Consider the following 72,089-nt stretch of genomic DNA (forward strand, 5'->3'; position numbering starts at 1 on the left):
AGCGGTTTGTGCTTATGAGTGATCACATTGGATTGAGGTATTTATTTGACCAGCCGAATATGAAGCCAAGCAGGCTAGATGGTTGGCCACAATCAATGAGTTTGATTTCGAGATCAAGTACATCAAAGGAAAGGAGAACAGAATGATAGATGCTCTTAGTAGATGGATACAGGTACATCACTTGGAAGTTACGAGCTCCCATGGGACAGAGTTACAGGACATGATCTTGTGGGCAGGACAACAAGATGTCAGATATATGGTGATTGTGCACAGGTTGTAGTAGGGTGATAATAAAGGTACATGTACAAGTCATGGTACAGGTACATGTATAAGTAGTGGTATGGGTACAGGTGTAGGTGCACATGATTTGGACTATTGCTTTATAGCAAATGGATTGGTCAGGTTCCGATATAGGATATATGTTTTGGATGACAGTGACCTCAAGAAGGTGATTTTGAGAGAGTTTCATGTGAAACCATATTCATGTCACCCAGGTTATCAAAAGACACTCACAAAGGTGAATAGATATTACTATTGGCCGAATCTAAAGAGGGATGTAGTAGAGTTTGTGGCTAGATGTTTCGATTGTCAACAAGTGAATCCAGAGTGCAAACATCCAGGTGGACAACTACAGTCGATCACTATCCCGGAATGGAAATGGGAGGTCATTTCCATGGACTTCATCACAAGGTTATCGAAGATATTGAAGCAACATGATTCCATCATAGTCATTTTGGATAGGTTAACAATGGTTGCACACTTCATTCCGATGAAGTCTATATTCTCAGCTAGTGATGTGGCACACGTATTTATCAGAGATGTGGTTAGACTACATGGTGTCCCGAAGAATATTGTGTCAACAAGGATGTGAAGTTCACTTCCAAGTCTTTGAAGGAGTTATTTGCAGGTTTGGGCATAGAGTTGGCCTTCAACACAACTTATCATCCACAAACGAATGGATAGACAGAGAGGGTCAACAGGATTTTAGAGGACATGTTGAAGAAGTATGTGATGCATCAGCAACAAAAGTGGGAAGAGTATCTCCCTTTGGTCAAGTTTGCATACAACAACGGTTATCAGGACCCACTGAGGATGAGTCCTTTTGAGGCATTGTATGGGCGGAGTTGTAACACTCCCATTAGTTGGAGTGATGCAGTTAACATGGTATTGATTGGACCAAATATGTTCGCAGACATGGAACAGGAGATGCAGGTGATCAAGAAGAATCTCAAGGCAGCATAGGATAGGCATAATAGTTATGTAGACAAGAACAGGTTGTTCAAGGAGTTCCAGGTTGGGGAGCATGTGTACTTGCACATCAAACTGAAGAAGAGCTCCTTGTGGATTGGTTCATGTGCCAAGTTGGCACCACAGTTTTGTGGAGCCTTCAACATTATTGAGAGGATTTAGCCAGTAGCCTATCGACTTGCACTGCCTCCGATAGTGAAATTCCATGATGTTTTCCATGTATCATTTCTTAAGAAGCATGTTAAAGATGTTGATCATGTAATTGACTGGTCTGTATTGCAGGTGGAAACAAATGGAGAATTTCAGCCGGAGCCTTAGTGTATATTGCAGAAAAAGGTGCTCATGCTCTGGAACCGAGCAATCGAGCAAGTTAAAGTGCAATGGAAGCACTTTGGGCCCGATGAAGCTACATGGGAGATGGAGGATTAGATGTGGTCCATGTATCCTTCCTTGTTTTCTGGTTGAGGCAAAGCAGCTTGATATGGTGGTTTGGTATTTGCTTATGGTGGTTTGGTAGTTGTTTTATGGTGGTTTGGTATATGCTTTATGATGGTTTGGTATTTGCTTTATGATGGTTTGATATATGCTTAGACATGGTGTTTAGTATATGTTTTGATATAGGATTTGGTATATGACTTGGCATATGTTTTGGTATCTATATTTTGATAATTTTCTAAATGTACACCCATGTATGGATGTAAATATCGTAACGAGCTATGTTATAAAGCTCCATTATGCGGTATGGGTGTCATGTTATTATGCTATCATGCAGTTATGTTATCATGATGTTATGATGTTATATGAGTTAGCACTCAGCGGGGTGATAATTGTAAATACCATAATGAGTTATGTTATAAAGCTCCACCATGTGGTATGTTATCATGTTGTCATGATGTTTTTTTTTAGCAGGTCTTTCATTGTAAATACCGCATCGAGCTGTGTTATAAATCTCCATGAGAAGTATGTATTCTTTCAGCAGGTTGCGGAGGTATATGTGTGATTGAACATCGAGGACGATGTCCCCCAAGGGGGAGGGTTCTATAACAGTCCTAGTGAAAATTCTATGTAATAAATGTTAAAAATAATAACCACGGATGACTGGGACACTTATTCCAAGCTAAATGTTGGGCAAGACATCCTAGGGGGTGTTCATTTAGTTGTTTGTGGCTAAGGAAATTGGAAAATGCATAGGTATTAAAAGGTATTTTGGCACAATTATTTAAGAAAACAATGGAAATTAGGAGAAAAAGGAGGTGAAAGGTCACAGGTTGCATGTGAGGAGGAAAATAACGAAAAATAAAGAAAATAGAGGCCACATTCATAAAAGGGCTTCTGAGGATCAGTTGGTAACCTTTTGTCAGTTCAGTGTTGGAGCTCTCTCTCATTATTCTCTCTCTCTTTCATACTCTTGGATACTTAGAGTTTTCTTGGAGCACTCTTGGAGGATGTGACATACTTGGAGTCTTGGAGCAAGAAGGCAAACGAAGAGAAGGAAAGTACAAGAAGGCATCAACATCAACAGCTACATCAAATTTTCTTGCAGGTATCGAGTTACATGTATGATTTCTTCACTAGTTTGGACATGCATGGCAAATGCATGTGGATTCTTGGTCAGTCTCTATCATTGGCATGGAGGATTGCCTGGATTGACAATGGATTGCCTAGCCTTTCCATTTCCTGGATAGCCATGGTGATTAGGGGTTTATTTTCATTGTTTTATTTTGGTTGGTTCTCATGATTCCTTTTCTTGGGTTGAGTTATTAGTTCCTGAAAACCCTGGTTGGACAAATGCTCTAGAAGCCTTGTAACAACTTGGTTTGAGTTACTAGCCCTGGAAGCCTTGGTTGGACAAACACTTTGGAAGCCCTTGGTGGGTTGAGTTACTAGTCCTAGAAGCTTGGTTGAACAAACGCTCTGGAAGCCCGACGATAGTTGTGGGTTGAGTTACTAGTCCTGGAAGCCTTGATTGGAACAAATGCTCTGGAAGCTATGGAAGGCTTGGATGGATACCAATATAATGATGGTTTTGTGATGTCTGACCGTGAGGTGGAATCAATGTTTGATGGGTTGAGGTGGATGGCCTTTAAAAAATTTTGGGTCTAAAATGCGGATGCAAATTAGAGTTTCATTTACTATCAATCCAGGTAAGTAACCTTCGAGGATCATCCAATATATATGGACCTAGAGATAAATTAAACTAAACTAGGTGAATAAATGCCAAAGCTCCCTTACAGGAGGTCTTTCACTGGAATCTCAAACACCTATTTAGTCATTTAACAAATTGAAATCTAAAGACATTGTGACAAGTGTAAGAAATATTAAAGCTCCCTTACAGGAGACTGTTCATTAATATTTCTAATCATCTTAATCAACAAACTATTTAAACTAATGAAAATGAAGCACTTAAACCTAATTTGGATTAATTGCATGAAATATTAAAGCTCTCTTACAAGAGACTATTCATTTATATCTCAAGCATATAAATCAGAAACTTAAACTAATGAAATCAAACATTAGATAACAAATCAGATTCATTGAAGGAAACATTAATACTTTCATATGAAAGGTCATTCGTTAATATTTCAAACATATGAACCTAATAATTTAATCTAATGAAATTCACAAACAAACATAAAATAAAATCCTACCAAAATAAAAGTGTACTCGCTAGGCAATGGGGATCCTTCCAAGGATTCACAAGCACACCAAAAGAGAAGTCAAATGTATAGGATCAAAGAAGCTCCATTTTATTCATCATAATTTTCAAAGTACAATGACTATAAGCTCATATGATCCAAACCAAAAGTTTTCTAAATTCTACTAGGTTCTAAGATTCTAAAAATTAAGATTACAAAAAATGAATATTACAAATGAAGGAGATAACACTCCTATTTATACAAAAGCTATGATAACAAACTCATAAATGTAGACCCACTATTCCCTCCTTTGATCCACATATTTCTCAACCAATGGTGACACATAACCCTATCCTCCATGATCTCCTCCATGAGGTCCATGATCTTCTCCATGAGGTCCATGATCTCCTCAAATTCGAATTTGAACATAGAGTGCCACATAAAGATGCCTTGGAAGCTTCCTTTGTACCTACACATGTCAACAAACTCATTATATTTGTTAGGTATAAGTATATGGATATTATTTTCTAAAGTTTAACCACAAATTCACTTAAAAATACTAAGAATTAATAATGTTTTGGAAAACACAATGGTAACCCATTTAATGATGAAAGTGAAGCTGATGTGGTGACATGGTGGTGGAATAGAGGTGAGAAAATGTGTGAATGGAGTGAAAGTGGATGTGTTTTACGGATAATTCTTAGGCCCAACATACCCTCAAACTGAAGGTATTGCATGTCCTCATGCAATCTATTACATTACTTTTGATACTTGAGCTTTTTGGCTTAAGCTTTGCATGATATCATTTACTAACGCTTGCAAAGTGTGTTTGTTGAATTACAACTTTGTTCATTCTTGTGTTTTAACCATATTATGTTTGTTGCATTCAATGTGTGTTCTTTGCATGATAATGTGATTTTTATTGCAAAGTATTTTTGTTGGAATGCTTCATGGTTGGTTCTTGTGTGACAACCATGATTGTGTTGGCATCCAATTAGCTTTTAAGTACTTTTTACAAAGCCATTATATGATTATGATGATGTAATAGTAAATATACTTGGAAAGTATGTGGGTTTTAGAATGTGATATATGAATATGGAAAAATATGAATGTGACAAAATATGAATGTAAATGTATTCCCCCCCAAACTGATGGTTTTGGCAATTTATGAAACGAGGAAATGAAGTTTTTCCAAAAATTATCATTCTAGCTTTCAAGGAATTAAATGGTTAAAAGTTAGAAAATATCATACCTCAACTTACCCTTTCAAAAATGGATGAGAGTTGTGCATGTGTGGCTGAAAAATTATGATCATAGTCGTCTTCACTTGGCTGTGAGAATAGTGGATGAAGTCGAAAAAGTGAATGTTTTATTGTCGCTGCATCTTCTATTAAATCTGTTGCTGGATCTTCTGTTTAATGTTTGGAATCTGCTGCTGAATGCAACTGAAAATATATAAGGCTTGGAAGGTATACAAAATTTAGAATTTAAACTTTCCCCCAACCTTATTTATTGACTTGTCCTTAAGTCATTTACATCAAAAATTGAAAAGTAATGAAAGTAAATCTGCTTCCTCTGCTACAAAATGATGGATCTTTAAGTCTTCAACACTCGTTGGCACAATTCTTGTCATGTGAATAAATGTTTCGATGTCGAACATAACAAGAAATTGTTAACTTAGTGGCCATTAATGAATGCCACTAGTCAACACAAGGGCTCCCATCTTTGGTGTGGATGAGAGTCAAGATGCCCCTAACACATCTTTCTAAGTATGAATGAATTTGTTGTTGTCGAATACTTAGAAGATCCGATGAACAAGGGACATTGATGTATTCCCTTTGTTTATCGGCATGATAGCTTGCCCTTAAGGCATGCAAGATTCAAGGTGTTTTTAGAAAAATATTAGACTCAAGGACTATGGACTCAATGGTGTATGGAAGCAAGGTTTTATTTGCAAGGGTAGGGAAAAGGAAACTGACAATGAATATGTAACGTGGAACCAAAAGCTTGTAAATGAGCTTCATTGCTTTTATTGGTGGGTTAGGTTTGATGAAAATGTAATGAAGTGTATGTGGATAATGAGAAATGGTTAATGACTCTTGCTGGAAAAAAGTGAATTATGGCATGCAAAATCTCAAAAATTCTGGAGTTTCTGCTATAATAGCTGTGTTTGACCGGCGTTGACCAGCCACCTGTAGATGTCGAATTCAAGTGTGGATATGTATTTCACCATCCTTGTACATTTAGGAACAACCCTATAGTCTTTGAATTTGATAATTTGTCATGCAACATATCAAACCATTAAACCCTTACAGGAAGTTACAAGAACTTCTAATTTTCTGGAAATGTCGTTCTTCTTATCATGGTCTTGTTCTTTAGGATTTCTCATGAAAATAGTCTTTTGAAAATCAATTTTCGTCACAATTTAATCTCCTTATTGATCAGTTGATCATCTGAAACCTACTAAAAAATCTTAACATAAAGAACATAAGTTTATTCAAAAAGAGATGATCATTCCCTTCTTGATTCTTACGCAAAAATTGTTTGCCAAAATGAAACAGATTATGGAATATCAAAAGCATAATTTTATTCCAATTCATGATGCTAATAACAATCTATGTTTAATAAAAAAAAATAACCATAATAAATAAATCAACTCCCTATTTGTGTCCAATGACTCATGAAATGTGCATGTAAAAGCTTGGCATTGTAGATGAATCCTCCTAATTTGCTTCCAACTGTCAACCCAGAAAAGTAAACAAATTTTGACCTCTCAAGCTTGTAATTTTTTTTCACTTGGATGACAGAAATGATGATATGCACAAATAAACAATTTCCTCCATTTTTTTATTTGAACCATAAAATTTCATAAAGATTTTTTCAGTTTGCTTCAATCACGCAATAAATTTCACATCAATTTTTTTTGATAATTTTCCATGTCAATTTTCTGAAAAACAAGAAAACTAATAAAATATATACAAAATTAAAAAGTGAAATAAACAAAACATTAAACACATTAATCATAAAACATAACATCAAAATTAAAACATATATAAAAACATAACATTAAAATATATACTCAAAAAAATATATAATAATAATAATTATAACATATAACAAAAATATATACATTAAAAACAAAACAAAACATATAGACGACAAAAAAATAGAATTTATAAACAAATAAAACAAATAATATTAAAAATCAAACACTCAATTATAAAACATAACAAAACAAAAAAAACATATATTATAAAAACATTAAAAGAAACGATATTCAAACAAATTGACATCAAAATATGAATACATAAAAGAAAAACAACGTAACATCAAAACAATACATACACCATGCAAAAAAAAAAAACGAATTTTGCCATGTTTAAAAATGAAAAGTCAAAACGTGTGAAATAATCAAAATGTGTCAAATGTTGAAGCATGTGAAAAAACGTGGTTTGTGCAACGTTGAAGAATGATGAAGAAACATGGAGGCCACGGGGATAGCCATCGAAACAGGTGGACAAGAATAATTGTGCAGAAGAAACGTGATAATACCAATATATTTTTAGCACAGTCAAACTGAAATGTTGACCGAGCTCCTCAAATGGTGAATGTCCTGCAAAACTATCATTGCAATTATGGGCACGCATTTATGGGAAAAACTCTTCACGCTCATAATTCTCAGTAGAATGTTAACAACGCAGCGAATCACTTACCTTGGATTCCTTTTTGGAGTACCCCTATAAATATGGCACGATTTTCTCACAAAATATGCATTTAATCATTGATAATCTTCAAATCAACAAATATGGAATACTGGTGTTACGTACCTCCTGCGCTAGAAGGCATGTAGATCATGGGTGGTAAAGGATATAACCGGCCGGTTGCATGTCAATTCCAAGTGTGTCGAATACGCAATTGAACAATAAGTATGAGGTGCGTCGAATACGCAATTGAATACACAATTCCATGGTGAGAGGATGACAATAAGGACGAGGCGGTTAAGGTAACACATTATAAGTAAATGCCATGCATCGAGACAACACTACGACAAAACAGCGGTAACACATCCATATCTGCTAACTTTCAGGGTCAGCTACATGGACTGCTTCTTTGATATTATCGCATGCAGAAAAATCTTTATGTTTCCAATAAGCATAGTGACCAGAAGCAATCCATAGTTGAAAATACCATTGTTACTTACGCAGACCGAATGGACAGTGTCATTCATGGTCCACCCAAGCAGGTACCAACAAGCACCAGCATAAGTAGCAGAGCTATTTGTTTCATACTTATTCACTTTTTCCCTTGGATTTGGAAGTATAGATCTACCTAGCCAAAACATAGGTAGCAGGGGCAACATCCCTTCCTTTGAATCCATATACAGTCTAACTACCAACAGCAGTAGCTAAGGTATCCAGATGCAAAGGTAAAGGCAGTTTCCCCAACTCCAGATCGAGATCAAGAATGAGGGTTTTGAACATAGAGATATGCACAGCAGTTTAGGAAAATTCCCTTGTTCACACATAGTTGTATTTACAAGCTTAATCCACTATGATTTGTAGACAAAACACGTAATTGTCTGTGCATTAATTTTAAAAACCATTTTTTTCTTCACGTAGTCACCAAAACATGGTCCCAAAGAACCGTGATTTCCTCTCAAACCATTAGGAATCCAAGGAAACAATTTATGGGTTATGTAACTCATTCCGTTCTGGAAAAAACCCATGTCTTCGTTTTTCCATATCTGTATTGGTTTCATCACAAACCATCTTTAAAAACAATGTGTCAAAACTGGTGCATCTTGTGTTCAAGTTTCCAATCAAAAAGGATGTCGAAATCATACCCAGCGCAAGGGCCAAGTTGCATGCTCTTAGAATAGTTTATTACTACAATTGTACCCCACTGCAACCACCTTCATCTCTTTCAAATCCTTACTCCCGTGTAGATTTGCATGAATGTGTAGATTAGCGGCTTGTCGACTTGTATGAATGTCAAGCATGGACTTTGGATATATTATGAGTATCTCGACACTCTCACAAAGTCTGATTTGAGGAGGAAAACCAATGCAGGATTACCACATGATACAAGACCTTAAGTAAGCGCATTATATCGACTATGATGTAGCAGAGCGGGGTACTATATAAAAACGATGAGAGATAGGAATGAAGATCAAAGCAGTCGCTGTGCACTGAGAGCGACTAAGATACATAAGTCAATCTGGGTGTTCCAATTGGATCTGACATATTCCAGCGGACCGTGACTCTTCTTTCAAAAATTCGTGTGATGCATACAAAAATTATTACGATGTCAGGATCCTTTTTCAACGAAGATATGGAGAGCCACATAAATTTGTTCATGCATTGTTATGGCTCGTCAGTTAAAGATATGTTGCATTCGAAGGTCCATACGAATGGCCTTCATTCGATCCCACAGAAAATTATGCATGCTCAGAAAATCCTCATCGTAGGGATGATTTAAGAGGTCAAGAAGATGGTTTAAAGATATCACAAATTTCTCTTTTAAAGATATCACAAATTTCTTCCTTAAATACTGACCTTGAATTGTTTATATGCAGATTTGGTGCAAATTCCTAGCAAGAGATTTTTATTTAATTTTGAAAATAAATCAATAGATTTTCTAATCTTCCTGATCGCTCGAAGCGCAGGAAGAGAGCATACTAACTTATTGATTTGTTTTTTATTTTTTATTTTTGCAGGTTAGCGTTGATGAAGTGGCTCTTACCTAAATTTATTCATGAGAAATGTGGAAGATTTTTTTTTATTATTTTTATCTTTTGACAACAAGGCTAAAAGAAAACTTTACGAGATCTCATTTTTTTTTTAATCTATTATACCTTTAACTTGAAAGATATTTTTTATTTCCTAGGTAAAAGAATGCTTCCAGTGAATCCATCTATGGACTAAAAATTCAAATATGCTCACATCTAGATTTAAAGTTTTTACCTGATTATTTGCAAGTATGTGAGTAACCTGTCTTATTCTTAGAGTTGGTGCAAGGTTCTTTTGAAACCAATCTTCAATATTGTTCTTGCTCTCCAAGAAGTACATATTAAGTATCTTCAATTTTCTCATCCATAGATGGATTAGTAAGAAATGGGGGGTTTTAAAAAGACTAAATTTAAAACTAACTAAGTATGAGAATAAAAAATGCTCCGAGCTTGAACTCCTTTATGAAGATCCTGCTGTCACCATGTTTCACAATTTAGTCCATAAAAAAAAATTGCAATCAAAATAACTTCCTATGTCTATCTCCAAATCATCCTCCCCGGTAGTGGAGCCAAAATGTTGGGTCTAAAATGTGATGCAAATTAGAGTTTCATTTACTACAATCCAGGGAAGTAACCTTCGAGGATCATCCAATATATATGGACTTAGAGATAAACTAAACTAAACTAGGTGAAGAAATGCCAAAGCTCCCTTATAGGAGGTATTTCATTGGAATCTCCAACACCTATTTAGTCATTTAACAAAATGAAATCTAAAGATATTGTGACAAGTGTAAGAAATATTAAAGCTCCCTTACAGGACACTGTTCATTAATATTTCTAATCATCTTAATCAACAAACTATTTAAACTAATTAAATTAAAGCACTTAAACCTAAAATGGATTGATTGCATGAAATATTAAAGCTCTCTTACAAGAGACTATTCATTTATATCTCAAGCATATAAATCATAAACTTAAACTAATGAAATCAAACATTAAATAACAAATCAGATTCATTGAAGGAAACATTAATACTTTCTTATGAAAGGTCATTCGTTAATATTTCAAACATATAAACTTAATAATTTAATCTAATGAAATTCACAAACAAACATCAAATAAAAGCCTACCAAAATAAAAGTGTACTTGCTATGCAGTGGGGATCCTTCCAAGGATTCACAAGCACACCAAAAGAGAAGTCAAATGTAAAGGATTAAAGAAGCTCCATTTTATTCATCATAATTTTCAAAGTACATTGACTATAAGCTCATATGATCCAAACCAAAACTATTCTAAATTCTACTAGGTTCTAAGATTCTAAAAATTAAGATTACAAATGAAGGAGATAACACTCCTATTTATACAAAAGCTATGATAACAAACTCATAAATATAGACCCACTATTCCCCCCTTTGATCCGCATACTTCTCAACCAATGGTGACACATAACCCTATCCTCCATGATCTCCTCCATGAGGTCCATGATCTCCTCAAATTCGAATTTGAACATAGAGTGCCACATAAAGATGCCTTGGAAGCTTCCTTTGTACCTACACATGTCAACAAACTCATTCTATTTGTTAGGTATAAGTATATGGATATTATTTTCTAAAGCTTAACCACAAATTCACTTAAAAATACTAAGAATTAATAATGTTTTGGAAAACACAATGGTAACTCATTTAATGATGAAAGTGAAGCTGATGTGGTGACATGGTGGTGGAATAGAGGTGAGAAAATGTGTGAATGGAGTGAAAGTGGATGTGTTTTACGGATAATTCTTAGGCCCAACAGAAGCCCTTGATGAGTTTTGATTGATGTGTTCTATGAGATTCCACATTCATGCTTGGAATATGGCATGAGGGTGAATGGCTGAAGAGAGATTTGGCTCACCCATTCTATGGTCGAGTGGAACGTGGTAGTCCCATCTCTGGTTGGTTCATTGCATTCATTAATGAGAAATCCTTTCCTTGATTTCCATGTGTAAAGGTACTAATGTATTTATGGATTTGATTATCGTTATGTTTATTGTATTTTTGTTCCTATTATGTTGGTTATATGCACATTTTATGACAACATTTATGTATGGCTCTTAACATGTTTTTACTTGTATGTGAATGGATAATGTGTCTATGGCCTAATAGATGATAATGCAGAAAATGACATAAGGGAACAATGGTTTATAGAGATTCTCAGATAAGTATGAGATCCCTACACTTAACTCTGTTATTTACACCTGTAGATTACATGTCGATGATATGTTTGACGAAATTCCTGTCATGGCTAGTAGGGATCCAGTCAAGGTCTTGAACAAGTATTTGCTTTGGTACTTTCATTTCCATGTTACTTCACTGATTTGAAGAGATGGATCAGTTTTGGGCAGTGTCCTGGGTTTTGAGCCTAAAAAAGTGGCTTAAATCCTAGGGTCATTGGCACAGCACTGACAATTTTGGTCCACAGTCGCTGGCAGGCAAGCCTGTGAGAGCGACTTTAGGTTTTTGGTCGCTCCCTTGCTCATAGCATGAGAGCGACTATGGCCCAAGAGACGTAAAACAAGAGTGGGACCCAGGGACAGGTTGTTTGAGTGCCTAACTTGTCCTCTAAGGGTTATGTTGATGATCTTAGATGTATGTATGGTGTGTTTCTGTCGGTTCCACTTCCTTAAGGAGACTTAGGAGATCAAATCATATCATATTGGCCTCTTGTCGCATGTTTACCCCAGTTGGCCGGTTGCTTGGGTAGACGTGGGAGGACGGTGTTAGATCATGGTTGTTGGATCCATTGAATGTGACCTTTTAATTTGTGTGAATGTTAGGATCTAATATGAGATTTAGGTCGTCAGATCAAGTGGATTGTTAATGTTGGATCCATTAGAATTGAACCTCCCTTTTAATCTCCATGCAGGTTGGGATTCGATATGAGATGTGTGTTAGTGTCGGTCTTGAGCCCTCCATCAGTGATCAATAACTCTTTGCATATGCATTTATAGGTGTCTCATCAGTGTCAGTTTTGCATCCCACTAGGCATGCCATAACATTGAATGGAGGAGCTGGTCTTTGTTCCCTTCTTGGCTTTGCTGGATCAGGTCATACAACAATGTAATTGAGTCATACTTGTTTTTGTTTTTGTCTTGAGGTCCCATGGTCTTAGGTCTAGGGTTTTGAGTCAAAATCTTTTCAAGGTCATGAGTCATGGTCAGCAAGTGCCCAGCAAGCCGGAAGGAGTTTTGTACATATGTTTCATTATCATTTTCTTCAGCTACAGTTCATTTTATGCCTTGGATTTAAAAACCCTGTTTTTAAGTCCAAGGCCATGTGGAATTTGAAAAAATAAAGAAATTCTCAAAAATTTGTAAAAGTGCCAGCAATAACCCTGGTTCCTTCACTACAGTCCCTCAGGTGGTCAACCTGCAAAAAGAACGGAGTCAAACGCATCAAGAGAGCTCATTTCAGGACAAAAAGACTCTAAACAGTGTTAAAAAGCAAAGCAAGTTGAAAACATTAGAAAGTGGGTTCTAAAGTTAAATTTTTTTTAAAGTGACCCTATAAAAGCTAATTTCCCTCTCAATTCACTCTTATTGTGCATTTGAAAGTCAAAAAATTTGTGTTAGAGGCAAAAGGAGGCAATTCGGGCAAGTTTCTGCAAGTTCCAAGGTTAGAAGTGGTGCGCGACCATTCTGGACAGGTGTGCGACCACCTGGGTGCGCGCGACCAAACGGAGGCCAAAGCGCAGTGTTAAATAACACGGGCGCGACCATTCTGAGGGCGTGCGCGACCAAAAAGTCTGCCCGCCTTGAAACTCTCCCAAACGCTCAAATTCACTCAAATTCACTCAAATTTTTAAAGGTATGCCTATTCCACGTGTTGTGTGATGGTGTTGAGGTTACAAAAGAAGATTATGATGATGATTTTATGCCAAGAATCCATAGAAGATAGGTTGAATTGACTTGATGTTTTGCATGCATATGTTTGATTGTTTGTTGTTTTTCAAGGCAATTTTTCCTTTATCCCTCCATTTATTTTCCCATACAAATTACATGTGTTAACATGTCAAACTTATTGATCTCATTTGCAAGTCAATTATACAAATCCTACCCCTAAATCATTTGCAAACCCTAGTCCTTTCAAACCCTATAAACCCTACCTTTTCCCCATGTATAATGATCAAACCCTAAGCACTAGTAACACAACAAAATGCCTATGTAAATGTACAGCAAAAGAATGAAAAGAAACATTATAAAAAAACAAATAAAAAAGTGATGACAAGGCATGCACTCAAAAAATTGTAAAAACAGTGAAATTTGCCATTTTGCATAGCCTCAGAAAAAACAAAGGAAAAGGGTCATCTCGCGTATATGTCAAAGACTTCAAAGCTCAATAAGGTCATGACAAAATTTCATTTGCATAGACATCAAAGAAATCAGACTTGCTGTGGTTAGGGTTTGCAGTAACATGGTATCTTTTTCCCCTCCTCAAAACTCTGTTTTTTCCCCTACCTAATTCCCTATGTAAACCCTAATTCAATTGCTTGTCCCTTCAGTTAAACTCCCTAGGCAATTGAATATCCCTCCCTATGATCAAATCACACAGTGAAACCCTAATTACTCATGGCAAATGAAAAAATAAGGCTGCCTCTATTTTAAATGAATTGCTGTTACAAAAATTGATTGGCAGCAGACTTTGTTGATGGGTTCCATTATCCCCCCTAAACCTAATCCCTAATATCCTCTATTTTCCCTCATTCCTATGATACAATCCCCTCTCCCTTCCACTGTAAAATGATCACAACAACCCCTTCCCTTCCTCTTACAATCAGAAACCCTAAATCCCTGTTTCCCAAAGCATCAAATGGTCATTTTGAAATTATGAAAAACAGAGTATGCTCCTCAATGACATTCAAAACAAATTGAAATGAGCTGCCTGTTACTTGTATATAGATGATGCTGCCCTATTCCCCTATGCCCATGACATCATTCCCTCCATGATGAAGATTTTCATTGTCCTTTCCCTTGGTGCTTAAAAAACACAAATTTTCCCTAATAAAGTATTAATTCGCAAATGACGAAAGATGGAATGACATGTTTAGCATTGGGTGATGATTTCCTTCAGAATTCCCTGCTTATATATATATTTTTCCCTTTCCAATATGTAAATTCCCTCCCCTAACATGTCCCTCATGATGTTTCCCCTTGAAAACAGCATACTTCACAGCATTTTGCAGGCAGGGCAGCGGTCATCTTGACTTGTTTATTCCACCTTGCTCAATAACACCATGTCAACCACTGAGACTAATGAGCAAGGTGATGACCGGTCTTCTTCTACAGAGGTTGAGACACAGCAGAGGCCTCGTAAGGGTGGCAAAGGTGGTCATCATAGTGGTTACATGTTTGCAAGGCTAAAATGAAAATTCTCCAAAGGAAGCTGTCTGAGGCCCGGAAGAGGAAGAAAAGGACAAACCCACTCCGTATCTTGGCTGAAGCCTCCCTCACTCATCATGGTACTGATCAGCCTTGATCTAGCATCAAAATGTGAAAATTTTGAGAATTTTGGAGCATTTTGGAAATTTTTGGTAGAATTACAGGTTTTGCCCACGGTTTGGTCTCACCCCGGGTGAGACCATTTTGGAGGACTGCTCGGAATTTTGAAAACTTGGCATTTTTGGAAAGGGCATGCAAAAAGAAAAATTACCAATGCTTGGGAGAAGCCTGGTTTTGAGTTTTGAGCCTCCAAAAGCTCAAAATACATCAAAAAAATGACTTTCTGCCCACTTTTTGAGTTGCAGAAAGTGACCTTGGGAGAAATGGTTTTTGAGGGGTCAAATCAACACCAAATTCAGAAATTCCACTTGGGATGGAAAGTAGACAGGCCAAGCTTTCCAATGAGCCATCTTGCACCTGATTTGGACCAGTGGAACCCACCCAAAAATAGCTGTGAAGGGGCGCGACCAGAACTTCCAGGGGCGCGACCAAAACTTCCAGATTTGCCAGAATTCACATTTTTGGTCAAAAAACACTGTTTTGACTATGGTTGACTATTTTTACTTGTAGATGATGGATAAATGTAATATTTTCATGGCACTTTGGTAGATTTTATCTTTCTTTACCCTTCTAGAAGCTTCCATGATGTAAAAAGTGAAAAATTAATGCATGGATGAGTTAGCTAAGTAATAGAGGCAAGTTGTTTGGCTGCCTATTTTCTAGTTCTTAGTTTAGAATTTGTTCAAACTGCTCCTAGAAAGCTGAGCTCGACCCCTAGAGGTGGGGAAAGGAGTTAGATGGTCTAGATGGTCTATATTATGCTCTCTCCTTCTCATTTTGATGGTTGGACTCTTGTGGGAGAAAGTTTTTATTGTGTATTGTACATCTATTTCTGCAATTTAAGGAAAGGAAGGCCAGGATTTTGCAGACATCATTGTGGATTCTTGTGGATTGATGTGTTGATGGTGTGTTCTCTACATGTTATTGTAAGTTTGTTTATGTATTCCACATCTCTCTTTTGCTTCTAATTGGACAGATGAAGTGGTAAAGTTTGAATTCATGCTTTGACATGCTCAGCTTTTTAGTTTGTTCAATATTTATGTTTTCTACTGTCTTGAGAGGATTCAAAATGGTTGTTTGCCCTCTTTAGCTCCTCCTCTATCATCCTTGATCATCCATCTCAGATTAAGGCATCAGCGCCCACTCCTACCTTGCCCCAAAGATCCCCCTGCAAAAACTGTGCTCAATCCCCGCACCCTGAATTGCACTCCCTCCAATTGCCACCAAAAACCCCAAAAATCATTAAATCAACCCCCCTATCAATTTACTAGCCTAAAATCTTTATTCTTAATTGGTCAGCCTAATCATATTGAAAGATCTATCAAATCTGACCCGAGAGAGCCTTCTCATACCTCGTAGGGCTAGCTACGAGGTGAAATGGTTTGATGTAGCCTTGAAGGTTTACCTTCCTCAGCCTAGGGTGAAATCTCAAGCGCTAACAATGTGGACCATCAAATCAAGTGGACCATGATTGTTGGATCCATTGAGATGTAACTCAATCTAAAGCCTCACTCATTTTCAAGTCAATATGGATCTAGGCCATTGGATCAGGGTAATCTATTTTATCGGATCCATCAGAGGTACAACTCTCCACAAACTATTGTGCATGTTATAACTTGATATGAAGTGTGGGTTGTTGATCTACTCCATGATCAACCATAGGATTTGTGAGTGTACAAGTAGTGTGCTATGGGAGAAAGTGCGGTATGGACCCCACATGCAGTCTCGACCAATAATAGAATGCCACGTGCAAAGGTGGCAAGTAAGTGGGACCCTTCCATCTTGGTAGACTTTAGTAAAGGTTCAATGTCAACCATAGGATGTGGGGACCAAAAGGTAAAACAAAAACAAAAACCAAAAAAAAAAAAAAAAAAAAAAGGTAGTTGTGTGTGCACCAAGCGTCTAAGGGAGGGCCTACAAACTCACTTTGTGTCCAATGATAATTGAGGGATATACATACATCTACAATCACACACACAAATCCAAGTACTTGCTAATAAGAAAAGAACGGACAAAGCTTGTCCATATAATGGTATACCAATTACAAAGTAGTGTTATATACAATTTTGATTGGTTTAGAGTACTAGAATAACGTAAAAAAACAATAATAATAATAAAAGATAATAAAAAATTTTGTTAGTTTTTTAGTTATCAACTTGTAGAGCATTTTGGAGCCACTAAACAACATTTTCGGGTAGCAAAAACCCATAAAAACTGTGTGTATCATTGGTAAACATAGTGCTTGCATCTTAAATGAAAGAGAAGGGAGAGATATTTCCAATAACATATTACAACTCAAAAACAAAGCCAATATGATGGAGTTATTATTAAAATAATATAGGGGGAAATAGAGTATAAATTCACTTTTAGGAGGTGCATCTTTGTAATAAAAACTCAAATTGGGACAAATAAGAAATCAATAGAAAGATCCAAGACAACAAAACACAATTATGGAGCTAGATTTGAAATTTGAGTACATAAAAATCCAAGAAATGACCAGAATATTGTTGTAGCAGAATGAAGAAAATTGGGTAAAATTGGCAAAAGCTTTCATAGGACATAACTTTTAGCCCATAACTCAGATTTGGGGAAATGAGCAGTCAATATATAGTTATTGAGGAAGAGAAAAAAAATTGTCAGCACAAGATTTTTTTTTGGGATAGGAAATTTCTCAAGAAATTAAAATAAATTTCTTGGTGGCGTACAAGACTAGAATTAACACAAGGAGCAGAATTATGGCAAATGCTCAGGGATCCTACAATCATTTAGAAGAGGTCAGAGGTACCAGTGTTAGCATGGTTAAAAATGAGACAGAGCCAAATGGACATGAAAGGTGCAGGTTAGAGAATAGAGACCTGGAGGATACAATGAGGAGTCTCAAAATGGAGGTGCTCAACTACAAGGTTAGTAATGAAAGGTTAATGAAGGAACAACAATTTACAGAGCTTAAATAATTTATAGATGAGAGTCGACAAGAAGCTTGATTCAAGGAAAGTAGAGGAAGATGATTCATAAGTTAGGGGGAAGGATGCTGGAGATTCAATGCACTCGGTGGAAGGGTGCATGAAATAAGACTTTGAAATTTTGATTTAAAAATCAAAATTTTAGAGGCTCAAACTTTATAGAAATTTACAGAGAGAAATAAATTACTACGATAAATATTAAACGAACCAGCAACAAAGATAAACATTAAAACATAATACATAGTATTTACCCTAGGAAGGGCCCAACTCTGAGGAAAATCCCAACCTAACGAAATTCCATTAGATCCCTTGTCGAAAACCCTAGCAAAGCCGGCCAAGTGAACCTTCATCGCTCACCTCCATTGCCTATGTTACAATGAAGTCTTCCCAACCTTTCAAAGGCTCAATCACATGGATTCCATGGTCAAATTACCATGGGAAACCAAAAAATCATGGGCCCAAAACCCCCATTAATCACTCGGTCAACTTTGACTCTCTCCCTGAGTCAAATTTACCTAACATTTCCCCCTTAAACCTTGGCTTGGGGTTTCTTTGACTAAATCCAACTGAATCTTCCAAGTGACTAAGCCCCGCTCACTCTAGCCCTTACCCCCCTCAAATTTTATACATCGGGTATATAATAACCTATCATTCCCCTTATTACCTTCGTTTAACACTAAACTTTACCAACAATTTCCCAAGTGCACACCTGCTTTACGAGGTCATATAGTAGTATTCCCATTTACATGCAAAATTTTGACTCCATAATAATAATAATAATAATAATTATTATTATTATTATTATTATCATCATCACCATTCTTATCATTATTATTATTTGTTTGCTAAGTTGTGTGGGTCCTGAGATGACTAGATGCTTAACCTTTGGCTTGAGAAACCATGACCTAGTGGCATATAAGTCATCAAAATCACCCAGGGATCGCAACAAGCCTATGCCACACCAACCCTTTACATGGTAGGATTTTTTGCCCATGTAATTGTTGGGTGAGGAAATTGTTTGAGAGTAAAGAGAAAGTTACAGTGGATTTGTTGTAGGTTGTATCCCTTCATTTTGTTGGATAATATAAAAGGAATGACTCGTTATTTCTCTGTGGACATAACCCAAATTGGGTGAACCACGTATATCTCTGTCTCTCTTACTCGTGTTTTTTGTTTGTTTGCTTTTCTGCAATATTTTATGTGTTCCATTGCTCTGTTATTTAATTTCTAACAGTAGTTTCAGGCCAATGACCTTCACATTACAAATTTCCTTAATAGTACATTCAATCACCATTTATTTTATGCCTTGTGGGTTATTATTATTATTATTGTTGTTGTTGTTGTTGTTGCTATGTTGAACCATCCTAACACATCCTCTCGCCTTCACACTCTCTGAGCTTAGTGCTCTCCTTGGCCCAACCTTCCAAGCTACTCACACTCTACGCTAACCACATACAACATTCAAGGCCTTTTTCTTTTCCTTCTTGTGGCTTTCTTCACTGCAGGCTTCTTTCCACCACTTAGGCCTTGACCTTTAATGAAGCCACTCCAACTACCAATTACACACATTCTTGTAACAATACCCTTTCCTTAATCATGCTTTCTTCCAACTTTGCAAGCAACGAATCAATCCTCTCTACCTAGGGAAAGAACTTGTTGGTTGTCGCTTGTATTTCATACATGACATGTACAACAAAGTCAAGGACTTTCACAAAGCATACGCCTGCCTTTTCTTCCCCAACAAGAGGGACTCTAACAATTGTTGCATCCAAGCGTTACATAACTTACGTGAATTCCAACATGTCCTCTTCCTCTAACATCACCCAATCCTCCAACTATGCAGCATGAGCAACAAAAACTGTGTTGACCTTCTCCTCATTCCTTGCCTTCTAAAGTCGAATGTGTTTTGTCGCAACAAATCTATGCAATCCTGATATTTTGCAGATGAAATTGTAAAGTGAATTTTGAGTGAAAACAAACTATGTTTGATACATAACATCTACTTAGGGATTAATAAATCACCACTATAGCCATTGATTCTGCAACAAACATAGGAGATGCATGACTTCTTCCTGTGAAATCGCATTGGCAGTCGACCTCACAGGGTGTTCACAACCTTTTCACTGGCCATGTCTAATGTCATTTGAGACATCACCATGCCCTACATATCCCTTTGCCTGGTAATGCACAACACTAATGACCTTGAACACACCTCCAACAACCTCCCATGCAATCACATGACAGGAGTTAGATATGATTTGTTATACCTTTCATGGACCATAGCACAATTTGATAAGGGGATCAATCCATGTGTATATAATTCATGCCATTATACTCTACACAGATTTCTCTTAGGAAAAACCCTTATCTCCTGAGGTTGTCCCTAAACACCATTCATGGTTACTCCACTCTAATTCTATGGTTGCTGGATTTTTGTAGGAGTCGCACAGTATACTCTTGATCAATGCTTCGAACAATGAATGCTCCACTTGATTTATTGGTTAATCTGGACCTCGGCCTCATGAATGACTACGTTCACGCTATGGCTATCTCATATGTTGTGCATAGGCCTACTCCTCTCCAACACTTATCAACAAGGCTCTTCATGGTTGAATTGAGGCTTCTGTGATCCATAACATTTATAAGAAAAAAAATTCAGAGTAAATCACATGCAGAAAATATCTGTCAACGCGTTTCGAACCAACTAGTGTGGTTCATCGTTTGTCCTGACGATGAACCACACTAGTTGGTTCGAAACATGTCGACAGATATTTTCTGCATGTGATTTACGCCGAATTTTTTTTCTTATAAAGGCTCTTCATCCAGATCTATGAATGAACTTGACATCGATCTCTCCCTTCATTATACCAAATAAACCCTTGGCAACATAGAAAGCCAATATCTAGCTTTGATACCAAAATATAGAAAGTTACGAGAGAGAAATAAATCACTTGAAAAATATTAAGCCAACCAACAACAAACATAAAAATTAAACACATAATACACAGTATTTACCCTGGGAAAACCCAAACTAATGGAATTCTACCGACAAATTATCATGGACAACCAAAAAAGAATGGCCCCAAAACCCCCACTAAGAAGAGTTATAGCAAAGTAATTTAAAGCCAGAGTACATGAATTATGAGCTTAAAGAGGATGGAATTCTCATGTACAAGAGTGGAAATTGTTACCAAGTTCTCAATGGCTAAAAATATAGTGTTGAGGGAGAAGCATAAAGTGCCTTATGCTAGACACCCACGGTACCAAAAATCAATTTCAACAATCAAGAAGCAATACTTTTGGCCATGTATGAAAAAGGAGATGGTTGATTGTACAGGCAAGTGTTTAGAATGCAAAAAAATTAAAGTTGAGCATAGACATCTATTTGCATTGCTATAACCAATACCCATCCCAAAGCAGAATTGAGGAATTGTCTCTATTGATTTTATTACAAATCTACCCAAGCCTATGAGGCAGCATGATGCCATCATGGTGGTGGTAGATAAGCTCACTAAGGTTTCCCATTTTATTCCAGTGGATTCAACATACAAGGCAACAAATGTTGCTAAAATTTATATCAAGTAAATTATTTCATATAGTGATCCCAAATTTACATCAAACTTTTGGACATGTTATTCAACGGATTTGGAACCAATTTGAATTCTAGTACGTTATACCATCCAGAACAGATGGTTAGACAAAAGGAGTCAAGCAAGTGATTAAAAATATGTTGAGAATGCATGTGATGGACAAACCATCAAAATGGGAAGAATATTTGCACTTGGTGAAGTTTGCATATGATAATTGGTACAAAGAATCTTTGAAGATGAGCCCATTTGAAGCCTTGTATGGCAGAAAATGCAACACACTTGTGAGTTGGGACATCCTAATGGACAAGGCCATTATTGGGCTAGATTTATTTATGGAAATGGAAAGGAAAATAGTAAAAATCAAGCAGAATTTGAAGGCTACCCAGGATAGAGAGAAAAATTATGTAGATAAAAAATAGACTAAACAAGGGATTCAAAGTTTGTGATCATGTCTTCTTGAGAGTGAAGGCAAAAAAAAGTTCATTGAAAATACGTATTTGTGCAAAGTAGGTAGCTAGATTTTGTGGGCCATTTGAAATCTTAGAGAGGATTGGCCCAGTTGTGGATATGATTACATTGTTAACATCCTACATATTCATAATGTGTATCATATTTCATTACTTAGAATGCATATTCTTGATGTTAATCGTGTAATTGATTGGATATGATTTAGGTGGAGCCTAAGGAAGACTTTCAAGTCCAGCCAATGGAAATTTTGGATTGGAAGGTCTAGGTGCTAAAAGATCGAGCCATCACCGTAGTAAAGGTGTAATGGACACATTTTGGTCCTCGTGACACCATATGGGGGTATGAAGTTTCTATGAGGGAAAAGTACCCTCATGTTTTTGAATAATTTCCTCTGTGTGTGTGTGTGTGTGTGTGTGTGTGTGTGTGTGTGTGTGTGTGTGTGTGTGTGTGTGTGTGTGTGTGTGTGTGTGAGAGAGAGAGAGAGAGATGCACCGAGGACAATGTATAAATAAGGGGGAGGAGAAATGCAATACCCCCGACCCGATCCCCAAATTGTAAATGAATATGTATATATGATTCTTAAGCTAGTGAGTTGCTACATGTTAATTAGGTGTGTGTGTGTGTGAGAGAGATGCACCGAGGACAATGTATAAATAAGGGGGAGGAGAAATGCAATACCCCCGACCCGATCCCCAAATTGTAAATGAATATGTATATATGATTCTTAAGCTAGTGAGTTGCTACATGTTAATTAGGTTACTGAGTCAAGGATTGTTTTGGGGCTCATGTAGCCATGTGCATACGTGTTTCTATGCCATTGTGCACATTTTTATATGTTTTGGATTAAAGAGCCTAGTCTTGTAAATATGAAATCACATGCATATCAATAAAATACACCATTGTTGTAGACCAAGTCAGGGAAAAGAGTGTGGGAAGCTAAGACTCCATGAATGAGAAAGGAGGCTAAGAGATAAGTTATGAAGGGCTTAAGCCTAGGTGGATAAGATATTATTAAAATAAGTCTAACTCAATAGTACACATGTTTATCCTAAGTCCACAAAGTAGCTTTAGGGAGTGCCATGTGTTAAAAGAGGGACATGCACATAAAAGTGAGGTTGTTAATGTTATTGGACAGACATTGATACATCATCTAACTATGGAGTGGTGACTAGACTCCTTGTAAGGGAAACAAGGATGACCGCTTAACATGATGGACCCCAATTTGAAATTCAAGGAGGATTCGAGAAAAGGGAATAGGTTCCCTTGTATGAGGTCAAATAGGTAGTTAGAGACCCATGAGATAGTTGGAACTCTTGGAAACCACGGGCCTATAGAACATCCCTGCTCGGCCAAATTGGACATACTGGAAGGGTAGTGGCATAACCCTAGTGACTACAAGTGTAGAGTAGGGGGTGCACTACCTTGGTTGTGGGGTTTATGGGGCATTTGACACTATCAGTTGTGGGCCTAATGAGGGATTTGATCCTATTCGAAGAGAAAGATTAAAAACAAGCTAGTTGGGATCATGAGAACATTGGGTATGTATGGGAAACATAGTGAGTTGAGTTTATCCATGGCAACCATATTGGTGTAAATCCACACAAACATACATATGATTTATGAAATTCACGGAAACACTTGTGCATGGGAAAATATATTAATATGCATGTTTACTAATAAATGTTGGAGGCATTTAATGGGATACCAAAGGTATAGAAATCACTAGACACTAATAATAGAATGACAAATAAATAATGGTTGAAGAGGACCATGTTGTTGGCGTAACTAAATAAGCATTGAGAAATGTTGTTCCAATGAAAGAGAGAACCTGAGATGGTGTTGCTACAATCAAACGAATGCCAAGAGTTGGTTTTGAACACTGAGGATGATGTTCCTTTAAAGGGGAGGGAATAGTGATATCCCTATATTAACCCCCAAGTTAATTTGTAATTAATTATGTTGATGGCATTGTATCACTCATGTCAGCATGGGTGTAACACTATTGCAACAAGAAAAAATAATTGGATGAATCTAGAAACAATGTATATGTAATGTTTTATTAATGAATATGCAGAAAAATTGGCAGTGAACATATGAACACTTCTATAGGTTATGATGCCGTGAGTGGAAAATGGCGAGGGCATTGTAAGAATTGTTGTGTCAAAGGCTTGCCATGAATTCAAATTCAAATCTCAACGCTTTCCCTCTTGCCCAATAAATAATTGGTTGTGAATCATTGGGTAGTTGGAACAATCACCCTGACAAGTATAGAAGTTGGGGTGGAAACTACAATAGTGTCTCAGAATTTAATCGAAGGATGGGATGGGTACATTCCTTAAATTTTGAATTTGGCCCACAAATTACCTATGAGTTTGAGGAAAATGTGGGACTGTACAACAAAAAATTGCATTTATTATGGAAAAATGTAGAATGGGGCATAAACCAATGAAGGAAAAAGTGTGTGAAACATTCACTTACATAGGAAATCATTCCTTAACAGACAAAGAGAGGCACACCCGTGGAGAGCAGAGACACGCTGGCTTGAGCAACGAAAATGAGTAGAATGTTGCCAATCCCGAGAGGAATGATGGATGAAGCATTATGGGTGATTAAATTGTGTTTTGGGTACCCAAATATGCCCATAAAAGTGTTAGTCGTGTATTGGAATGATGTTGTTGTGTTTTGGGCTCCCTAATTTTTTTTTTACATGTCAAACATTTGTAAAAGGACCTTTGGACTCTAGTTGGGCATAGTGGGTTGCGATTTTATGTGTGTTGGTTGAGTAAGACAAGCAAGAGGTGCGGAATTTACCAAGAGAATATATAGCAGTGGAGGGATTCCTTTATCTGCTTTGCTAAATAAGATGGGAGGCATCTAGAGATCACATAGGCTCAAATTCGATTGGGAATGGAGATCCTTCACTCTATTATATGTGTGAAGGAAAGTTGTTTTCACCTATCCCAATTACTAGTGATTTGTCAATTTCCCCTTGTGGTGTCATGGCCTGGCTAGGGGTGGCAAACTATAGAAAGTTGATGTGAAACTAAGCCTATGGTTGGGTGAAAAAGGCTTGTCTCCATATTGGTTTCCAACTTGAAATTTCATAGTAGTGTTGAGTATGTTCATGGTTATTATTCAATTTCTCTTTGAATATTCATTGGTAAATTGGAGATGAAAAATGTATGCCTTATTCTTGCATGGAATTTGGAACGCGGTGCATATGATAATGTGCATGCGCACACACACACAAATATATGAGTTTGATATGTATATAGGTATTCATGCAAAGATCTAACATGATGCTTGAGTCTAATATTTAATTCAACGTGAATGTATATTACTTTTAATCTACAAGATTTTATCATCAATTGGGAAAATTTATGAAGCTTTTACGGATTAAACATATTAAATTTCATTGATGCTTGATAAAGTCATCGGTGAATCGACATTTTGAATAAAGTTTTCAAAAGGTAACAGATTAAATTTCACTAATACCATTGGGGGTTCAATGAATTTGACAATCCCTAAATAATCACATGTTAAATTGTACCCACGACCAAAAAGTCCATAACTTGTTAAATTTTGTCGATGACCAAAAGTTCCATTACATCTTAAATTTTTCTAAAAGGTTCCACAGTCAATGAAAAGGTTGCATTATTTATCCATCCACAGTCAATAAAACGATTGAGGTATTTACCTGCTGAGTGTAACCTGCAAGTTAGAAGTTTGACACATTTGTGATTGGGGAAATATTTTGGCTTGCACTATGGCCAAATGGTAAATTCTCCTGATGGCGAGTGAATCCTTTGATAATTTGAAATTTAGCATGTGTATTATGCCCACACGTAAGTTTTATTTGCACATGGGATTTATTTATTTATTTATTATTATTATTATTAACAAGAATAACTACTTTCCACTTAGTGGAATTGGGAACTTCATACATACAGCTACCACTATTTCACAAAGTAAAACAACTATTTCATAAATGCCATAAGGGCCAACTTATAATGTGTCTCTGGAGACTTGAACCCACGCAGCTGTGGACATGAAACATGTGCCATACCACTTGAGTTAAGTTCCTTCAACAAGATTTATTTCTAAGTTCAAGCTTTTGTGATTCATAATGTTTTGAAATAGTTCTTCCATATTAATCACACCAAAGATTTTGGTCGATGTTTTGAACCAACCAATGCGGTTCATTATCAGGACAACGATGAAGAAACTAATCTATCCATGGAATTAAATATTATAGAAATGCATAACGTTCAAAAAAACAAAATGAGAACGTTAAAGAGAGTAAAAAATAATCATCTTCCAATGAATAAACCCTAAAATATTAAAATAGTTTATAACGTACAAATATTTCTTAAGATTTAATATTTATTAATATAAATAAAGAAAATATATTAATAATTATAAAGTTAAGAAACGTAGTCATTAACATATCAATGTTAAGGCATAAAATAAAAATATAATATAAAATTGGATGTGTGTTAAACTAATAACCAAGTAAATAATTATATTTATACCCTTATATTAAAAATAATAATAAGGTGGAAGAATATTGTGAATGGTTTGAGCTGACATCGGGAGGGAGAAGGTGAGTGAAGGAGCGACAATTGGTAAGATCTAGGGTTTGCAAAAATTAATCAGGCATTGAACGCCATGGATGGGCGTAAAGGGGGGAGCACAATTCCCTCCTACAGTCAGGCAGTCTCCAGCCGAGGCAAGAAACCGCTGGAGGTTGGAAAAGGTCTTTTAGGAGGATGGAAACGAGACAACGACGACACACAGGAGCAGAATAATAGGAGGGAGGGAGACAAAAAAAAAAGGACAAGAAACAGCAAGCAGAAAACAAAATACAAAATGGTCCATGTAAACCTAAGACTGTTGTCACACCCAGAGTGGTGTTAAGTGATCCAGCACTGCAGGCACATAGGGATCACATGAGGACTTATGCTATCATTTGTAAATTCATGGGGTTATGGCCCACAGAGAAGGCGCTACAGGTGTGGATTAAATATCACTGGAAACCTAAAGGGGATATAGACCTACATCTTGGGTCAAAGGGTTTCTTTATTGTAGTCTTTACTAACATCGAGGATAAAGACAGGGTGTTTGAAGGAGGGCCCTACTTCTATGCAGCTGCAGGCCTCTATATGCGGCCTTGGATGATGAATTTTGTCCCGGAGCGCGAGACCTTCACTTCGGTCCCGGTTTGGGTACGACTCTACTCCTTACCACTAGATTACTGGAAACCAGAGTCTTTATCAGCAATAGGAAATAAATTAGGGCGTTTTGTTAAAATATATGAGGCAACGAGAAGGGGAAAGTACACCTCCTTTGCTCGTATATGTGTGGAGATGGATCTCTCTGGAGCTCTACCGGATGAGGTGATCCTGGAAGTTTTTTATGAAGAATGGGTGAAAACAATGGATTATGAACATGTTCCTTTTAGATGTCTAAAATACCATGAACATTGGCATCTATTCAGAGACTGCCCTATCAACAATACAAAGAGTAGAAGTAAAGATATAATAGGGAAAAGAAACTGAAAGCTTTCATAAAGTGGGAAATAGAGGTAAAGGAGGGAAAAGGTTGCAAAAGAAAAACCACATCGAGGAAAAACAAGAAAGTCAAAACAGGTACAAGATACTAGAAGAAGAGGAAGAGGTAACAAAGGCAAATCAGGCCACAGAGGACAGCCCAGGGGAGAAGGAAAAGGAAGAAAATAGGGAGAAGATACAGGACAATAACCAACAAAATGAGACTATGTTGAGCAACATGGAACTTGAAATGGACCAAGAAATGACCCCGAGTGAGGTGGAAATGGAGGATCATGAACTGCAGGATATTCTCGAAAGAGAACATCTAGATCTGGAAAGATTCCTGAAACAGGGGACCACGGAAGGTATGGATTCATTACCTCAAGATGAGTTTAATAGAGTGCAACAGCTGTTTCTGTGGAGAAATCAGGCTAAAGGGCTGAGAGGGAAAAGAAACCTCGAAAGACAGGACAACGAAGGGGTGAAAACCTTGAAAACCACATCAGGACTCGCTCCCAGAAACCCAGGAAGGAAAAGGGGCAGAAAGAAACAAAATGAGTTACTGATAGAATGTGGAAAACTGATGATAGATTCAAGTAAGATGAAAGACCTAATCAACTACTCCTTTACAAATCTTTCTTAATGAAGCTCACATCTTGGAATATTAGAGGTCTAGGAAGTAAAAGGAAGCAAAGGAATCTTAACAATAGAATGAAACAAGAAACTCCAGATATGATTTTCATCCAGGAAACTAAATGTTCAATTCAAAAAATAAGAGAAACACACAACAAATGGCTCAAGAGATATGAATTTCTAGAAGTCAAGGCAGACAAAATAGTAGGAGGTATTCTCACACTTTGGAACCCTCAAAAGATTGGCATAGTGGATGTTGAGGCATCTAGAAATTATTTATCAGTGGTTATTCAGCCTGTGGGAGACGGGGAGACTTATTTAATCACAAACGTTTATGGCCCTCAGAGACCTAATGACAAACTCAGACTACTCACTTCTCTAGAGGAACTAAGAGATAGACATTCAGGAATACCATGGATTCTGGGCGGGGACTTTAACATGATCAAATCCCTGTCAGAAAAAAAAATAGGAGGGACCAAAACACTGAGCAGAGACTCTATAGCATTTAAGAATTTTATAGACAACATGAAGCTAGTTGACACAGTTACAAGTAATGGCCTCTTTACCTGGAATAACAAAAGAGGAGGAGAGGCTCAAGTAGCCTCAAAGTTGGACAGATTCATTATCTCAAAGGACCTCATGCTCACAGGCCTTGATATGATAGCGAGAATTCTCCCCTTTGGTGGCTCAGACCATTGGCCTGTTCAATTTGAGGCGACCGACATTGGAACCCCAAAGAACAGACCTTTTAGGTTTGAAAACATCTGGCTCACCCATCCAGAATTTATTAGCAACATTGAAAAATGGTGGAAAGAAGATCTGCAGATCCAGGGAACGAGGATGTTTCTATTACACAAAAGATTGAAACATATCAAATTCAGGCTCAAAGATTGGAATAATAATGAGTTTGGCAATATTTTTGAAGAAAAAAAGTTTTTGAAAGAAAAATGTAGGAAATTAATCAAACCCTTATCACAGATGGCTTTGATGGGGAAAGAAATGAATAAGCCAACAAGCATCAACAGGATTTGGAGGACTTATGCAAACAAGAGGAAATGTTTTGGAGACAAAAATCAAGAGTACAATGACTAAAAGAAGGGGAAAGAAACACAAGGTTTTTCCACAGATCTACAATGGAACACAGGTCTCACAACAGAATCTCCACGATCAAGGACTCCAGAGGCCAACATCTCAATACCCATAAAGAAACAGAAGCCGTGTTGGTTCGACATTTTCAAAGCATAGCAGAGGAACCTCTCTTAGATAGATCACAATTTATCAGGGACTTCACAAAGCACAATCCTATGCTAGTAACAAGAGAAGATAATTATAATCTTAATAGGCCAGTGAATGAAGAGGAGGTTAGTGAGGTCATCAGAGAAATGCAGAATGGAAAAGCGCCAGGCCCGGATGCTTTCAATGTAGATTTCTTTAAAGCGTGCTGGAGTATTGTCAAGCAAGATATTCTGAATGTGGTGGAGGACTCCAGGAAAAATAGAACTGTATTAAAGGCGCTCAATACATCCTTCATCTCCTTGATTCCTAAACGAGGACAATGCTATGACACCAGACAGATTTAGACCTATAGCTTTATGCAATGTGGTGTATAATATAATATCCAAAATTATTGCCAACAGACTAAAACCCCTTCTTCCTACTCTGGTTTTTGTGGAGCAGACGGGATATGTGTGGGGCAGACAAATTCTCAATAATATCATTCAAGCGCATGAGGTAGTTCTCTCATTGGTGAGTAAAAGGTAGGCAGGAATGATTATGCAATTGGACCTAGAAAAGGCGTATGATAAGTTAAATTGGACCTACATCAGGAAGGGCCTGCTAGCTTTTGGATTTGACCACAACTGGGTAAGATGGGTAATGGCCTTGGTGACTGCCTCTAGTTTTTCAATTATGGTAAACGGTTCTCCATCTAAGACCTTTAAACCTTCAAGAGGCCTCAGGCAGAGAGATCCTCTATCCCCCTTTCTCTTTATTCTTATGATGGAAGGACTAGGCTGAGCCATAAAGTCTGCTAAAGAAGCAAGTAAGATCAAGGGTCTCAAACTATTCGGGAATGGACAGGCTTTGACCCATCAACAATTTGTAGATGATACCATGCTACAGGGCATTCCCACGGTCAAAGAAGCACTAGCTTACAAACAAATCCTGAGTGACTTCGCGATGGCGGCGGGCACAGAGGTAAGCCTCTCCAAATCAAATATTTTCTTTTTCAATACTAACATTGCTATTCAGCGAAATATATCCAGAATTCTGGGCTTTCAAAGAGATATGCTACCTTCCAAATATTTGGGAGTACTGCTCACAGACAAACCTCTGAACAAGATTGTTTGGGAGTCTGTGATTAATAAGTTGCAGGACAAGACTCAAATATGGACTAACAAATCTTTGAACTTGGCGAGCCGATTGGTGCTTACAAAAGCTATCCTACAAACAATCCCCATCTTCATGTTTTCAGCCCTTCCAGCTCCAAAAGGAGTTATGGAACAATGCAGAAATATCCAAAGAGATTTCCTTTAGGGTAAAGGAGAGGAAAAGATGAAATGGGCCTTGGTAGTCTGGGAAAAGATTTGTAAACCTAAAAACCACGGAGGTTTAGGACTGGATGATCCTGAAGTGCTAAATATAGTTTTGGGGGAAAAATTATGGTGGAGATGGATAAAAGACTCAGATGCTCCTTGGGTTCAAATTTGGAACCAGAAATATGCAAGCAATTGGCAAAACAAGGATCACATAAGAATGTCTCGCATCATAAAAGGCTCCCACATCTGGAATAAAGCTTGGGAAAATATAGACATGGTTCAAAAAAATAGCTTCTGGGAGATTAGAGTAGGAGACCTGGCATGGTTTTAGGAGGATAAATGGCAACAGGAACCTAGGCTGTTAAGAGAGGACTATGTGGATCTCAAGAGTGATACTGATAACAAAGGGTTACTACGAGTAAAAGATTTTTGGGATCAGACAAATAGTGAAGGAAAATGGAGAACCTGGAAGAAAATGGAATACAGGGATAATAGCCTTGAAAGCAAAGGCTGATGCTCTAATGGCCATTCTGGATCAAAGAAAGATACTGATATCAGCTGATCCTGACCAACTTAGATGGGGAAATAACAATGAAGGCACCTTTAACCTTAAAGAGGCAAAATGCATAGCCCTTGAGCTTGATTCCACAAAACCAGATTGGGTTTGGAAGAATCTCTGGAAGAACCAAGGATGGATGAAAACCAAACTTTTCATGTGGCTGGTACATCATAAGAAAATTCTGACATGCTAGAATATCTGAAAAAGGGGCATTTTGGGCCCATCTAGATGCCAGCTATGTGAATCACAAGAGGAAACAATGGAGCACCTTCTCAACACCTGCCTATTTACCTCTGCGTTGTGGGATGGTATTGCCTTAATATTCAGACAAACAGACAGGGACAGAGGAAGTGTTACCAATACCCTAAGCAACTAGAGGAGGAACTTCTCTGATTATGAAACGATAAACAAAGCTTGGGCTTTAACTCCAAGCTTCCTAATATCGGACGTGTGGAAAGAACGCAACAATAGAATTTTCAAAAATAAGAAAAAGTACCTCCCAGACCATCATGGAACAAATTTTAAGACAGCTCAAGGAGATGGTTGGAACTTTAATGCAAATACCCCCTACAAATCTCCCATCAAATGCTGATGTTCAGATACTTCTTCAGTTGGGTATGCAGGGGCTTATTCCTCAGGGCAAGAACAGGTTGGTTAAGCAACTAGTCACTGATAAAGATTTATGGCATCCTCCCCCTCAGGGATTTATGAAATGTAACATAGATGGGGCCTCAAAAGGAAATCCGGGTATGGCTAGTTATGGTGCTGCAATAAGGGATGAAAAGGGCTGCATACAATGCATTTTTCATTTCAATCTAGGAAGAGCCACAAACAATATAGCGGAGCCAAAGGCACTAGAGCAATGTTTAGAAATATTGAAGAACGATAATCTTTAGAATATCATAATTGAAGCAGATTCTAAGCTGATCATCAATTTAGTCAAGATATTCTGTTGTGGTTCGGCTCCGGAAAAGGTCTCGAGAAACTAGAGGCTTCTTCAGGTCTATCAAAGAATCCATCTCTACCTTCAAAACATGAGAACCTTAAGCTTCACACATGTGCGCAGGACGACCAATAAATTGGCGGACATACTTGCCAACAAAGGTGCTCTTTGCACTAAAAGCAGTAATAAGTACACATGGCAAGAGGTTCCTTAGGGTAGATTGAGGGATGATTGTCTCAACCAGGAAAATGAGGACCGAGAGATACATCAGAACAGAGAATGTCAGCAGTAGCAGAGGTTGGGTTTGTAGATACACAATCAACATGAAGGGGTTTTCCAGAGGTAATTTTGAAAACGGCACGCAGGCCTTTGTTAGCTTTATCAGTCCAGAACAACTCAGACACAGAGTTCTTGGGTGGGAGATGATCTGCAGATTGAGGATTTTTCAAAACTTTCTCCTAACACAGATCAACTCAGTTTTACTCGGTGGGAAGAGGGGGTGAATATTCTTCAGTTAGAAGGAACAGATGCACCCCACCACAGGTATATAATTGTTGGCAATGGATACAGTGAACTGGCGGGGTTGGTCTACAGGTTTTCGGATGCTCAGATGGCGGGAATCACCCCTACTTTTCTTCAAATAGAGATTCCTCTCATCCATTGGATCAAACGGCTGAGGATCAAGGGTGGAGATTCAAATTGTAGATTGATGGGTTCAGGTCAGAGTCTTTGCTCCCTCAACAGACTCGAAACCTTACCCATAACTACCTTTAGTTTCAATACCGCCCTTAAGGTGGTTTTTGGCTTATCGGAAGCTCTCAACACCCAGGAGTGGTTTCAAAGATTTGAGCCTGATGCCACCAAACATGCAGCACATGAGTCTAATAGGAGAGAGAATACCGCCCTCATCGGGCGAGTATTCTCTGGACTTCTTTTCCATCCGATATGTTTGGATCTTGCGAGGCGGATCAACGGCCCGTGCTCGTTTTTCATGTTGGTGGGTCCGGGTCAGAGTTATGCCTTATTGTTATCGTTTGTGCTTGTTTAGCTTCGTGGCAGGTAGCAATGAATTTCGGGCGGACCACATACGCAATGTTTATGCCCCTTTTCGGACCCGAAATTTGAATAGTTTGGTTTTTAATTCCTTTTCGGGTCCGGTTTTAGTTCCAACTTGTATGCCTTTTTTCGCTCCGTTGTTACGGATCAAATTGCATCTGTATTTTGAAGGACGTAGGGGGGGGAGCCCATGGCACAACTGTTTAGCCTTGGGCTCGTTGGCCCATACCCTGGGAGGGATAGTTAATTCTATGTCCCCCGATTCCTTAGGGTTGGTTGTAATTTATGTAATTAATCCTTTTTGTTTAATTTGAATAGAAGGCACGACTCTTGCTTTAGCAAAAAATAATAATAATAAAATTTCTTTATGGGGGTGTAATTTCAGATGGAACAAGGGCTTTGGGCACTGTACACGCCATCCTCGAGTATTCAATATGCATTTAAGAATAAGGACGTGGGCTACCTTCACATGCATGTGCATGCAATGCTACAATTAGTGTTTGGTTTTATATAAGGTATTCAATGGGAAAACATATAGTTTACAGTGAGTGAAGAGAATTTGAGGCATGGTCCTTGGCCTCCTCGTTATTTCCTTTATTTAATTGTTGTGTTTGAGAATCCTAGTATTGTGGTTTATGGTGGATCTTAAAAGTTGGCAAGTAATCTATGTTGTCCACTGTAAATGACGCTTGATTAATTGGGGTGCCTGGGAAGTCTGGTTTCATTTGTGGGCGTTGGGAAATTATGGTCCAAAGAATCTATTGGGGACAACAAATTTCAAGTGTAATGTGATTTCTTAAGTCATATATTTTCTTTTCTTTTTACCCCTCTTTAGGTTTCTTGGTGGGTTTAGGTCTGTGTGTTTAGAGTTCAAATTTGCGTGTATGTATTTTCTTCTTTGGTCTGGGATTTCATATGGAGTGCATGGTTAATTTGGCTACAGGTTTTATCTTGGGACCTCCTTTCAAGGTTTAAGTTGGGGTTTGCAAGTCTTATCTGGAGTGAATTGCGACTACCTCCCTGTGTCGGGTTATTCTCTTAGCAAGATAAGTGTTTGTTCACTAGATTTGGTGTCTAGTTGCGCTCTCCTGGGTGTTGAGGTTTTCTGGTCTTGGTGTTGTTCTTTTCTTGTTCGATGGTCATTAGTGAAGGGGTCTTGGTCGAGGAAGACTCATCCTCTACCCTATATGGTGGGTCCTTTGCAAAGGATGGGTCATATGTCTAGTGCTTTTATGACGATTTGGGTTGTTGGTTTCTTGGTCTTGTAAGAGGTGGGTTGAGTTCATCCCATTATTCTTTTGCAATTAGATGCAATCATTGTAGTGGAAATAAGTCTGCTCCCTGAGTTTCTGCAATGCCACCAGTTTAAAGAACAAGGTGTAGAAGGGGAGGAGGTGGCAGAGCTCAGCCAGGGTAAACAGGGCAAGCATCTTTACCCATGGCTTGGCAGCCACCTACTTCAATGTAGTTCCGCCAAATACTCGTAATGAATTTCATAAGATCAAGTCCAAAGCAGGGGAGGAAAGGTAATCCTTCTTAGATTCTAAGCTTTTGGAGGACATGTCAGCTTGCGTTCATAATCCTAAGCACACCATGGGAAGAAGGAAGCAATACCTAAACTCGGTGACTCTTCATTGGCAAATGAAGACCTTATTGGGCCTGGTATTAAGGGATAAGAAAGTGGAGAAATATAATACTTTTATTACCTATAGGATATCAGGAGGATGCTCATGAATCATAGGTTTTGCTTGGATAAGATTCATTCCCACCAGGCACATGTGGAGATCCATATTGCATGTGATTCAAATGGTGGGGACCTAATGGATCCTCCTTGTTCCAATGCGAGGTTTCCAACAAATATTTCGTCTTTGGAAAATTGACCAATGAGCATGGATGGTTGTTGGTGTAGTATGGTGGTTTCTTGGTGGTTCTCGGTCCATTTTATGCAGGGTACTTGTCATCTTTTGGGTATTTTGACTGTGTCAGCATAGGCTGGTTGCAACGCTATGATTTTTATGGTGGCTTTGGCACTCTTTATTGGGCACTATTTATTTCTTTTACAATTTATGTTTTTTGGAAATGGTTGGATGCAACACCTTTATTTTAATTTGGATGTTTGTGGTGGTTTTTGGCTTTCTTCTTTGGCCATTTGTCACTTCTTTTGGCAATATTTGGTGTTTGGATATGGATTGACGTAACAATTCAGTCTCTAATTGTGTATTTGTGCCCTAGTCATAATGTTTTTATAAGGTCTCATATGAATTTTTGGTGGGCTTTTATTTGTTTGAAAGTTGTTGATGATGATGGTTAACGTCCACTGAAATCAAATTGGTCTATCGGACCTATAATTTTCTTAGTTTTTAATTATCTGGCTCCTCATCTTTCTTGGTGAGATTGGTGCTGTAGCCTTCTTTTTTTTCTCTATGGTCTTCCAACTTTCTTTATCTTGCATCTCCTTCGTCTCTTCTGGTTCATGGGACATTGGTGTCTTAGCTTCGCGATCTATTGTGTTCGTTCTTTTGAAGATAGTCGGAGAAGAAGTTTGGTCTATGAGATCTTCGTCGCTGTTAAATGAAGATTTATTTTGTGCAGTATTCGAATCCTCATAACTGTTGATTTGTTGGGAAAGGCTTTCTCCTTGCTTGTCTTGAGAGTTGTTTCTTTCTTGCCCGATTTCTTGTGATTCAGAGTTTTCTCTAGAGTATTCTTCTTTGCTGGCAGTGTAGTGTTCTTTTTGTGATCCTTCCCACCATGTAGATCTGTGGTGGTTTTTCTAGCAAAATTTTTCTCGGAGGCTTTTGGGCAATTTTTGACTAGATGGCCTGTCTCAAAGCAGGATCGACATCTGAAGAGGACACTTTCATAATCAAGTTTTTGGTTCGACACATAGTCTTTACTTGTTAGGTTTATTTCAGCTGGGAATTTGGCGCTGAAGTCCATTTCCACACAGATGTGTGCATAGGTGGTTCTGGCATATTCCTTTGTTTCTGGGCACCTGCAGTAAAATTTCCCAATTGCATTTCCGATGGCTTTTAGCGAGGAGAGATTCTAGAGATGCAAGGGTAGGCTTGGCAATCTCACCCAAACTGGTGTTGAGGTTATCACTGCTGTAGAGGGATCGAATGATGGGTTCCATGGCTTCATGAATAGGTTTGATTTTTCCAAAAACCAAGGGCCGAAATCTAGAATACATTGTCTGCTTTTAGGATTTTCAAAATATACTATAAAGAAACCTTTAACACAGGGGTAGATATTAATTTCATCAGAAATGACAGGCTTCCATACCTCCGAGATCCAATTGTGGAGAGCTGTCAGCCGCGGCCAAAAACCATTGAATCGGCAGATTAGGGCACTTTCAGAAAACTTCAAAGCCTCAACGAGTGAGGCCTGGACCACCTGGATAGTGAGAGTTAGGGCTTCACTGACGATATGGGCCGGAGCTTGCCCTCCAGAAACGAATGAGCCACCAGCTATTTTCGCGAAGCTAGGAGCCATATTTTACTTGCCCGTAGAACCCAACCGCAGAGAAATAAGGCAAAAGATAAGATTAGATCTAGATCTAGCCACAGAAGATTAGATCTAGAACCCAGCCGCCTAGATCTAGATCTAGCCACAAAATATTAGATCTAAAACCCAGCTATGAAGGGAAATGGAATCGCACGTGACATTACCTTCGAGAATACAACTGGACCTACAAAGCATCAGGCGGTGGCCCTACGCGTTGGATCAGATCTTGCGGCTCAAAAAGTAAGTTGGGTCGTCCCCAGAAAGGGCAAGACTAAACGCTAGCTCTCAGGCACCAGCAAACCGCGATCTGCGAAGCGCAAGAAGCAAGACCGTGGAGTAAATATATCGTACTGGATGCCAAAGGGAAACGCTGATACGATTCACGTTATAGGTGACACCCATTCGTGAGAAATATTGTTTATATCTATGTCTAAAATAGTTGGGCAGAGAGACATGCCATATTTGGCCTTGATATATATGTAATTTCGTCATGGGAGTCTTTTGTGTCTCTAAGCATCAGTGGCAGCATGACGAGGTGTTTTTTACCCTCACTGGTCAAGTTTGAAATCCATGTAAATGTATTTGATGATTAATACAAAGTATTCATTCACAATAATAAGAATAAGAAGAAGAAGAAGCTAGGAACCATGAAATAGGAAAAAAAATAAAAACTAAATACTAAATTTATATTATCTTCTATATATATACTCTTGAGATGCAAACCTCATTCAGAGTGAAAAGAGAATTGGTGTCTCTCGGTGCTTGGTAGATCCAGAGTTAAGATGGATCTAGGCTGGTATGTTACAAACATATCTTATATTTTACATATGTATATGTATACTATCTATCAAAATATATCTTAAATTCTGTATATTTATTCTTATAAAACTATATATTATGTTCTATAGGAATGAATAGATAGATAAAGGATATAAAAATCAATAAATGATCCAATATGAGAAATAAATATAATGTATAATAAACGAAATATATAAAAATAAAATAAAGACGAAACATGACAAAAAAAAACAAAGTGATACCTCAAAGATAAACAGCAAGAAGAAAGAGCGAGAATCCAACTACGACATATTTTCCAACCTTCACCCCTGTTAAGATTGCTCGTCCACTTTTATTTGTTATTGAATGAAGGTGGAATATAAATATTTACATGGATTTATAAAATAAAGTTTTATCTCGCTTATGCAAATATGTGCAAATCAAATTAATTTGGCCAATGGATGACATGGCAACTAAGTGGCCTTGGTGCTATCATGGTATCACCCTATGCTGACACATGGATTCGGGTGCCATGTCATCTTCCATGTGGAAATTGCTCAGTAACGTTGATATGACACCAAGGATGAAAATATTGAAACAACCATATCTCAACGATATATACTCAGATTTCAATAAAGTTTATACTACAAGAAAGCTTTTAATGAATAGAACGTGATGATAATCTCATAAAAGAGTTTCGAGTTGAATAAGAAAATCAAAATTATGATACACCCTACCCTTAGTAAGGTATAGAGAGGAACTAAGATGACTCCATTCAAGGCCTTCCATGGGTTCCCACCTACCAATGTTGTGTCTTACAAAGAATTAATACTCGTTTTTTACAAACTCAAGAAACACTACAAGCAGTTAATGAAAAATTTTAGTTGGCTTAGATTGGGGTGAAGTAACGAGGAGATCAACACCACAATGATAAATAATTATCAATTGACAAGTAGGTATATCTATGACTTCAATGTTATAAGAAGTCCACCTTCAAAGAAAAAAGAATTAGGAAATCGTGCTAAATTTTTATGGGCCCAACAAGGTCCTTCATAAGATTAAAAAAATCAACATATGAGTTTGAGTTGCCCACCTCTTCACACATTCACAAGGTTTTCCATGTCACTTGCCTCAAGAAGACAATTGAGCATAATTTCCTATTATAGTTTGAACCTCCATAATTGGATGAGGAGGGCACACTGATTCCAAGACTTGAATCGATTCTTTTTTGGTGCTAATAAGCTTTACAAGAACAAGCCCATCACATAGTACTTCATGAAGTAGAAGGTGACGTCTATGAAAGAAGCTACATGATAAGATGAGCACTTCATGTGGCAACATCCTCACATACAATGATTTAAAGACAAAGTTTTTTGAAGGGGGTGGGACTATATTCTGGCCCTAAAGCTTATTTTATATTGCTCTTGTTGCGTCGAGAGGTGATTTACAACCCAATATGGGGGAGCTGTTGTGGTGAAGCGTTAGGTTAGATTGTAGTGAAGCATTAATTCAAAAAATAATAAAAAAAAAATATGATGTTGACTGAATTAGAAAATAGTCATAAAAAAAGAAGTAAAAAATAATAATCAAAATAACAAGTTATATTGCAATTTTGTTCTTAGTAACAAAATTACAAACAATTTATTAAAAGAAATTTAAATAATGATGATTCATATTTGTAGCTATGATATTTCAAAACTTCAGATTTAAATTCAGTTTTTTTTAACAGTAACTGGTGAATCAATAACTTCGGAAGATTGTTCTAGGCAAGACCCAGGATTGAATCACAACGACTGCCACTGTTCACTTCAATGTTAAGATATTCAATTTTTTGCCACACAAGCTAACAATGTCTCTCAAGAATAGAACCCAGTTGGAAGGGGAATTAAACCTGCTAGATACCACTCAAGTCATTGCCCTTTGACCCATATTTAAATTTAGTTAATATCCATATAAAACTTAATATTTACAACAAAGTCATTATTTTTCTGTGCACTCTCTTTTTTGTATAAAATCTATGTTCCCTCTTAGAGGTGGCAAAACCTATGTTATACATATCACATTAAAAAAAAAAATTATAAAAATTATAAAACATGTCAAAAAAAATGCTATATGCATATGTATATAGATATGTATTATAAAAGATTTAATGACATTAGAAATAAGGAATATCTCTCTATATAAAGATGCCAAATATACATAAAATATAAATATTATTTATAAATTATATATCCATTTCATCATAATAAGATAAACTAGCATTAGCACCGAGAGGTGCAAAAGAACATCGAAGGAATAGAAGGTTCAAGCAAATTTTATAATAAAAACATCCAATTTTATAATTTAGAAAAGAAAATTAAATATTACTATTTTCAAAATTTTAACTTAATTTCAATTATATCTATTTTAATATTATTATTATTTTTTAAAAATCTATGTCATTACAATATGTATGGAAAATATGTGATTTTCTTTTGTGAAAAAACTATATTGGATTAAGGAAGATCTACCCACTTATGTGTTGCTTATGTGTTGGTATAAAAACAATGTTACTAAACAATATTTTTACATTTTTTTTTTAAACTTGAATAGTTACATGGTTTTTTTTAACTCACGTGGTTTGTGGTCTCTGCATTAATTTAGTGATCAATGTTGAAACTAAAACTTTTAAAACAGACCCAGCCCAAACACAAATAACACAACTGAATACTCCTCCTGAACCTCTTTGGAACATGAGTTTTGATGGCTCCTGTAGGAAAGATGGTTCTGAAGCAAAATTTGGGTAGTGAATACAAGAAATAATCATACTAAGGGTCACTCATACAAGCTTAATTTTCAATATACCAATAACATAGTAGACTATGAAGCCCTTGTTTTAGGATTGCAATTGTTAAAAAAGTTAGGGGCTAAAAGAATCTCCATTCAAGGGGATGCTGAATTAATTATCAAACAAATTAAAGGAGAATATTTAGCCAAACATCATACGATGCGAGCATACAAAAATGTTGTGCTTGACTTCCTAGAAAGTTTTCTTGAATATGACCTTTCTACAATTCCTAGAAAACAAAACATCATTCCAAACAATCTGGCTTTTTCAACAAGATCTTGTAAAATGCCTTATCCTAATCAAGAATATGTACTCGAGGTAAAACACCGACCAGCTATACCTGTTAACATGAGGTATTGGCAGGTGTTTGGAAATGATAAACAGATTGAGATTTTTCTACAATCCAAAGATGAATTTCAAGATGACAGTATTGATTTGGAATCTGAAGTAGATACTCAAATTATTGTACACTTTAATCTAGAAAGGCAATCAAATAATTTAGATGTAAATACACCCATAGATAAAGTTGTAAATAAATTAGAATTGCTTAAAATAGACCCTGAAAAAAGAAGAATTTGAAACACTCCAACTTAAAGATAATGTTTTGCCTAGAGGTTTAGTTCCATTACAAGAATTATTTGATTTCAATGATGTGGCTAAAAATCCTAAGATTGAGCCCTCAATAACAACAATTGAAGACTGTAATTTAGGCACTGAAAAAGACCCCAAAATCATAAAACTGTCTAAATCAATCCCAACAGCTGAAAAACAAAAATATATTGCTTTATTCAAGGAATTTAGTGATGTTTTTGCCTAGAGCTATGAAGATCTTAAAACATATGATACAAAAATCATACAACACAAAATTCCAATTAAAGAAGATCATAAACCCTTTAAACAAAAACTTCGTAGAATAAATCCGGTTTTGATGCCTTTAATTGAGAAGGAAATCAAAAGAATGTATGATTCTAAAATCATAGTTCCTCTTAGGTACTCTAAATGGGTTTCCAATATTGTGCCAACCAGGAAGAAAACAGGTGAAATCAGATTGTGTATAGATTTCAGAAACCTAAACAAAGTTTCCCTAAAAGACAACTATCCCTTACCTAAAATGGATCATATTTTGCAAAAGGTAGTTGGATCTTCTAGGATTTCCTTATTAGACAGATTCTCAAGTTATAATCAAGTCTTAGTTCATCCAAAGGACCAGGACAAAACAACCTTTACCACTCCATGGGGTACCTTCATGTATGTGAAGATGCCTTTTGGATTAATGAATGTTGGGGCCACATTTCAAAGAGCAATGGATATTGCTTTTGCTGATGAAATTGGCAGATTTATTGTGATCTATCTAGATGACATAACTGTATATTCTAAATCTGATGAAGAACATTTGATGCACCTAAGAAGAGTTTTTGAAAAATGTAGAAGGTTTGGGATTTCACTAAATCCTAAGAAAATAGTGTTTGGCCTTGAAGAGGGAAAACTTCTTGGTCATATCATATCTAAGGAAGGTATCAAAATTGATCCTAAAAGGATTGAAGTTATTCTGAAAATAAATCACCCAAGAAATATTAAAGAACTTCAGTCATTTATTGGGAGAATAAACTTCCTGAGAAGATTTATCCCTAACCTTGCAGAACTTCTCAGAAACATCACAAACATGCTAAAATGATATTTTGAAATCAGGTGGAACCTTTAAGCTAGACAATCATTCGACTAGATTAAACGAGCATTAAAAAAGGCACCAATCCTTATTAGTCCAGATTTTACGAAGGATTTTATAATTTTTTCATTTGCTTCTGAACATATCGTTGCAGTTGTCCTTTTGCACAAAAATGATGATGGATAGGAACAACCAATTGCTTTCTTTAACAAGGCCTTGAGGGATGTTGCACTCAAGTATAATATAATGGAGAAACAAACTTTCACACTAATAAAAGCAATTAAAGATTTCAGAGTATACATCCTTCATTCTCATATAATTGCTTATGTACCGAATGTTGTTGTCAAAGATATCTTGACACAGAATGGACCAGATGGTAAAAGAGGCAAACGGATTTCCATCATTATGGAGATCAAGCCAACCAAGCTTATCAAAGGACAAGGATTAGCCAAATTGATGGCTAAATCTAATTTTAATGCTTTAGATATCAACTTTGTAGCTTAGTTGGATTATCAAGAGGAACAGGCAACTCCACAACTAGATGAGGCTTTCATGTCCTCACCCTGGTATGTAGACCTTATTTATGTTTTATTTAATTTAAGTGCTCCTCCTGGTCTAACAAAAACAAAGGCTAGATTTCTGAAACTAAAAGCAGTTAAATCTTGCATCATAGAAAATGTTTTATATTGGAAAGATGTTGGTGGTCTTCTACTAAAGTGTCTATTGAGAGATGGTGCAGAAAAAAATGCAGGAATTCCATGAGGGTGACTGTGGTGGTCTTTTGTATTGGAAAACCACTGCTAATAAGATCCTCAGAGTTGGTTTTTACTAGCCTACACTTTTTCTAGATGTTCATGAGAAGGTAACCTCTTGCCACAAGTGTCAAATCTTTGAGGGGAAAAGAAATCTTTTGCCTCTACCTTTGAAGCCCATATCTGTTGAAATCCCTTTCCAACGGTGAGGATTGGATTTCATTAGAGAAATCCACCCACCATCCTCTGCCCAACATAAATGGATCCTTACTACTACTAACTACTTCACCAAATGGATTGAGGCCACACCCTCTAGAATAGCCACAGATGCTGTGATCATCAAATTCTTAGAAACCAATATCCTGTCTAGATTTGGCTACCCAAACAAGCTTATTACAAACAATGCTACAACCTTTAGGTCTAAGAAAATGATAGATTTCTGCAACAAATACCATATCACTTTGGGACATTCAACTGCTTATTTCCCACAACGTAATGGGTTGGTTGAATATTCAAACAAAGTATTGTAAATATTATCAAGAAGTTGTTAGCAAACAACAAAAAGTCATGGCACAACAAGCTCATAAATACACTTTGGGTTGATAGGCTCACCATAAATAAATCAATTGGCATGTCACCATACCAATTGGTTTATGGAATGGATGTTGTTTCCCATCGACATTCAAAGGAGAATTGATCAGATAATCCAGTTGCGGCAATCCATGGAAGAAGTTTATAATAAGGCTCAAGTCATCCATGAAAATATCAGTAAAGTTTTTGACAGAAGGACAAAAGCAGATGATTTCACTATTGGTGATAAAGTCTTAAAGTCGGATTCTAGAAGAGAAGACAAAGGAAAGAATGGAAAAATTGACAATTTATGGATGGGACCTTATGTCATTATGCTTTCAGAGGGAATAATGTATTCTTTATCAGAAATTTAGATGGGACAGAATTACTTGGTGGACCTGTCAATGGCAGGATGCTAAAACACTATTTCTCTGAGGAATAGAATTTTTCCTAGCATTTGTCATCGTAAATATAATTGTCCTTATTGTTTGGATTGGGTGACCTATTAACAAAAGTTGAAGCCTGCAGAGAAGGCCCTGAGCCTCTATTGATGGGTTGCCATATGTATTGCAACATAGAAATCAGAGGTAGATATTGCTGAAATAGAACACTCAAGGCTACTAATCATATGTTATTGGCACCTCACAGGGAAAGTGCCATCCCCAACTGGAGCCACTGTTAGGGTCCTATAATTTAAAGGATCTCAAGGTAATTAAGTATTGTATCTCAGGAATCTTATTTTGTAAATACTTGTCAATCTATTAATGATTTCCAAATAAAAGGAAAAGAATTAAAAAATGAAGGGGTATAAATAAGAAAAAGAGAAAAATAAAAAATATTGAAAAAAGAAGAAAAGTTTGAACCCCACCAAAAGAAAGAAAAGTAAACAAAAAGGAATAATATTGAAAGTGTTGCAAGTCTAAATGCACCTACTCTAGTTAGTTTTGCTTCATTATTGAAAATAAGAAGTTGTGTGCAGCTTGTTCAAAATGCCACAATCCCTAGTTTTTAGTTTAATCATACGGCGTAATCACGATTAAACTCGTTTAAATTTCTGTAATTAGATCGAGAATAAAGACTTACCCGAAAATTTAATGTGGGTAAATCACTAGTTAGGTAGAAAATGACATTGATCCAACTATTTAATATGGATCAATAGGATAAATAAGGGATACGTTAGGTAGTTTTTCCATTCTGTATAAAAAAAAATAAAGTGGGCTTGCTAGTCTAAGTGCACCCTGGAGATATAAATAAAAAAATGCTAGTTTAGCTAAGGGTAGGTAGATTAGGTGATTTGGTAAATATTTGCTTATGTAAATTCTATCCTAAGTTTTGAGGATATGATGAAAAGGCCATTATATGTACAATGGGATAAAGTCATTTATATGTTTCATTATTTATCCCTTATCCTAAGTTCAGAATGGAAAATATGTGTGCTATGGTTGACATCTTTCGTATGTTTTATTTTCCCTTATCCTAAGTCAGGAAAGCAAATGTCAAAAGCACAAGTAAACAAAAAAGTTCTTTGTCGCATCGAGGTTAAAATACACTCCACTTAGCACTCTCGGGATCCGCTCTCGCACTTTATCCACAACCTTTATGTGTTTTCAGCGCCCCCCCCCCCCCGCCCCCCCTCTCCATTCTGTCTTTACTTTGGGGGGGAGGGGGGGGGGAAGTTCAGAAAGCGGTTTCTCCCGCTGGGACGCACCCCTTACGAGTCACCCTTTGGTGATTTCACCCCCCCCCCCCACTAAAACCATTAACCGCCCATTTCTTCCTTAGAAAACCACTTTCCCTAATCCACGCCCCACCACTCTCCGCCCGCCACATTGCATAACCGTTGACCTATTAAATGCGTTCTCGGCCAAAACGATCGTTCTCCATTTAATTCAATTTCCTCCCAGGTAGTCATTCAGCTGAATGGTCCCGCGCCATTTTCAATGGGACATTCGTCGCCTCGTTTAAAAGCTCCTACGCCTATCATGTTAGGGTCCTATAATAATAGGATTCATAATTTTGAATTGGCTATGATCAATCTTGTAATATTGTACATACTTTTGCTTTCTGCAAAATGTTTTCCTATATTAAAAATAAAAATGTAAAGAGGGTAAGTCCTAAAAGAAAAATCAAAGGACTAAAAGAAAAGGATTAAAAAAGAAAATAAAATATGAACCCCACCAAAAAGAAATCAAAATAGATTCTGAAAGTGATGCAAATTCAAATGCCACTACTTTTTACTTGCCTTGCAAAATAAGATTGTGTGTAGCTTGTCAAAATGCCACAATCCATGATGGTCAAATAGTTTAATCTTGATCCATTCATCCTTTAAATTTCATGTTGGTAGATAGAGAATGAAGATCTAGCCGAACTGTTTAATCTTGTCAGATTAGTAGTTATGTAGAGAATAATAAGGATCTCATTAGTTTAATATGATCCCTTGGAAGTTATAAGGTTAGAATTAAATAGTTTGCTTATCAAAGAAAGAGGAATACAGGGTTAGCAAGCTCAAGTGCACCCAATAAATAAAGAGAAAATGCTAGGATAAATAAAGGGTAGGTAGAAGAGGTTTTGGAATGCCCAAGGTTGTTAGCTCAAGTGCACCTTTATCATGCTTAAATCTTGTGTTTCATGTGCAGGAGGAACTATCAAAAGAAGGAGGACATTCACAAAAATTGTGTATTACTTTGGGTATTTACCCTAAAAAGTTCTATATGATTTTAGGCCTAAATACTGAAGCTTATTCACTAATTTCCCCTCATTTCACTAAACCCCTACATGTCTAGTTTGATAATTTCCCTTCATTACCCCTTCATTACTTTTTATTCACTAATTTCCCCTTCTTGATTCCAAAGTACCCTTCCCTCTTCATTTCCCCTTGTAATAACCCTTTCCCTTCATTTTAACCCTTTTTCCCATTGATTTCACACTTTTCCCTAGACATTACCCTTTTAGAAATCGTTTTCCCCTTATTAATTTCCCTTTTTCCCTTAAAAACCCACTAAACCCCCTATCCTAAGTTATTTCTTGACCTATAGTCCCGCTTTATGTATATTACCCCCCCCACTATATAAATCTCTGACCCTCACTAAACCTTTGATTATACGTAACCCCCCGCATTATTAATCCCCGGGCCCCGCCAATCACACCCCGACTCAGTCCTTGCAACTCTGCCACGCGATAGCCCTCCGATCAACTGCTCCCAGATCCGACGGCCCATATCCATATCGCGCGCTCCCATCGTCCAACAGTTAAAATTCCAAAAGCACGCGAGATTCGTGGTTTTGCCCGAGCGCTCTTTTGCTACATGGCAGCCCCACATTATATCGCGTGCTCTCAAAAAATATTGCCCTTCACTCAAAATCGGTGTGATATGCCATAAAACCGCCTCCCTGCATAAAAGCAAACCGCCCACTGTTCATCTATTAATCCTGCGCCCAAATTTAACCGCTGTCAGTTAAAAGCCAAAAAAGCCCCCTTTTCACTCTTTCACTGTTATTTCATTACAAAGACCTCTGCAGACCAATTCTGAACCCCAGGAACTCTGCTCAACCATTTTTTACCCATTTACAGCCTGGAGACCCTACAGACTCCAAATTGAAGCAGCACACAGACAATTGAAGCCTCAAAAACCTCCGCTGCTACCACAAAACCCTGTCTGCACACCAAGTCTCTGTTTTCCAGGTATTCTTGAAAGAACCAGAACGGCCCTCTACTTAAACTTTGCACAGTAATTATAAAAGGTTAATTAATTAAATTAATTAAAAACCTTACTAAACTGAAGAAACCTACTGTGCATCCTAAGAAACCCTTTCCTACAGACTGTATTCACTCCTCCCACTATTCCTGAACTCCTGAGTTTACTCCCAAAAGCCAGAAAAACAATAATTCAATAGAATAAATCAAATTATGGCTTCCCAAAGTATTCTAAATGAGAAACCCCTGCAAACCCCTCACCTAGATGTTGACCACCTCCCATTGGTTGACAGATATTTCCAAATTAAAGACAGAGTTTCCCCTAGCCATCTATTGAAACTCCACTGCTGGAGTAAAGACAAATTCCTGAACCAAAATGATGACATTCATCTATGGGAATCCAATTTGCCCAAATACTTGTTCCCACAAGTATACCAGTTCCCTGAAATAATCCATCTATGCCAAAACTGTTATATCCCAAGCCAAAGAGCCATAGTCTCTCCTGACCAACAGATTTTGTTTACAATCACTGCAGAATCAATAAACCAAATGTTGTAGATCCAGGTAAACCCAAATCAAACCACATTTTCCATTGAATACCTACTTGAACTCTATTTGAAGCTGGACCTTCCCAAGAGGACTCAAATCTTCCAAACTTTCATCCTAGAAGAGTCTCATACCCCTATAGACAGTCCTCCATACTCACCACCATTTTCTCTGAGAGGGCTAGACAAATTGTGACCATGCTCTCTTGTATTCTAGGATACACCATTGATGAGCATGTAGATGAGCTTGTACTTGCTTTCCTCTCCATTTTTTGCCTAGGAAAGCCTCCAACAACAGTATTCAATTTTGCCCAGTTCTTGGCAGACAGAATCCATGATCAATTGATCAAGTTGCCAAATGAAAGAGTATTTAAATACTCTTCAGTGATGTTTGTTGAAAATAGCAACAATAAATGATAAAAATACAATCCAGAATATTCCAATTTTAATTTGTCCTTGAATTAAAATTGTGAATTAAATTCGAATTTAGTCTCACCAGCTGCTTGGAAATAATTAATTAGTTCATTATGGATTAATTAGTTGGAGAAATTCAAGTTAGAAGTCTTTCTGTAGTCATGCAAGAGTTATCCCTTAAATTAAGGAGATAAGATTGAGTTGTATTTGAGTTGTAATTAATCAGCTCAGTTTACTGAGTTAAGTCCAGTTAAATTAGTTCCAAACTGTTTGAGGAACTAATTGTGAGTTCATTCAGTTAATGCATGCATGCATCTAACTAGTGTACTCCAGATAACTGAAGATTCTCTCATCAGAAACTCATGCATGTATATTCAAAGAAAGACCCAGTTGAGCTAAATGTCAAGGGCAATGTACTATCAGTTGCATGCTTTCTCCTATAAAGGAAACTCATGCATGCATTCAAGGCAAGGTTTCTCGAGGATTGCGCAGTTTTATAAGGTGTGAGATCAGTGTGAGTGATCAGTGTTACACTTGGTAACAGTAGGATTGTTGGTACTATTTTATTGCCATACTTTTCTTCTAAAAATCCATCATTTATCTACCATTTTCTCCCATAAACCCCTCATAGTCCATTGAAATTGATCAATGAAGCATTATAATTGTTATTTTACATTAAATTTAATTTGTAGATTTTTATGTTAAAAATTGGAAATTTTCAACAAAATTATGAGATGTCATGACTTCCTGTAATTGGTTTATGTTGTGACACGTGGCATGGTAGGAAAATCGAAACAGAGGATAAGGACGTGATCTAGGATGTACATACATGGTGAAAGATCTATTCAGCATCGAATCGGGAGCTCCTAAATACATGGTCAATGCTAATCAAACCCAGCCTTTTTGGTTGTAAAAGCAGCAAAAATCTGAAGTTACCTAAACTAATTTCGTTTTGTTTTAGAAATCAGTTAGGATTAGAAAAAAACCAACCTAGCCTTTTTTATTGTAAAAACAGAAACATCTGAAGCGATAATGCATGTACGTTTGGATGTAAATGGATATAACTAGGAGGAGACAAAGGCAAGCTTAAGACTGCGTATTCCAGAACTCTGTTCTAATATGTAATTAATTTTCCAGAACTTAATCACAGGCAGCGTTTCATCAATTGCAGTGTTTATGTGTTAACGTTTTCATCACCTGAAGTTTTCTAAGTGTGCCATCGAAGCGTGGAAGGGCCCTACGTGAAGATTGGTACACTGTCGTTTCATTCTCATAGGATTTAGCCTTCAGATCTGAATAGCATTTGATGTTATTTCCTTGCTTGTGAGTTTATTAGTTCAATTAGAAGTTCTGGCGAGTGTTATTGTATGATTCATGGTGATAGCTGGAAAATTCAATTGCTAAATTATTGAACAAGATCTTGTAAAAGGTTTAATTGAACATTGAATTTCAAAGTATCTCTATGGACTCCGTTTTCATGAATTTGAGTTTTAGTATGCTTAAAAGAGTTTTTGGTTTTCATGAATGCTTAGTGTGTTAGCTGGAAAGAGTTTTTGTGAATGATATCCTTGTAAGAGGATTGAAAACTCAGACTAGTAACACTTTGTTTTCTTAGAAAAATTGATTAAATTAGGTGATATAAGTGTTTGAATTGTGAAAGAAGACATATCTCAATCTCTTGTAAAAGAGTGATGTAGCTTGTCACAATAGACACTTATTTAGATAGATGAGATCCTTTTAGGTTTATAAACTTTAGACACGTGCCTCTAAGTTTACCTACCTTGGTTGACATTAAATTTAGTCTAATCTAGACCCCTGGATTGGTCACTACAAGGATCACCAAAGAGAAACAACGCAAGGAAATAAGAGGCTTGGAGGTCAGAGGAGAAGGTTTGTGAGGAGCCTTGTTTGCCTGTGAGCATCCAAGAGGATTGTAGTGAGAGCTGGCTAGCTATGAGAGCTAAGGCTTTGTATAATTCTGATGTATTTCCACCTTGTATGATAATACAGATAGTGGGGTTTTTTAGCTGAGGATTTCCCCTTAGTATTCTTCTGTGTTTCATGTGCATTGATTCTTCTTCTGGTTATATGTGTTCCACTAGATCTTGCTCAAATCTTTTAAGCTTCCGCAAGTTTGATAGTAGAAGTAGATTATAGTATTTTTCTTTGGTATATTGCATTATCGAGTTAATCTACTGTCAGATTTTCTACATAGATCTCAGAGGTAGATTTGTAGAGAATTTACTGGAAATTTCTACATGGTATCAGAGCCTAGTTTATCGGAGCAGTGAACAGTATACGGAGAAGAGAATTTGAAGTTTGAAGTTTGGGGTTGTAGGTGAAAATCGAATTCATATCATACTTAAAAAATAAATAAAAAATTGAGATGGGACATTATGCGACTAATTGCCCATCGAAGAAGTCCAAGAAGGGATCCTCGGAAGGATCGGAAGGTGAGGCATTAGCCTCAGTTTGAAATGGACTTTACTCTCATCGCATGCATGGTGTCATCGATGATGGGTTGTGGTTGGTATCTTAAAAGTGGAGCCTCATTCCACATGACCGGAGATAAAAGTTTATTCAGTACCTTGGAGGAGAAATACCTCAAGATGTGCATAGAGATGGGTGACGATAAAAGCTATAGTGTTTTAAGAGTGGGCACAGTTGCTTTTCATAGCGAGCATGGAGCTCTTATCACCCTGACCGATGTGAAGTATGTGCCTAGAATAAAGAAGAACTTGGTATCGGTCGCGATGTTGGACGACAAAGGCTACGATGTTGTCTTCTGTAAGGGAAAGGTTTTCCTTAGAGACATCACCACAAGACAGGTAAACAGATAGGTTCACGAGTTAAGAACCTGTATGCTCTTGAGGTTCAAGATGCATGAAAAGTCTTGAGGAGCAAGGAAAATGTCAAAGACTCGGTGGTTCAGAGGGGGAGTACATTATCTCTCAACATGCAGTCCCAGAAGAAGTCTCAAACAATTGTGGAGGAGCCACAATTAAAGTCAACAGAGGGATCACATGCATCCATACCTCCAGGTGTGAGGTGGGACGATGTGAAGTGATAGTCCCAAGAAGGTTGAATTTGGGCAGGGTCCATTGAGAGGTTTTATCTCATGGATCATACCTTGCTACGAGAGCCCAAAGTACATAGTAGTGGGAGGAAGCAGTGGGATTGATGCAGTCAGAGATCAAAGTGATAGAGGCTAGAGCAGTCCGCTGAAGAGCGCAGGGAAGGATTGAAAAAAGTGCAGAAAGGCTGAGTCAGCAAAATCACAGAGTTTTCAGTTGACAGAGGCAATAGCAGTCAGAGACTTTGATGACAAATGCATCATACTGATTCGGGTTGGATTTTTTTTTTTTTTTTTTTTTTTTTAAGTTACTGGAGCAACAACACTTGAGAGAAGTGTTGCATGCAGAACATTCCAAAGGTTCAATATCGGGATCGAGTTGAATTCCTTTCTTATTGAGAGGGAGTGTTGAAAATAGCAATAAGAACTGATAAAAATAGAATCCAGAATATTCCAATTTTAATTTGTCCTTGAATTAAAATTGTGAATTGAATTCGAATTTAGTCTCACCAGCTGCTTGGAAATAATTAATTAATTCATTATGGATTAATTAGTTGGAGAAATTCAAGTTAGAAGTCTTTCTGCAGTCATGCAAGAGTTATCCCTTAAATTAAGGAGATTATCCCTTAATTAAGGAGATAAGATTGAGTTGTATTTGAGTTGTAATTAATCAGCTTAGTTTACTGAGTTAAGTCCAGTTAAATTACTTCCAAACTGTTTGAGGAACTAATTGTGATTTCAGTCAGTTAATGCATGCACGCATCCAACTAGTGTACTCCAGATAACTGAAGATTCTCTCATTAGAAACTCATACATGTCTATTCAGAGAAAGACCCAGTTGAGCTAATTGTCAAGGACAGTGTACTATCAGTTGCATGTTTTCTCCTGTAAAGGAAACTGGTGCATGCAGTCAAGGCATGGTTCCATGAGGATTGCGCAGTTTTACAAGGTGTGAGATCAGTGTGAGCGATCAGTGTTACACTTGGTAACAGTAGGATCACCCAGGAGAAACAACGCAAGGAAATAAGAGGCTTGGAGGGTAGAGGAGAAGGTTTGTGAGAAGCCTTGTTTGCCTGTGAGCATCCAAGAGGATTGTACTGAGAGCTGGCTAGCTGTGAGAGCTAAGGATTTGTATAATTCTGATGTATTTCCACCTTGTATGATAATATAGATAGTGGGGTTTTTTAGCTGAGTCTTTCCCCTGAGTATTCTTCTATGTTTCATGTGCATTGATTCTTCTTCTGGTTATAGATTATAGTATTTTGCTTTGGTATATTGCATTATCAAGTTAATCTACAATCAGCTTTTCTACATAGATCTCAGAGGTAGATTTGTAGAGAATTTGCAGGAAATTTCTACAATGTTCCACATGTTTTTGTATTTTCTGTCAGATAAGTTTCCAATCAATTTTCAGAAGTTGGACACTAAGGGCCATCCCAGATCAGTCATCTTTTGGACACCTTTAATCCAAAAGTATTCCACTATTTTCAATTATAAAGAGTTCATTGATTCCTTTGTGCATCCAGTTGTAAATATGCTAACCGGTAGCAATCAACCCAAGATCAGTGATGAGATAAAAAGAGTTTTCTAATTATCTAAGAACAGTAGAATAAGAGACTGGTATCTATACTAGGACCATACTGAAATTAGAATATATGGATGCCATCTCACTCCCTATAAGCTGCACAAATATCTTCCCATGAGGATATTTGCATTAGAATATATTTGTTGAAGTTTCAAAGTTTACTTAGTTAGAAACCCTCCATGCACTTTATCTGATTTATTCCTACCTACTTGTTATTTTAATTAACAAGTTCTTTACAATGTAAATACCGAAAATAAACATTAGTGCATGCTCTACATATTACAGATCAACAACTAAAGGAAACATAAACAATCAACGATATAACACCATTATTTTTGGACCAATGTCCCCGGAAAAATCCAATGTGGGAAAATCGGTGCAGCTATCTAAGGGTTTTCTTATTAAGCAATATCAGAGTATAATTTGGATGTCGAAACTGGCCTACCTAACAGAGAATTTCTTTAGCATTAATACCTCTTAGTTTCTGAAAAATCTCCTAGCTGAAACCATAAATAATCCTTCTAGCAGCTCCTCAGCACCAATCTGCCCCAGAAACCCCAGCATCAATGTCTCTCTAGACTGCGTTAGCCCCTCTCTGCCCAGAGCTAGCCCTGCATCACCCTGGATGGGTTTGCATCAGCCCCTCTCTACCCAGCGCTGGCCCTGCATCACCCCGGATGGGTCTGCTTCAGCCCCTCTCTGCCCAACGCTGGCCCTGCATCACCCCGGATGGGTCTGCGTCAGCCTTAGGAGGCCCTGCGTCAGCAATGCTGGCCTCTCTGAGGCCCTGCGCAGCTGCCTCTGCGTGGCCCTGCGTGAGCCCTGGATGGCTCTGTATCACTCTCCCCAGCTACTGCGCTGCTCTCTCAGCAATATCTCTGCCTCTTTGTCTTTCTGTACTTAATGCCCCTCAGCTGCAACTCCCGATCACTAACTCTACCTCACTTAGCAAACCCTGCTCTAGAGAATAGAATTACTGATCACTATGGTGTATTCTCCAAGTGACCCTCAAACCTTGTCTTATACTTTTCCTGTTGACATATCAACGGATGAGATTAAGTCCCTAATCAACGACTAAGATTAGATCTGGCTTGATCCATGTCTTTTGGACCATTCTAACATAGTTTCATATTAATACACATTAATATTTTATTCTCCTTAAGTTTAGACTAAGGGACTCCATTAAAAATATTAAGTATTTTAATATCTCCTGAACTGTTTAGAATCTACCCAAACCTTTTTGGGTATTGGAGATCTCACGTGCCCCAACCTCTCCACCAACTTTCGTGGCTAGAGCACATCTGATGTTGAAAATAGCATTTCTATAAATAACATTCCAGGATATACTCCAACTCTGTTTGAAATAGCAAAAAATAGAAATGCTAAAAATAGCATTTCGGGATAGATTCTAATTTTAATTAGTCCCTGAATTAAAATTGAGAATTAAAATTTGAATTTAGTCTCACTAGTTGTTTGTAAAATAACTAATTAATTCATCTTGAGTTAATTAGTTGGAGAAATTCAAACATGAAGTCTTTGTGAAGACATGCAACAGTTATCCCTTTGATTGAGGAAGTTATCCCTTAATTAAGGAGATAAGGATGAGTTGTAATTAGTTAGCTCAGTTAATTGAGTTAAGTCCAGTTAAATTAATTCAAACAGTTGGAGGAACTAATTGTGATTTCAGTCATTTAATGCATGCATGCATGTAACTAGTGTACTATCAGTTGGAGGAATTTTCCTATAAAGGAAACTCATCCATGCAGAAGGAATTATCTCCTTCAGGATTGCGCAGTTATTTCAGAGGTTAGTGAGCAGTGTGTGAGGTAATTACACACAGGTGGCAGCATTGGACCCCAGGAGAAACTGTGCAAGGAAATAGGAGGCTTGGAGGGCAGAGGAGAAGGTTTGTGAGAAGCCTTTCACTGTATATGAGCAGCAGAGGGATTGTACTGAGAGCTGGATAGCTTGTGAGCTAAAGCTTTGTGTAATCGGGACATATTTCCACTTGTATAATAATATAGAGATCAAGGTTTTTAGCCGAGGCTTTCCCAAGAGTATTCTTTTGTGTTCATGTGTGATTGATTTCTCATTCTCTATTATATGTGTTCTATTTGATCTTGCTCATAATCGATTAAGCTTTCGCAAGTTTGTTTGTAGAAGTATATCAAGTATTTTGCTTTAGTATATTGCATTATCAGATGATCTACAGTGGGAATTTCTACATGGTACCAAAACGAAGTTTTGTAGAAAAAAGTTCTACATGGTATCAGAGCAAAGGTGATCGAAGCAGTGAACAGTATACAAAGAAGAAAATTCAAAGTAAAAAATAAATAAATAAATTGGGCCGCGAGTTTTCAGAGAAAATCTGAATTTTTTTGTGAAAAAAATTCAGAAACAAATAGCAGATATGGATTCCTTGCGGAAAAATACCCAAAATAATAATAATAATAATAAATAAATAAATAATTGGTTGAATCGGAGTTCGGATGAGGGAGATATCATTGATTTAAAATCAGCTCTTTTTCCAGAAAATTCTGTGACGGCGGGAAAGATGAAACAAATTGGTGTGCTAGCCAAGAACCTGTATGCTCTTGAGGTTCAAGATGCATGTAAAGCCTCGAGGAGAAAGGCAAAGGTTAGAGACTTGGTGGTTTAGAGGGAGAGTAAATTACCTCTCAACATGTAGTCTGAGAAGAAGTCTCAGACAATTATGGAGGAGCCACAATTGGAGATGCTGAGAGGAGACCAAGTGGAGGCATCCACTCATGCAGAGACCTCCAGTAGGGGGAAATTTCGAGCCAAGTGGGCAGAGGGATCACATGCAGACATACCTCTAGGTGTGAGGTGGGGCGATGTGAAGTGATAGTCCCAAGAAGGCTGAAATAGGGGCAAGATCCTTGAGGTACCCAGTCTCTTTGATTAGACCTTGCTACAAGAGCCCCGACGAGGAGTAGCAGGACTGGCTAAGTGGGTAGACATAGATGCGGATCAGAGGAAGCTTTGGCATCAAAGGGTGTTTCTAGCCCAATAGGGAGGTCAGTTGGGAGATCAGTTACTTACTTCTCAGTAACTGAGTTGTAGTGCAACAGTGGTCAACACAATGCAACATGATGAGAGGAGGTGCAATGCGGATGCATGCTGGGAGATAGGTCCAGCAGCAACACAGATGCAGCAGTAGGAATCACTATGATTGATGCAGTTAGAGATCAAAGTGACAGAGGCTAGAGTAGTCAGATACTGAAGAGCACAGAGGTGCAGAGTTTTCAGTCGACAGAGGCAATAACAGTCGGAGACTTTGATGGCAGAGGCATCATTCTGATTTAGGTTGGATATTTTTTGTGTTCTTAGAGTTTTTGGAGCAACAACACTTGAGAGAAGTGGTGCATGCAAAACATTCCAAAGGTTCAAGATTGGGTTTGAGTTGAATGCCTTTCCTGTTGAGAGGGAGTGTTGAAAATAGCAACAAGAAATGCTAAAAATAGCATTTCAGGATACACTCCAACTCTATTGGAAATAGAAAAAATTAGAAATGCTAAAAATAACATTGTTATAAGTAGCATTTCAAGATACATTCCAATTTTAATTAGTCCCTGAATTAAAATTTAAATTTAGTCTCACTAAATTAATTCATCTTGAGTTAATTAGTTGGAGAAAATCAAACATGAATTCTTTGTGAAGACATGCAACAGTTATCCCTTTGATTGAGGAAGTTATCCCTTAATTAAGGAGATAAGGATGAGTTGTATTTGAGTTGTGATTAGTTAGCTTAGTTAACTAAGTTAAGTCTAGTTAAATTAGTTCCAAACAATTGGAGGAACTAATTGTGAGTTAATTCAGTTAATGCATGCATGAATGCAACTAGTGTTCTCTAGATAACTAAATATTCTCTCATAAATAACTCATGCATGTCAGTTCAGAGAAAGACCCAGTTGAGATTAAAGGAAGGGACAATGTACTATCAGTTGGATGAATTTTCCTATAAAGGAAACTCATCCATGCAGAAGGAATTATCTCCTTCAGAATTGCGCAGTTATTTCAGAGGTTAGTGAGCAGTGTGTGAGGTAATTATACACAAGTGGCAGCATTGGACCCCAAGAGAAACTGCGCAAGGAAATAGGAGGCTTGGAGGGCAGAGGAGAAGGTTTGTGAGAAGCCTTTGACTATCTATGAGCAGCAGAGGGATTATACTAAGAGCTGGATAGCTTGTGAGCTAAAGTTTTGTGTAATCTGAACATATTTCCACTTGTATGATAATACAGAGATCAGGGATTTTAGCTGAGGCTTTCCCCAGAGTATTATTCTGTGCTCACGTGTGATTGATTTCTCATTCTCTGTTATATGTGTGCTATTTGATCTTGCTCATAATCGATTAAGCTTCCGCAAGTTTGTTTGTAGAAGTAGATCAAGTATTTTGCTTTATTATATTGCATTATCAGGTGATCTACAATAGGAATTTCTACATCCGATGCTACCCCAAATAAACACTCCCTCTTAGCGAGGAGTGTGCTCAAGTAATACTCCTCATTGAGTATCACCCTGATCATCCAGCATCGGTCACTGTGCTGATGCTAGGCTTGTTGCCCACCATCCTCTGCACTGTTGTATCATGTACTGTTGCCACTCCCCTTGCTGCATCTGATAGCTCCCTCTGCATCAGTGCTGTTGCTGGTCCTTTCTCCCAGCACTGCATCCGCACTGCACCTCCTCCCATCATGTTGCATTGTGCTGCCCACTGCTGCACTACAAGTCAATTACTGAGAAGTAAGTAATTGATCTCCCAACCTAACCTCCCTGTTGGGCTAGAGACACGCATTGATGTTGAAGCTCCCCCTGCCGTTGACAAGTGCTCCCTCTCTAACCTCTGCACTGCTGCAACAACTCCCTGCATCTTGCATCATTGCATGCCTCTCTGTGCCATCTTGCACTGGTGCAACACTCATGTGCCTCTCGCACTGCTGCAGCCTGCTAGCCTCGCATTGTCTCGGGACTCCTGCATTGTAGCTCTCTCTGTCACTTCATCCGCATCCGTCTCTACCCGACTCAGCCAATCCTGCTACTACTCTTTGGGGCTCTCATATCAAGGTCTGATCCAAGAGGCTGGGTATCTCAAGGATCTTGCCCCTCATCACTTGTAGTTCGCCTAACTACAGCTCGATGTCTCCCCACTTCCGCTCAAGTGGTGTGGGTGCACTCCTGGCACAATCATCATCTGTCAAAACTTCTTTCTCTTCTCATGCTGGCACTGCCTTAGTCTCGGAAGACTCTCCCTTACTCTTCTTCCTTGGACACTGAGTCACATAATGACCCAACTCCCCATAGTGGAAGCACTTGATCTTGGAGAGATCCTTCTTCTTCCTCTTTTCCTGCTTTACCTCAGATGCTAGGGCAACATCTTCCTCCTCCTGCTTGACTTTGATCCCCTTGCTGCTGCTACCTATCTTCGACTTCCGTCTAAGCTCTTCCTGGCGAAGAGCTGCCCACATCTTGTCCTAAGGTGGGAGAGTCCCTCTGCCCAGTATACTCTAGACAAATACCTCCCAATCTTCTGAGACATCAATCAAGGTTGTCCTCACCATCAACTCCCGATTCAGTGTCACTTCTATAGCAGTCAACTAATCTCGGATCTCATTCAGTCCTCTGAGGAAGGTGTCAATCGGCTCTCCCTTCTTCATCTGATATGACCTCAACTGATTCTCGGGTAGCATTCTCCTCTGCACAAAAGTATGCTGGTACAATTTCTTGAGAGCCTCTCACATCTCAAATGTCATTTCCTTATCGGCTATGTGTGGTACTACATGATCCTTGACCCGGTCAAGGATGATGCTCTTGGCCCTCGCCATTGCCTCCTCGTACTGTCGTTATCATTGGGGTCGATTGGGATAGTTATTACCTTCAAGGCAAAGTTCTTAACACGATTTATATCAAGTACAGATAAGATTCTATCCTTCTATACTGTGAATTTCGACACTCTGTCCAGTCTATCCTGGTCTCTTACTCCGTGTAGTGCCATAATGCTCCTCTACTTCCCTCCTGGAAGTTCTCTATTCGACTCCTCTGAGTCTCTACTTCCCATTTGGAAGTTCTCTTCTGGACTCCCTCTAAGTCCTGATTTCCCTCCTTGAAATCCTTTTATTGCTGTCAAGATGCACCCTACTCTGATCGTCTTGTGCAATCGCACCACTGGTCTGGGTTCCTCGACTAGAAACCCTCGGTATCAACTCCTCTTGGCCTTGCTCTATCAGATACTATTCTGACTACAGTACCTCACCAGCTCCACTCTGCAATATTCCCATAGCCTTCTAAACCCCAACAACTTGAAGGTGAGAGCTCCCAGGCTCTGCGCAATCCCAGCACTAGCAACCCGGCCTCCTTAGCCAACCGCGTCAGCCTTCCCAGCTACTACGTGGCTCTGTGTGAGGCTCCCTTTGCTTTCCTTAGCCTTTGTGCTACCTCTTCTCGGCTCACCCTTAATGACGCAGGCACTACGTCACCCTTCCCTTGTTGTTGCTTTGCTAGAAACAACTTCTATCACCTCGGGACAGTTTTTTTCTGCTACTATTGCTCTGCTCAGCTGATGTCCTTAGTCCTCCCGTGATCTGCAATCACGCTATGATACCATGTTGAAGTTTCTAAGTTTACTTAGTTAGGAAACCTCCATCCACTTTATCTGATTTATTCCTACCTAGTTGTTATTTTACTTAACAAGTTATTTACAATGTAAATACTGAAAATAAACACTATTGCATGCTCAACATATTACAGATCAACAACTAAAGGAAACAGAAACAATCACACCATATGACACCATTATTTTTGGACCAATGTCCCCGGAAAAACCCAATTTGGGAAAATTGGTGCAACTATCTGAGGGTTTTCTTATTAAGCAATTTAAGAGTACAATCGAGGTGTCGAAATTGGCCTACCCAATAGAGAATTTCCTTGGTAGTAATACCTCTCAGTTTCTGACAAATCTCTTGGTTGAAACCCCAGATAATCCTTTCGACAGCTCCTCAGCACCAATCTGCCCCAGAAACGCTAGCATCAGCCTCTCTCTGGACTGTGTCAGCCCCTCTCTGCTCAACGTTGGCCCTACGTCATCCCGGATGGGTATGCGTCAACCTTAGGAGGCCCTGCATCAACCCTATGGCCCTCTGTGTTAGCAACGCTGGCCTCTCTGAGGCTCTGCGCAGCTCCCGGCTAGCTCTACGTGAGCCCTGGCTAGCTCTGTGTCACTCTCCCCGGTTACTGCGCTGCTCTCTCAGCACTATCTCTGCGTCTCTGTTTCTCTGTACTCAATGCCCCTCAGTTGCAACTCCTGATCACTAATTATATCTCTCTTAGCAAACCCCGCTCCAGAGAATAGAATGACTGATTGATGAGCCCCAAAAATGGATAATTATATGGGCTCATTCAACCTCCTAATTCGACTTAATCCACCATTCTCATTAGTTTATTGCATGTTTTTTATTATATTTATGCTAATAGAGTGAATTGGGTTAGTCATTATGCCAACAAGTCTAATGTGTGCTTTGTGTAGTCTTTTTGGTCAATTTGGAGACAAAATCAAAGGTTTTAATGAGCACTTGGCAGCCAAATTCGTGGGAGAACAAGGGAGAGGATTTGTAGGAAGGTGTCCCCTTCATTTATGGGCCCTTACCTTGAATTCTCCACCATCAGCTCGGAGTTCAAGGGCCACCAAATCAATTATCACAAGGGCAACCGAGCAAGTGCTAGTAAAATTGTTGTTAACTACAAGTTTTGGCAGTCGAGTTCCTAAAGTTTAGGAGGGCTGTTGGGGTCCTCAATTTGTATAAATAAGAAGGCTTAGGGCCTCATTTTGGTTAGCCAGTAGTTAGTCACTTTGTAGGCAGAAGTTAGCTAGCTTGTAGTTCGATTTTAGTTAGTAGATTAGCTTTGCATTTCAGCACATTTTCAAGCTTTCCCTTGTGGACAATTTTGATGTAACTCTTCTTTTCTTGCTCAATAAAGATGAATCCAGCTTTGCACCAGTTCTAAATCTCTCTTAGGAGGTTGTAGCTCCTGGGGTTGGGCCCATCTCAAGTGCCCAATACCTCCTTTGTTTACTTTCATGTGTCTTTGCTGCATTCTTAGAATAAAATCTGCTATTTAGATTTAAATCTTGTTTTGTTATTTAGATTGCTTTTGATGGTTAAAAAGGCTTTTCATGTTCGGATTTAGTTGATAGGTTAATAACAGGAAAAAGGCTCCAAAAAAGGGTTAACAAACACTTTTGGTTTCACCTCTTCCTTATTGGATCAGGGGCTGGAATTGAAGTAACCGTGTTGTCCCAAACAAAAACACTAGTTTGCTTTACGATGCAATCCTTAGTGTATTGTTTTCATTTGCAGAAGTTGGTTATGTGTTCAGATCTCTGAAATGTCTCATTGCATAGTTGATATACATGGTTCTCTTTCAAATAAAGCTATTGTTCATTCACTTTATTGTTAGTTAGATTAGATTAGCTAGGACTTTGATTACTTGCGGGACTTTGTTGATTCAGTTGAATGTATACGGTGCAGAGCATCTCTACCACTCTTTCATCCACCTAAGCTTCATCAGATCCATATGCTCCATCTCCTAGCTAGGTTCCTCGTCTCACATCTGTCCTCTTGCCCACATAACCCTACCTTTTTGTGCAATCATTGTTTCAACCTTCTTTGATCCAATTTAGCCATCTACACCTCCTCACCACTCCATCCACCAGTCCCTGGGCCACTTCAGACCCCTATCCTACCTCCATATCCATTCATGCATCTTTCCTCACTCACCCATCCTCCAAAATCCACTTTTTAAACATCCTGTAGAAATTCCAGAACATCCTATAGAACCCCTGCAGACTTCCTGTAGAAGCTCATGAATGAGGTTTCTTGGTAGCCAAACTCTGTGAAACTCTCTGGAAGGGTGTTAGGGACCCCTTAGGCCCTCTCTGAACCTTCCTTTCCTCCTCCAAGCATTCCTTCTCGCCAATCCACCTCTGCACAGTCAAAAACAGTTAAATCGCATGCATAATAATTCTGCCAACTTACTCGAAAATACAAAAAGATGGTTCTTTCAGATTTGACTATAAAAGTAGCTTAGACACATGCATTTCATCTTCTTAGAAGTCAATGGCATCTCTCCCAGTAGCTTGCATCCTCTTTCTTGCATCAGTATAGCTAGTTGGTAAAATTAGGGTTTGCTAGGGTTTACGTTTCCTTTCAGCTTTCCAGTTTCTTTCTGCAAGTAGATTGGCCTTCTTTGAGTTAGCTTTAGTCCATCAGTTAAAAATCTTCTTCTAAGAGCTCATAGAAGTTGGCTTAAGCTCCTAGCGGACTTGTGCCAGCTGACCAAGTGACAGTTGCGGCAAGAGCTAGTACTTGTGCATACAACACCGTCGCTTCCAAGTTTGTTACGAACTACTGGGTTGATAAAATTAAAGAAGGGAGTTCCAGGAGTTGCAACATTATTGATGCAATACTGGGGCCCACCACTGATCACTCTGGTGTATCTCCCAAGTGACCCTCAAGCCTGCTACTATACTTTTCTTGTTGACATATCAATGGACGAGATTAAGTCCCTAATCAATGGCTAAGATTAGATCTGGCTTGATCCATGTCTTTTGGACCATTCTAAACTCAGATGATGTGAATTTCTTATCAGCTAGGAAGAAAACACAATTCAAGATAAAGAACCAGCATGGTCCTTTTATTTGTAATAATAGGGAGGATGGAGAAGAAGCATAGAAGTATTTACAAGAAATGAAGTTCAGTAGCAGTTTTAAATGGCAGTATGACCCTTTAGGAGTCATAAACAAACTAAGGCTAAAATTCAAATTAAGCCCTTTTATGCATGAATCTAGGGTAGACATTGAAAAGTATGCCAACTAGTCAGAGTGGTTGGAAAATACCTTGATAGATATGGAGAAACAGATGGATACTAGTTCCATTCTACATATTGCAGCCCTGTAGGACCAGGGAAGAAGGTTCTTGCTCAAGCATAGATACAACACATGACAGATTTTAAATCATGTATAGGAAAAAGCCCAAGATAAATCTTGTAAATGAGCAACAAGAGCAAGAAGAGGTCGTTGAGACAATAAAGACACTTCAAATCATGGACACAGATACAGGGGACGGAGAAAATATAGCTCCATTGGTTTCAAAGGAAACTCATCAACCATCCACCTCTAATACTCAGAGCATTCACAAACAGCTTAGCATAGAGGTTTCATCATCAAGCAAACTAATGGACATGGAAAAGAACATAAAGGAGAAGTATAAGGAGATCAAATTAAGAAATGAGGCATTGAAAGCTAAAACATATGTCCAATACTTCAAACAGACTCCTGAAAATTAGAATAGGTTAATGTTAGCTTTTGACATTAAAACTGGTAAAATGCAAATGACATTTTTGCAGCCTACAGTCCAACAGCCTAAGCAATCAGCAAACTATAGGAAGACAGAATTTGAAGTTTTGGCCAGGGATGTTCACCCTATTGATCAAATTGAATTCCATAAGTAGGCAGGTGAAATGATATACTCAATAATGACCAACAAGGCCATGAGTGTTCAGAAGCTTCAAAACTCTCTAGACAACATCACAACACAGTTTAAGCTAGAGAAAGCATCATCACAGGCAAAGGATAACAGAATCAAGTCATTAGAAGACTTGGTAATTGAAATTGGATATAATCCAAATGATATCAAGGCTGCAGAAAAACTAATAAAGAAGAAAAATGAGGATATTGCTGCTTTAAAGAAGCAATTGAAGTTACTCTTTTCTGAACATCCACAGGCCAAGGAGGTCCTAGAAAGCCAAACCCAGAAAGATGAGATGATGGACCTCATTCTCCAGCTAAATGCTCAATTAAAAGAAATGGAGAAGGAATTGGACGAGTTAATACAGCTGAAACAAGCCAGCCTTGAGACAACCACTGCCACTGCTATTCCTACAATTACTACAACAATTCCTTCAACTTTGGCAGCTTCATTGGCCCCAACAGCTCCACTAGTTACAACACTTCCAGCTACAACAGCAACAGGTTCAACAACAGTAGCTCATCCTAGTGATGAAGCAACTAAACTAGTCAAAGCCATGGAGGACATGTCCATCCATACCACTGAAATAAATAGACCTAAGGAACAAATTAAAAGTCTAGAGGACGAGAAGAAACTAGCCCAGATCATGCATAAGAATGAAATTCAGAAGACAAACAGGTTGAATGAAAGGATACAGAACTTGGAAAAGGAATTAACACTGAAGGAGCCACTAGCCTAGGCAAAACAAATTTTATGGGCCAATATCATTGAATAAATCAATGATATTTGGCCATCTATACAGGTGATCTTTGAACAAAATGATTTAGTTAAAGAGGCTGGTGAAGCAATTCAAAGGGTTAAGGCTGAACTTGGAAATATGCCAGAAGAAGCCTCAAGAATAATCCAATTCCTTAACTCGAAGAATAAATATGAATTGCAGGAGCTGGGTATAGCTGACAGAACTGGCACTATACTAGAGGTGAAGAAGGTAATCACCAAGAGGAACCTGATGATGTAGCTTGTGGACAAATGCCAAATAATGAAGCTAGCTATAGGCAGGTTCGTGGTCAAATTTGATGCTTTGAGGAAGAAAGGTCTGCCTAATCCATTGGTAATAAATGATAGGTTCATGCCACATGAAGACTATGACAAGAGAATCAGAGAAGTGACAAAGGAGCAAGCCAATAGTTCTTCCATGAAAGGGATGCCTATAGGAAAGGTTCTTTACCAGACTTTTTAGAACCTATTTTACCTCTAGCATGAGGTAAAACATCTTTTTGTAAACAAGCCCACCTTTGCAAAATACACAGAAGCTGATGAAGTCTATAGAAGAATGGTAAATATTAAATTATCAGATACAAAAACTTGGGAAAAATTAAATGATTTAATATGAAAATGCAAGGTAAACAGTGAATACAGAGCAATGAAAGAAAAACAGCAAGTCCGCTAAGTAAAAGAGTATCAGATGAAAGAGTATCAATCAAATGGCAAAGTAAAAGAACACCCAACGTAGAGCAACAACAAAGGAGAGAAAGCAGCAAAAAAAAATAATCAAAGCATAAAACAACAAAGTCAGTAAAAAAAGGACACCTAGCCTTTTAGTTTCCTAGGTGTCTCGATCTTCTTACATGAAGATATTTATTTTCCTTGAATAATTCCTAAAATAGTTTGGGATATTTTGTAACTATTTTTTGTATAAATAGTTCATAATTTGAAGTGTAAAGTGTGGATTGTTGAACATTTCTATAGTTACATTGATCTGAAAACCTGAGGGTTTATTGCAAACGTTTTTCAAGTCAGCAGACTGCACTGAGTAATAAAGGCATTGCATTACAGGATTCATGTGTTGGGCCACTTCAGTGAAGTATCTTTCATTTGTTGAATTGTTATCTTCTTAAGTTTTTCACATACATACATGTTTTCAAATTTGAATGAAATAACTGGAATTTTACTTCAGAATTTGTTTAAGTGCGCATTGTCTTGAACAGTTAATCATTTCAATGTTTTCATCTGATATCAAGAGTAGGGAATTCTTCACTGCTCGCTAGTTTCGATTGACCTCTTTCATTTCCTTCATTATCCGATTTGAGGAACCCTTAACTACTCCTTGACCCCGATTGAAAAACCACTTCACCATCCAACCTAAAAGATCTGAATTTACTCAGGTACCTTGTCCTGTGAACACTATATTTAGTACTTGATTCAATCCTGTTTCTTGAAATTTGGAATCCATGGACCAATGGTAAAAAGACACTTATCTATCCATCTGAATCAATAATTCCACCACCAAACCAAATCAAAAACTAATCAAGCTTACATAACTAGCCTAAAATCAATTAACTCAACAAAGTTAAATCATTAAGAGAGAGCCCTCTCCGAGCATTAGGAAGGCTAGATCTTGATCTCAAAAGTAGTTTTGTGGTTACCTCTATTATTTCTTTCATGACAACCCTAGGGAAATTTTAGAGTGATAACATATCGTTCTCATCCATTTTTCACTTCTTTTTTCTCCTTTCTCCACTTTTGTTTTCTATCGTTGACCTTTTTGCATACCAGTCACTCTCGGAGATATTTTGCGACCAGATCAAGACAAAAATAACCGATAGTTCCCTTTCATTTTCGCATGACAGCACGTTATTCTTCTGTGTTCGGTAAGCCTCCTCTGCAAATTCATCTTGTTCACAAATTTTTACAGTCATGCGACTAAGACTCAAGATAAGCCCATTGATCCTTTAATTCCCCATTCAATAGATTTAGATCATATACCTTTAGCTGATAGGGATTACAGGATAAATGAAACTCAGTGCAACTGTGTTTTCTGGAATTGTATTGTTGGTCGAAGGATAAACACATAGATAAAACCGATGAAATTGGGCTCTGGGAGTCAAACCTCCCCCATTATATTTTCCCCTTGACATTTCAAGCCCCATAAATTACCAGAAGGTGTCAAGCTTGCTATATCCCTACCCAAAGAGCCATCATTGCCCTTACATGTGACATTCTTTTCACCATTACAGCCCAATCCATTGACCAAATGATGTTGGCCCCCACTGTGGAAAACGCTACCCCTTTCTCCCTAGAAGCCCTCACCCAACTTTATCAAAATCTAAACTTTACCACTAGAGCCAGAATTTTTGAGATTTTCTTGCCAGAGAATGCCCAATTACCCAAAAATGATCCTCCATATCCTTCTTCCATTTTCCCTGATCAGTCCAAGCAGATTATTTCCATGATTTCTCACAGTTTAGGCTATCATTTTGATCAGTGGATAGATGAGCCTATTTTAGGATTCCTCTCCATATTTTCCACAGACAACAAGCCCTCCTTGGTGTTCAACTTTAGTCAATTCTTGGCTGATAGTATCCATGAACAGTTCATAAAGTTTCCTACAGAACACGTGTTCAATTACACCTCTATTTTGATTTATATGATCCTCTATTATCAGGCAGACAAATTCAGTTTTGCATTGCAAAAGCTTGATGATGCAAGGAACCAACATCCAATAATCCTTTGGACCTCATTGGTCATGAGAGAACAACAAGAATTCACCTACAAGCAGTTTATTGAAGATTTTGTTCATCTAGTCATGAACATTCTAAACAGTGTAGTACAACCCATCAGTGAGGAAATCAAGAGAATTTTGCATTTTTCAGACCAAGCAAAAGACAGAGGGAGGAAGGATCATCATCTATAATTGGGAGTGAAGCTAAAGAATTCATAATCAGCTATAGGAAGAGAGCGAAGGTAACTCCCATAGTAGAATTGGACAAAGAAACTGAAGAGCAGGAAGCCATCATCATCACAGATTCACCACCTACAACTACCAAATTCACAACATCTCCTACTAAACCTTCATCTTCATAGGGTCACAAGGAAACTGAGTTGGAACAAAAAACTGTCCAAACAGAAAAAGAGAAGACAATTTTTGACAGGTACAAGGAAATAAAGCTCAAGAATGAAATTTAAAAAAATAGCACTTATAACCAACTCTGGAAGCAAACCTCTAGCTCACAGAGTAGATTGTTGTCAATCTTTGATACAGAGCATGGCAAAATGCAGATGGATTTTCTTGAGGCCCAGGTTCCATGACCAAAATCAACAACAGATTACAAGAGCACTACTTTTGAGTTTAGCACAAAGGACATACATCCCACTGATGAAATGGAGATGCACAAGAAAATTGTTGAAATGATATCCTCCACTTTAACACATTGCTATGTCACTATCTAAATTGTAGGTTTCTTTTGCAAATGTCCAGTCATAGTTGAAAATGGAGAAAGTGTCCTCCTTGGTAAAGGATAACATGATCAAGTCTTTGGAAGATTTGGTGATTAAGATAGGGTATGATCCTAAAGATGTCAATGTTACTGAGGAGATTATCAAAAAGAAGAACCTCGACATTGCAGCCTTAAGAAAGTAGCTTAAACTGCCAACCACAAAAGATCCAATGACCAAGGATATTGAAGAAGGTGAAGCACATAAAGCAAGTATGATGAAATTGATCATAGAACAAAATATACAGATTAGAAAGATGGAGGTAGAGATGGAGAAACTAATAAAGGAGAAGGAAGACAGTGTGAAGATGACCATTGTCCCCCTGGATGCTATACCTATTTCTCAACTTCCATCAACGGGGACAATCACTGCACCTACCTCCTCCATTCAGACTGCAAGTGTTGAATAGGTAACACAGACACTACATAACATGTCACTACATTCAAAGGAGATTCAGACTTTGCAGGGCCAGATTAAAGATTTGGAAGTGCAAAAGGCCAAAGCTAGAGCTGCTTGGGTTACTGAATTGGAGAAATCCCAGTTTCTTCCAGAAACTCTTGGAGATGTTGCGCTAGGTAGAGAGAGACACTTCAATTGGTCAAACCTTGGCCCAAGCCAAGGAAACTATTTGGTTGAATATATTAGACTCTATGAATGAGATTTAACCTTCTATCCAAATCATATTTGAGCAGAAAGAGCTGATAGAGAAGGCTACAAAAACTATTGTGCAAGGAAGAGAAAAGCTGGGAGAGACGCCCACAGAAGCCTCTAATATAATCATGTTCTTAAACTCAAAGTCCAAGTATGAGCTGGAGGAAGTAGGAATTAGTGATAGAACTGCCACCATTCTGGAAGTCAAGAAAGTCTTGACAAAGAGAAATCTCATTGATCTATTGTAAGAAAGGTGTGAAACCTTAGAGCTGCAGGTAAACAGGTTCATAAACAGAATTGAAGCCTTAATCCAAAAGGGACTACCCCGTATCTATGTTATAAAAGACAAATTGATCACTCGGGAAGATTATATCCTGAAGATGAAAGACGTAGCTAAAAGCAGCATCAAGTTCAGTGTAATTAAGGGCAACATGATAGCAAAGGCATTTTTGGAAAATATGTCAAACGATTTCCATGTACAGGATGAGGCAAAACACATTATTACCGTGAAACACATTATTACCGTGAAACCAACTTTTGCCAAATACACAGAGGTAGATGAAATTTACCACAGGGTAATAAAAGTGACAGTGCCAGATGAAAAGAGATGGGAAGAATTGGTTGATTTACTAGATTGAAGGATAATTCAACAACAATCAAAATAATTGCCAGTGCAACAACCAATACAATGATCAGTTCAGCAGCGTATCACTGTTCGGGTTGACTCAACAATCGAAACGATCAAAACAGGGCCATCTTCCTTTTCAACAGTCTATGTAGCCTATTCTTCTACCAAGATTAGATGATTTTGTTTGTAATTAGGTTAATAATACACTATCGGTTTGACAACGATTTTTTGTAAATTTTCATTATAAATACTTCATTGTTTTGAGTATTAAGGGTTGATTTCCGAATGTAATTTCCTTCTACATATTGTAATTTTTAAAGTGCTAGAGCATCAATGATACAAGGACGTTTCACAGGATTCGTGTGGTGTACTTAATGGTGATGTGTCTCTTCTGTCTATTTGTTTAAACACCATTTTTCCTTTCTCTGTTATTCCAAATATCTGAATTAATCAACAGAAACTGTGATAAATAAGATTCGTTATTTAGAGCGCCCTATTTTGGCTGTTGTTAATTTTAATGTTTTCCACTGAAGTCAGATTAAGGAATTCTTAATTGCTCCTTGATTTCTACTGAACCTTACACTTTTGTTATTCCATCATTCATTTAATTTTTAAAAAGATCCAGTTAGTGCAACCTAGATTTCCCTGTGAGAACTCCTCTAAAAATTGATGCAGAATCCAGTTTAATTTATAGACTCCACAGCCCGATGGAATTATAACACTCAAATCAACCAAACCTTTCAAACAAAACGAACAAGTACAATCATAACTAGCCTAAAACTTACACTAAAACAAAGCTAATTTAAACAGAGAGATCCCTCTCTCAAGCTGGCAGGGCTAGATCCCAGCTTCCAAAGTGGTTTTCATGTTGTCCTATGTGTTTACTCCCTCAACCTCAAAAATACAGAATGACAACAAATGGTCCTCGAAATGAAAGATTTTTATTGATGATAGTAATCACTCCTCCTGGACAAATTATAGCTCTTTGTTTTTTGTGCTCATTGTCGAGTGTTAGTTTTTTCTTTTTTGGCTTTTATCTCCATAGAGAAATTGAGTGATCACCTTCTCTCGACATGTTTGAGGATTTTTTGTCTAGGCTTGGTTAGCTAAGTGATTTTTTCTATGGTTTTGTATTCAATGGGAGAGGTTTTGGAATATCTGGTTTTTCTTCTATTTTGGGTTCTACATCTCTATTTCTATTTGGTGTTATCATCCCATGGGGGTGGGGGGTCTGGTGGTGGTATAGTTCTAAGTGGCTTATGAATATAATTGATTGAGGGGGGACGATGACACCATTTGGGCGTTGCGTTCATTTGTGAATTGTGGGAATAAGGCAAAAAGGCAAAGCAAAGTCCACCCTGACTATCTATTCTCCGTAGAAAATTGTCCTTTCAACATCCACTATAGATTGGTACTCTCTGCAATCATGCATTCATATCACAATTGAAAAATCTAATATTGCAGCTTTTAATGATAACAAACATAGTGTTCCAGATAGTCCTCATCACAATAGCAGAAGCTCTTGCATCCAATCTTGATGTTGGCTCGTACACGAATATTATTGAAGGATTTGCAACCAATTCAATTACTATTGTCAATCTATTATGTTGTTCGTGCACAGGCTCGTTCACTCAATTCTGCCAAGTTCTTCACGTCTCCCTTGGCGAAACCAATTATGATTATGAACAAAATGAACCCCAAATGCAGCATTGCGAGTAACATATTAATAGCCAAGCTCTCCTTCGTGCTACCAATGAAATCAACATAAATTCTCACACATTGTTAACCCACATGAAATCATAGCATCACAGTAGTGGAAAGATGAAAGAATAGAACTTAATGAATATTTGAAGTGAGTGATTTCGACAGTTTTAGGATAAACATAGGGACATATGGGTGGGCTATGCTAATGTTACCTCCAATGCAACACATGTAACTACCACGTTACTTCCAATGCAACACCAATAAAGGAGTCTTTGATGTGCTAACGTTAAGACTAAGAACTCTCTAGATTTTTAGGGCTTTTAATTAGAAGATATTCCCCTGTAAAGTAGTTATCAAAGAGAAAATTAATAGAGCGGTATTAGTAGGAGGTTCTACTCACATTCCAAAGGTACAAGAGCTCCTCCAATTTTTCTTCCTTGAAAGAAACTTCGAAACAACATAAATCCTGATGAAGTTGTTGGACATGGAACTGCAGTTTAGGCAATTGTCATGAATAATGGAGGCATATACTTAGTCCTTCAAGAATTTACACATTTGAGTCTTGGAATCAGAGTCATAGGGGGTCTCATGTCTGCAGTTGTTCCCAAATTTTCTCTCGTTCCAACTCGAAGAGAGAATTATTACGAAAAAAAAGTGTGATAATTAGGTAGAAGTCACTTTTGCGGTGTATGAGGCAAGAGAGAAATGGTTGCAGACAACAATTTACTGGGTGAATTTTAGTTGAGTAGAATTCCAACAACCTGTTGTTGAAGTTTTCTTTGAAGTGCAGCTCTACAGACATAGGCTTATGTGTCACCAAGATAGGATCATTCACCATTAATCTTGTAGTCTCTTCGTAAACTTGAATGGTGGTAGAATCACCCTCTAGACGAATTATTTCACCAATAAGATTGTCATGACCAACTTGAACAAGCTGATATATGGTTGCCCCTACCATGCCATTTGCCATAACAACATGTCCTGACACCTTTCGAATGTATCCATACTAGCTCTCCTTCTCAGATTCCTCGAAGGTTGTCAATTTATCTCCATATGTAGACGACATGTTTTCTACTCCAAATTGCAGCAGAAACCCCCAAATTAGGAGCATAAAATCTCAATTCAATGGCGTAGCTTCCAGGGAATCAAAAATTTTCCTCAGAGGGTCCTACCGAGGATGGCGCAATTTCCAAGGAATCAGAACTTTATGAGGAAAGCGGTGTTGTATTATTTCCTGTATGAGGCAAAGGGGTCGGCCACTGAATAACTGGGCATAGGGACCAACGACTGAAGAACCGAGCAGGTTCAGAGCAACGTGCAAAAAAATAACTACGTGGTCAAATACCATTAAATGAAGGAGGACGAAATTTACGTTCGCTGATTTGTCAGAGTGAAGAGTGTTTGCACATAGAGAGCCCGCAGAGAGAATGCCTTT

This window comes from Pinus tabuliformis, chromosome X, assembly GCF_031772625.1.
Source record: "Pinus tabuliformis cultivar Carrire ecotype Pingquan chromosome X, CPIR1, whole genome shotgun sequence".
NCBI lineage: Eukaryota > Viridiplantae > Streptophyta > Pinopsida > Pinales > Pinaceae > Pinus > Pinus tabuliformis.